This window comes from Homo sapiens, chromosome X (genome assembly GCF_000001405.40).
Source record: "Homo sapiens chromosome X, GRCh38.p14 Primary Assembly".
In the NCBI taxonomy this organism is placed as follows: domain Eukaryota; kingdom Metazoa; phylum Chordata; class Mammalia; order Primates; family Hominidae; genus Homo; species Homo sapiens.
In genome coordinates this window covers 131,355,171-131,413,090 of record NC_000023.11, presented here as the reverse complement: position 1 = coordinate 131,413,090, position 57,920 = coordinate 131,355,171, and the positions used below count along the sequence as shown (strand labels likewise).

Genomic DNA, 57,920 nt, shown 5'->3' with positions numbered 1-57,920 from the left:
AGTGCTGAGATTACAGGAGTGAGCCACTGCGCCTGGCTAGCATTCCCTTTTCTCTGCAACCTCACCAGCATCTGTTATTTTTTGACTTTTTAACAATAGCCATTCTGACTGATCTGAGATGGTATCTCATTGCCGTTTTGAGTTGCATTTCTCTAATGACGAATCATGTTGAGCTTTTTTTTTTCATATGCCTGTTGGCTGCTTGTATATCTTCTTCTGAACAGTGTCTGAGGGCAGCAGGGGCAGTACCACTGCAGAGGCAGTGGCAGAGAGGTTTTCGTGTCCCCTAGGGGCTCCACCTCTAAGAAACATGGAGCCACAGTTACTGGGAGTGTTCAGTCAGTGGGGTGGGGTAGCTGCACTGCTCATAGCTTGTTGGGGAGTAGGGTGTTGAAGGCTCACAGAGAGGAGAGATTGGTCTCCTCTTCATATGGTGACTGCGGCACGCTAGATGCTCAGGTGTATTTTCAAATGTGATATGGAATTATTGGTCTGTGTTAAATAATATTTATTGTGATGTGGGACTTAGGGAGCATGCTGTCCTTAAAGACAGCTGGCAGGGGAACAAAGATTTCAAAAAATATTTGAAAAGAGCCAACCCTCAGGCTCTTTGTTTCTTTCCCAGAATGATTGCAGCAGGGAAGGAAATGCTGCTGTGGCAGTGGCAGAGGGGCTGTTGGATGCCTCTGAAAACCTCTCCCTAGGGAAACTCCAGGCCACTACCAGTGGGTATGCTCAGCCATGGTTGGGGTGACAGTTCTGTGGTCATGAGCCAGGGGCCCTGCCAGCTGGAGTAGGAGGTAGGGGTTCTCAATGAAAAGGGGCTGAACTCGTCTCTATATGGTGGCTACAGAGTGCTGGAGGTACCAACGTATTGACTAGGCCTCTTGTTCCTTCCCCAGCCCGAGTGCTGTTAGAGTGGTACCACTGCAATTGCAGTAGTGGACTCCATGTCTTTGCTATTAGCTGCAATAAACATGCAAGTGTAGGTCATACCGATTTCTCTTCCTTTGGATAAATACTCAGTAGTGGGATTGCTGGATTGTATGGTGGTTCTATTTTGAGATTTTTGAGAATTTATACTGTCTTCCATAATGGTTGTACTAGTTTACATTCCCACCAAGAGTGTATAAGTTCCATTTTCCTCACCAGCATCTGTTATTTTTTGTCTTTTTCATACTAATCATTCTAACTGGTGTATCACAATATCTCACTGTGGTTTTGATTTGCATTTCCCTGAATGATTAGTGATGTTGAATATTGTTATATACCCGTTGGCCATTTATATGTATTCTTTTGACAAATTATTCATGTCATTTGCCCACTTTTTAATGGGATTATTTGTTTTCATATTGTTGAGTTGTTTGAGTTCCTTGTATATTCTGGGTATTAGTTGCTTGTCAGATGGATAGTTTGCAAATATTTTCTCATTCAGCAGATTGTCTGTTCACCCTGTTGATTGTTTCCTTTGCCGTGCAGAAGCTTTTGATTTTAATATAGTTTCATTTGCCTATTTTTGTTTTGTGTGTGTGTGCTTTTGAGGTCTTAGGCATAAAATGTTTGTCTAGACCAAGGTCCTGAAATGTTTTTTTTCTTTAAAGTTAAAGCAAGTTTATTAAGAAAGTAACAGAATAAAAGAATTGCTACTCCATAGGCAGAGCAGTGGCATGGTTTGTTCAACTGATTATATTTATAGTTATTTCATGACTATATGCTAAACAAGGAGTGGATTATTCATGAGTTTTCTGGGAAAGGGGTGGGCAGCTTCCAGAAAAGTCTCCTCCCCTTTTTAGCCCATATAGGGTAACTTCCTGAAGTGTTTTCCCTATGTTTTCATCTCATAGTTTTATAGTTTTGGGTCTTATACTTAAGTCTTAATATAGTGGAGATGTTTGTCTCCTCCAAATCTCATGTTGAAATGTGATCCCCAGTGTTAGAGATGGGGCCTAATAGAAGGTGTTTGAATCATGGAGATGATCCATGTGACCTGCCTGCTCCCCAGTCACCTTCTGCCATGAGTAAAAGTTTCCTGAGGCCTCACCAGAAGCTGAGCAGTTGCTGGTGAAATGCTTGTACAGCCTGCAGAACTGGGAGCCAAATAAATCTCCTTTTTTTTGTACATTATCTAGTCTCAAGTCTCAAGTATTCCTTTATAGCAACACGAGATGGACTAATACAAGTCTTTAATTCATCTTGAGTTGATTTTTATATATGGTGAATAATAGAGGTCCAGTTTCATTCTTCTGTATATGGCAATCCAATTTTCCCAGCACAATTTATTAAAGAGACTGTGCTCTGAAAATGGTTCCTTGCTGTAGCTGCTTAGGATTTGGGGTGATTGTGGGACCCAGAACTAGCTCATTCCCTAAAACAATGCTTTCATGTTGTCTACAGGCAGCTCCCTATGTTAATTTCAGGCCCGTGAGAGTCTAGGAGTTTTTCTGTGGCTAGGATTTCAGGAGTTCACAGTGGGAATGTAGTCTGCTGAGGGTCCCTCACTTACTCTTTCCACACATTGGGGAGTATCTCTAGGCTTTCAGCCAATCTCAACTGAGCAGGCTGCCTTGCTTTCCTCTCTGTCCTTGCTTTAGGTGTTTCCTATCACTTTTCTGTTGAATTCCAGCATTCTCTCTTGGATGATTTATTTGAAATGTGACAATTTACTCATTATTTTCCTTCTTCTTAGTGGAGGAGGTGAGCACAAGATGCTTCTAGTTAGCTATCTTGAAGCCCCTGCTAGAATTCTCAGTGACTACTTTAGATAAGCTGATTAGGAAATTTTTCTCTGAGAAAGTGACAAATGAGCTGAGACCTAAGTTATGAGAAGGAGCAAGCCATGAAAAGATCTTAAGGAAAAGACTTGCAGGTGCAAAAGCCCTAAGTTGTAAATGTGCTGGGCATGTACATAGAACATGAAGAAGATCAGTGTGGCTAAAAGTAGTGAAAAAGACTAATGATGAGGTCAAAAGGCAGTCAAGGGCCATATTATGGAGAGTCTAGAAGGCGAGTGTGAAGAATTTGGATTTAATTTTGGATGAAATGAAAAGCCATTGGGAGATTAAGAAGAGGAGAGAAAGGGTCTGATTTACACTGCAATTTCCACTTCTGGCTGCTGTCTGGGGGATGGGCTATAGGGAACCAGAGTGAAGGCAGAGAGACCAGTTACAGGCTATTGTAGTAATCCAAGAGAAAGATAATAGTGGATTGGACTAAGATGGAACAGTGAAAATAGAGAGAAGCCTTTGAATACTGAATATCCTTTTAGAGTAAAGCAGGTAAACTTCGATGGGTTAGATATAGTAGTGGTACACATTCCCGTGCAATTATGGTCATCTCTGGCCCTTACTTACCTTTGCCTTTCTGCTCAATTTCCATCATTCAAATATAATCTTTGCTTGGTGTCCAATGTTCTTAACTTTAAACATGGTGTGTTTTAGTGTGGGTCAACTTTTATCAATTTTGTTAGGAACTCAATTTCCCTTTTAATCTAGAAACCATTTATTCAGTTCTGGGATTTTTTGATTGATTTATTTCATAATTTTGTCTCCTCCATTTGCTCTCTTCTCTTTCATGAAAACCTACAATTCCTATGTTGGACCTCCTGGTTTGATTCTCTAATTTTAAAAATATTTTATTTCTTATTTTCTATGTTTTTGTCTCTTTGGTCTGGTTTTTCCATAAAATTTCCATAAAATTTCACTACTTCTAGTGAAATTTCATTTCTGCTCTCATTTAAAATATCTAAGAGTTCTTTTATTTAATGTTCATTTTTAATAGTATACTGTTCTTTTTAATGACTACAATGTCTTCTTTCATATTTCTAATAATCCTAATGATTTGTAAGTGATCATTTCACTGCAATCTCTTTTCTTAAATTGTTTTATTTCCTTGTCTTCATCATAGAATTTTTAAAAATCACATCTGGGAATCCTTAGATGTTTGGTTATGTTTGAATGGGACACAAAAAAGCTGATTAAAAGTTTTTGTCATGGTGAGTGTCACTATAGGATGATTTAGCTGGCTCTCTTCCTTTGGTGATCTTCTAATTATTTTTACATAATTTACTATAAAGTTGCTCAGATTTTCTCAGTAAATAATCTTCCACTTTTCCTTGTGGGAAATATAGACCTTGGTTCTAGGTTTTTGGGAGCCATGTAAGAAAAGACGGTTGGTGATCTCAATATGTAGTATATAGCTAGATGTTCACTTAATCTCACACTCAGCTCTGTATGAGACACCCAATCCTAACACTCTGTATTTTATTTATCAGAGACTAAATCTCCACTCTTCTGTAAGAGAGAAGTATGTAGGGTAATGATGAGCTGTGAATAATGAAGGAGGGGAATTGGAAGCTTATTGGTTCTTAAACCATCTTTCAACCAATCCCTCTGTTTTCAGCTCCACTTTCGCCCTCACTTACGGAAGTACCTGATGCTTCCTTGGTGCAAATTGTTCTTAATTTCCTCAATGCTGGTTTAAGATTCCAGTTTATTAGGCCTGCTAATCAGCTGATATTTGCTCTTTTGCCTTTCTATTCCTAAAAGTTGCTGTCTCATACTCTTTCCTGTTTTTCTTTTTCCTCATGGGTTTATGCCACTAAAATAATTATCTTATGTCATTTATAGATAAGTATGAGTGCCTGGTTCACTCTCTTTAACTATAAACTTTTATTTATTTTTCATCATGGCCTTTAACATTTTCATTATAGCATTGTCATTGTATTATATATTTATATGTTTGCTAATTATCTTTCTCTGTCCACTAGTATACATGTTTATGAGAATAGGGACATTGTCTGTCTTGTTGACTATACATCCCTAGTGTCTAGGACATAATAGACATCCAGTAAGTTTTTGAATAAATTAATTTTGCATATTTTATTATTTTGAAAAATATATTTGTAGTCATAACATCTGATAGCATTTGTGGAAAAATAGATATATACATATAGCAAGTTAGTCAAATAAAAATGAGATAATTAGCAACTCGAAGAAAAGTGGTGTACAAGACAAGTTACACAAATAAAATTTTACTACATAAAATTTCAAGTTTTGGTACATATTCTTGTTTACATCTAAAAAGATCAACTAGCTATACATAATTGATTTTTAGGTAGTAAGAACAGCCAAAAAATGGAGACGAAGTAACAGGTTGTTGTAGTAGTCCAGGTGAGAAAAGATTATGACCTGTTAAAGCGAGGTACAAAGAATTGACCAGAATTAAGAGGAATTTAGAAGATAGAATTAGAAGGACTTGGTTACATTTAGGTAAGGGAGGAGGTGAAATAGAAGGAGATATAAAGCTATTAAGGATTTCTTGTAGGTTTCTGGCTAAACAGTGGTACCCTTCATTCAGATGATCAGACTAACTTGAAGGGAGACAAAGGTAGATATGGGGAGACAAATAGTGACATTCATCTGTCTTGCTGCTCCCTCGATTACTCAAATGTTTCTGTTTGTTTAGTTATTTTGTCTTGAAATTTAGAAAAAGTGTTTTAGCTTGAGTTACTCAGATTTCCAGTATTCTGTTTTTCTGTTCTTAATAGACTTAGCTAATATAGTGTATAAAAATCATTATTATTTTTGTCTGACACCACAAACTGTTAATAGCAACATGGCCTATTGGAAAGAGTATCAGTTGGGTGTGTAAAATATACCATCCTGGGATTTGATGACCTGGATCCTAGACAGCTCTGTCATTAACTCTCTGTGTGACTTCGGACTAGTCATATAAACTTCATTTTCCTCATATGTAAAATCGAGTTGTTAATATAGTAATTACACTCTTGATAATCCATTCTTTAATTGAAAAAGTGGAGAAGATCCATGTTTATTTTTAGATATAGAAAGAATATTTATAGGTAAGAAATGTACAAATATGTTCTGGAGACAATGCTCCAGTTGGCCTATGAAGCAGTTAAGTGTGGCTACCATTTATTGAGAATCCGTCACATGCCATTTGCTTTATGTATGTTTTCTTATTTAATCATCGCAATAAGCATATAAGGGCTTTTTATTTCCATTTTATAGAGGAAAGGTGAGGATTAGAGAGGGTGACTCGGCCAAAGTAACACTACTAGTTAGTGGTAAATCCAAGATTCAGGCCCAAGTATTTTTGCTACAAAGCCAACATATTTTCTATTTTGTAATGCTATATTTTGTACATAGCTGGTTGCCTCTGAAATAAGTCTCCAAACTTTGACTCATTGAATCTTAGAAGTGGAAAAAAACTTCTGCAAATTGTCTCTCCAATCTCTTGATTTACAAAAGAGGAAATGAGGACCATTATTAGACAATGGTTAGATAACCAGTTAGTGCCACGGCCAGTGTCCATCTCTTCAGACAATCTGACCACTGCTCCTTCTAATTTGGGAACCTGAACATAGTGCCTGATTCAAACCAACGCAGAGCTGTTTGTTCCATCACTGGTTTACTGATTTCACAGGGATGTTAGGACAATAAAATTATTATAATAGAATTGAGCAGCATTTGGATAAAAATACATTGGTGGGAGGCTTTTTTTTTAACATTTGCACAAACACAAGATATGATTAAGAAAATGGAGCCTATTACACAGTAACCTTTCAATTAGTCTCAGATTCCCTCAGGGGAGAATGATTCTTTATTACATGATGTATATTGTTTGTCTTGAACACCACACAGTTAGTTGGCCCATGAGTGGCCATTTATATGGAGAGAAGTCCAAGAAGCTAAATGCCTCAGTCTTTCCAGGAGAAATAATTGGGGGAGATGGGTGAAATGCTGAAGATCTCCTTAAAAAAATAACAAGAAATTGTAGATGAGTATGATAGCCTTGTGCAATTTGTTGAAATCCCACAAAGTGTGGAGGCGGCATCAACAGTGGGATGGGCCTTTTCACTGACAGCCACTGATTTTGACCATACAATAAAAACTGGTCTATTTTCACGTGTCTGACTGGGACCTATAACTTGAAAAACTTCAGGCAGAGAGACAAGTTTTTCTTTGAGTAATCCTAAATTGCTTTTCACATTTCTATTTTATGTTTGCAGAGGGAACACACAATAAATTTGGGTAAGAATGTAGCAGGCAGAAATCAGAGCCGATGAATTCCAAGGTTACATAAACTAAGGTTCCCAATCCCGGCTGCTGTTCTTTTTCCCCGTCAGTAGACTTAGTAAAACAAGACAGATGTTCTGAGCACTCCTAACTCCTGTACCATTACGCACGGATTTGGGAAACTAGACATTGCGATTGTTTTGTTGAAATAGAAGAGGATTTAGTGGGCTAGGGTGTGAGGGGGAGAGAGGCTGAAGGTGTGGTGGGGTGGGGGAGAAAGTGACCCATCAAGCAGATAACTTGTGTTCATATGAGATATAAGAGCGGAGGAAGCACAGAATACAGCCCCCTGCGGTAACCACAAGCAACTACCACTCTTACTTTCTGAAGACATTGCAGGAACCCAGTGCTCACAGCGCTCCTGACCCTGAGAGTTTAATCCCAGAGAAAGATCAGAGCAAATGCCTGTAAGTTTGACTTAGCACTCACCTTTATATAGTGTTGTTGACTTTTTAAAATTTTGGAACTTGAGCAACCTTACTGAATCAAACATTGTGGATATCCAGCATGCTGAGTGCCCGCCTAACCTTTTTAATGTACAGACATGGTTTTATGTGTCTTGAAGTTAGTTCACAAATATATTTTTTTTTGGTTGTTTCTGGTGATTACATAGATATCTAGTCTGTTAATATCCAAAAGTGTGTTTATCCATCCCCCAGTTATTAGGTATTTGGAATTTTTCATGGAATGAACTTTCCTCTTTTAACCACTCTCATCCTTCATCAAACTCTACTCACCTTTCAAGGCCTATGTTCAGTGCTACCTCCTCCATGAAACCTTTCTTCTCCCCACCCCACCCTGGTCCACTCCCCAGTCCCTCTTCTTTGTTCCTGTAGTACTTTGCCTTTATTTCCATGAAAGAAAAAGTTAAACATACATTGCCTTTCCTGTTATATTATAGGTTCCATGAGGGCAGTGATTGCAGTGCCTTATACATAAATGAATCCCCTAAGCATATAACATGGTGATTTACAGATATATGTATACAGTAGATGAATATTTAAATAGCAACATAATGAACATTTTTGCATAACTTATTTTCATTTATTTTATATCTTTGGAAGTGAAAGATATAATATCTAAATGAAATTACCTGGGCAAATTGTTATAATATGTTCTGGAAATGAACATTGCCAGTAATAATTTACATGGTTACCTATTTCCTAACAAACAGTTGTCTTTATTATATACATGCCTGCCAAGTTGGGGAAAGCTTTGTGTTTTAATTTGTGTTTTGCTGAAGTTGTATGTTTTGTTATGTAATTTTATACTCAATGCGTTCTCTACTGCGCATGCTATCCATTCTCTTTGACCATGAGAATGTATCAAGTGAGCTTCATACATTGATCTTATATGTTTTATTATTTCTTTATTTGTTTTGACTAGTGTGTTTTATTGGGCTGGTGCAAAAGCAATTGCAGTTTTTGCCATTACTTTTATGGTAAAAACCACAATTATTTTTGCACCAGCCTAATAAAAGTTCTGCTCACAGCATATTTTTCCCTTTTGATTATTTCTTTTTTGATCTTCATTTTACTATAGTACAGCACGCAAAAGATTTTTAGTCATATATTTGAACCCACCATCCTGGTTCTGAACACATCATTCTGGCTTTGATGACACCTCATTTTTTTCAATGGCCACAATAGCTAGAGAAACAATGCTGTTATGTTTTTCTTTTCCTAGTTTCACGCTTAGATTTTTATGTTTAACTTTTAATCTATCTGAATTTTATTAAAGCATATGATGTGTTACATATTCAGCTTCACTTTTCTTACTAATTTTCCCAATAGCATTTACTTGTTTTTGCTCCCTTTATGTGTGTGTTTTAGCCTACCAGAAAAAATTTTTTTAATATAAGAGTTTGGCTCTCTTTCTCTAAAATACACTATTCCTTGATCAATTTTTGCTTTTGACCCAATGCCAAAGAGTCTTTGTATATGTGTGGCTTTGTAATAAAGTTTAAAACCTGAGAGACTATCTACCATCATTACACAAAAGAAGATATTTTGGCATCTTTGTCTTTTTATTCTTCCAGATGAATTTCACTATAAGTTTGTCATGATCTGTAAAGTATCCTGTAGAATATTTAGTTGGTATTGCATTAAGTCTATACATTAACTTAAAGAGTATTGTCTGTCTTTCTCACAGTTTTAGCCTTGCCCATCAGGAGTACTGTGTCTCCATTTATTCATGTCTTTCTTTATTTCTCCAATTATGATTTTATCATCTGAATACATTTCTTTTGTCAGTGTTAAATTTTTCAAAGTACTCTTAAATTGATAATCTCATTCAGTGCTTACCAGAACTCTGCTGTAGGTCAGTAGATTAGATGTATCCAAGGATGACTGATCTATAATAAACCCTTTTTTCCCCCAATATTCATCATGATTCTTTTTTGGTAACAGCTTTATTGAGATATAATTCAAATACCATACAATTCGCACATCTAAAGTATGCAATTCAGGCCAGCCGTGGTGGCTCACGCCTGTAATCCCAGCACTCTGGGAAGCCGAGGTGGGTGGATCACTTGAGGTTAGGAGTTTGAGGCCAGCCTGGCCAACATGGTGAAACCCCACCTCTACTAAAAATACAAAAATTAGCTGGCCTGGTGGCAGGCACCTGTAATCCCAGCTACTCAGGAGGCTGAGGTGGAAGAATCACTTGAACCCAGGAGGCAGAGGTTGTGGTGAGCTGAGATCACACCACTGCACTCCAGCCTGGGTGATTGATAGAGTGAGACTCCATCTGAAAAAAAAAAAAAAAAGTATGTGGTTCAATAGTTGTTGGTATATTCAGTGGTGTGCCACCATCACAATCAATTTTAGAACATCTTCATCACCTGAAAAAGAAATTCCATGCCACCCATTCCTGTACCACTCTTCAAGACCCTGGTAACCACTAATCTGCCTTCTGTTTCTGTAGATTTGTCTATTTCTGGACATTTTATCTAAGTTGAATCATACCATAAAAATGGAGGAGCAGCAAAGGCAACATTTATTAAGCACCTAGATATCAGTTAAGCACTTTATGTATTTTGTCTTATTTAATCATCAAAATAATCGTGTAAATTAGGTAACATTATTTCCATTTTAGACAAGCAAATTGATGGCAAAGAGGTTGAGCAGTTTGCCCAATCATACTATTAGGATGTGCCTGGATGCTTTGACAAGATCTTTGACCATGTTCTTTCTGCCTTAAGGTAGTTAGGAAATTTGGAAAACATCCCTCCCATGCTCTTCCCTCAGTGGTCTTTAGTTCCTTGAACAGAGACCGAAAGTAAATATGACATTTCTGATGCAGTGAGGGCTGAAAGAGCAGAGAAAGGTGGAGTGGTTTGTATAGCATAGACCACAGAAATTTGCTCTCCCAGCTTCTCTATTAGGTGTTGAGAATAATCAGTGATCTGTGTACAGTATGACTCACAGAGCCATAGGAAATTAGAGCTCATAGCTGGAAAGAGCCTCAGAGACCACCTAGTCTAGTTGCTCCATTTTATTGATGAAGAAACTAGGACCCAAAAAGAGCAAGCAATTTGCTCAAGATCATATAGCTCAAACACAGTGACAGAGAATGACCTTTTATCTGTTATTGGAAGAATAAATATACCAAAGGTGAAAGTCCGCTCCAGAATAACTTCAGAAAATAAGAAAGAAGAGAGATAGTGTTACAAAGTCACTGAATTAGGTCAGGAGATCTGGGTTCCAACACCAGCTCTGTCGCTAATTCACTGTGAGGTCTCCAGCAAGTCCCTTGACCTCTCTGGACTTGTTTGTTTCTTCACCCGGAAATGGGCGGATAGGAATAGATGATATTTTGGAAGCCTGACATTTATTAACCACTGAAGAAATTTTATTGAATAGGTAAATAAGTGAACCTTTACTTAAATTCTAAATGTTAGGCTATTTTTAGAAGATTCACAGTGAACTACATAACTAAAGAACTGATAAAGGGGTAATCAATTTTTTTTAAGAACCAGTACTGAAAATAATATAATTGCTTCCAGGGACAAATACATGAATTCACTTTTTAAAAACATGAAGGGTCACTTCTTCAATAAATAGGAGTGCTTGATTATTTCCAACAGGTAAACATCCAAGATACATTAGCCAAAATAATAATAAAACTGTTCTGGCTGCTATCATGACACTAGTGAATGCAGTGGCACATGGGAATGGGAATATCAAATCATTTCCTTCATAAAGTCATAATTTTGTCTGTTTATTTCCTTTGGGAAGAACAAGAAATTCTGTCTTATAAAAAAGATTTCATCATGTTTTAGGGGCTAATAGAGAGTCACTTACTCTTTGAAATAATATTTATTTATTAAATACCTGCAGAGCATGGGAACATCAAGAAATAGAGTTATCCTAAAATGGGAAATTTTTAAAATGATACAAGAACATGAAACTAACATTAAAAATTATTTTTTACGATACAATATAAGTGAACAGCTTAGAGCTGTTTGTTTCAAGCCTCCCAGGTTGAAACTTTCACAGTAGAGAGGCAGAGCAGATGATGTGTGTGTAGGGGGTGTGTGGGAGGGCAAAGAGTGCAACTCTGTAAGCAGGAACTGGAGGAGGCAACAGAAAATTATCATCTTGCCATCTTCCTCCTCCCTCTCCCACCTTCCATGATGGAATAATAATAGGGATCCATTCCATGTGTATTGTATCACCCTTCAGAGTTTACAGAGTGCTTTCACATTCATTATCTTATCATGCCAACCCTAAAAGAGAGGCATAGTAGGTATTTTTTTTTTTTACCATTTTCTAGATGAGAAAATATGGGGCTCAAAGAGGTTAAGTGGCTTTTCTATAGCTGAATGACAATACAAATTAATTAGTGCCAGGACTAGAACTCATGTCTTTGTCTCTGAAAACAGTTCTCTTTCCATAACCTTCATTCAGCCCCAAATTTTCTCCCTGAGTCTTTCCATTTAATCGTGTAAGTTGCTGAATGTTCCCCTGGGTGGGGTGCTGTGTTGAGTAGCAGCAGGAGCAGCTGCAGCGGCAGCGGAAGTTAACACTCACAGTTTGGGTAGAGCAAAAATGAGTGAATTACCATCACAAGTGAAAGACCCTTCTTTCATCCATTCTGAGCAAAGTCTCTCTCTCTCTCTCTCTCTGTGTGTGTGTGTGTGTGTGTGTGTGTGTGCGCGCGCGCGCGTGTGTGTAATAGGGAGTGGAGTATGGAAATTATACTTCAGTATACTTCAGCTAGTCTGTCAAAGGTTCACTTCTGTCCATCTAAAATAATAATAATGTGGACACATAATACCTCTGCTTCCATTTGGTAAAATAGGGAGAAAAAAAGTAGTAAATGGGAGTGGTCATGAAGGAATGGAGAAAGTAGGAATCAGTGAGCATCTAACATGTGCCAAGTGCTTTACTTACAATACTTTATTCAATCTTCACAATTGTCCAGTGACATACGTTCTACTAGTGCCCCTCCCTTACAGATTTGTAAATTCAAGTTTAGATAGGTTAAGTCCTAGGTTACAGAGCCAGTGATCTCCCGATCCAGGATTCAAAGAGATTCTTATAGCTCCAGAATTGGTTATTTTACTGCCAAGTAAAGAACCTGTGTCTTATGGTGAATGGAAACAGCAATGGCTTTCTTTTCTTTTTTTATTATTTTAGATTTGGGGGTACATATGCAGATTTGTTATATGGGTATATTGCGTAACACTGAGGTTTGGGCTTCAGTTGAATCCATCATGTAGTTAGTGAACCTCGTATGCAATAGGTAGTTTTTCAACCTTTGCTCCAATCCTTTCCTTTCCACATTTGGAGTCCCCAGTGTCTGTTGTTTCCAAGATTGCCCTTTTAACCAATGGTCAGAGACTCAAATGTCCCCTCGTCTACCTATAGCCAAATACAGCAATCCCTTCTAGACACCACTTACCGATGGCTGTCCAGTGAGCCATAGGGGCTCGGAGTTAGTTTAGATTTTATAAATGGAGGTGGACTCATCCCTTCTCTTATCTGGCACTTCACTCAGGGCATTTGTTCGAGGCAGCAAGCCAGCATCAGAGATAATCTATCACTATAGAAGAGAGGAACAGTGACCATGCACTTAGCCCCAGTGGCACCTGATGCCAACCATTGTGCAATCTGGTCCTTTGCTCAGACATGTCTGCTCAATAAGTCCTTGTAGAATTCACAGTCAGTTTTACAGCTGCATTACCTTTGCCCCAAGCATGGTTAGAGGAATCAGCAGGTGACGATCAGCCAGGAGCTACATAATTTCTGAGGGGTTTGGTCATTCTTTGGTTTCTCTTTCACAGGATACAAGTGATGCCTTCAAATTTGAGCTCAGTTTCTTATGGTCGTTTAGGAGCATGAGGGTTTCTGCAATAATCTACCAGTGAAATGATGATCAAGATCTTGGAAAGCACTCTACTGGTCAAGCAGAATAGTGAGTATTGACTTCTGCTGTCTCAGAAATAATGTCACAAATACTCAAAGGGGGGGAACTATCTGTGAAGATGGAATGAGTTAACATTTTTGCCCTATTGTTACCTCATTTTCAATAATTCCTTGGGCATGATTTGGAAAAGGGAGAGAGAGTGATATATAATTCCATAGCATGGATTGTTTTTTTTCTAAGAGTTTGTAGTCCTGTTTCAGTAAAGAGCATCTCTTGACGACACCCATTTTCTTTCTCCCTCACTTATTCATTCCTTCAATAAATATTATCAAACACCTTTTGCAGACTAGACTTTTACTTTTTTCCCTTTGTTCCTTTTATTTCTGAATTTTTTTTTACCTTCTTTCCCCACCCTCCCCTTTTCCTTCAGCATTTACATTTTCAATGTTATACCTGGAAAATGGTGATAATATTTGAGAAGTTATTTAAAGTAAGAATGTAGATGAGAGGCAGGGTTGGAGAATTTTGTGGATTTGTGTGTTTTGTGTGGTATCATTTTATCCATATCATCCAGTTTTCTCTTATTTTCTCGCTTAAAGAGTGTCTAAAGAACTTTTAACTACTTAAGGATAATTCTCAGCTTGTGCCAGTGGAAAATTCACCCATGGTGACTGACTTCATCTTTCTCGGCATGACAGATAACTCTCAGCTTGAAGTCCTGCTATTTGGAGTCTTTCTTATTGCTTACATCATCACTGTGTTGGAGAATCTAGGCCTTGTGGTTCTGATCAGAGTCAGCTCCCGCCTCCACACCCCATGTACTTTTTCCTCTCTAATCAGTCCTTCCTTGATGTCTGTTTCTCTTCCATTACAATTCCACAGAATTTAGCACATTTGTTTTCTAAGCTGCAGTATGTTTCTTTCCTTTTCCCGTATAACTTAAATGAGCTTGTTTGTAATCTTTGCCTCTGCTGAATGCAATTTTTTAAACTTGCATGGCCTATGACCGCTTTACTGCCATCTGTCACCCACTGTTCTACCACATTACCATGTCAAGAGGCCATTATCTTTTCTTGGTAGCAGGATGCTACCTTGGTGGGTTAGTTAAGATGGTCACTGTGACAACTTCCATCACACAACTATCGCTTTGTCAACCATGTGTCCTCCCTGCCTTCTTCTGTGACATTCCCTCATTGTTGGTACTGGTTTGCTCAGATCCTTGGATCACCTCCCGATCTTGGTGGTTGGCTGTGGGGGATTCACCCTGGTCACCTCTGTTGTGGTGATCCTTGTCTCCTACATGTCTTCCCTCATGACTATCCTAGGAATTCCCTTAGCTTCTGGAAAACAGAGAGCCTTCTCCACCTGTGCCTCCCACTTGACTGCTGTTAGCCTGTACTATGAAACAACTATGTACACTTACTTGCCCGCCTCGCGACATGGATCCGGGGCAGGAAATCAGATTGTGTCAGTATTTTATACAATGGTGATCCCCATGTTAAATCCTCTCATCTATAGTTTGAGAAATGAGGAAGTGAAAGTTGCCCTATGAAAAACATTGAGACATAGTCCTTAATCTTCTATTGAGTGTCTCAAAAATGCAAAATATTCTGTGAAGACTTGCTCACGGTTTTATTCACAGTGTTTTTCTTGCCTGCAAATGAAGTCTTCTTAAGAAAAACTGAATTACTCTAACTAATTGTTTAAAAGTAGTTGTCTAGATCAACAGCAACACCGTAGGCAGAAATTATATAAACAAAATAATATATATTTTATGAAACAATTGTCTGATAAGAAATATTTAGGAGGGAAATATGTATGTGAGTATAAATATGTCAGTTTGAGTGGTAAGCCTGTGTGATAACCCTAGTCATGAGTTAAAATAATTCCAAGATAACAAGGTTAGGAAACTATATAATTTGACTGTAAGTTATAGAAGAGAACATGGATGACAACTGGGATGCAAATAACTTTGCTGTACCATGCATGTCCTTATATTGAGGATTTACTTAGTGCTCCAAAGACTGAATTAAGTTCAGTACGTGTCTGTCATAAAGATTCAGGACACTTCTAAATGTTTCTATTCCAAATGCTCTACCACCACTGCACTGTGAGACTTAAAAATGTAAGCATATACATGAATTCTCATGTGCAATTATTGAGATTTGTAGGGGTGAATCTTAAATAGGGTGATAGCTAAATAATAGATTGGGCTCACTAATTAGAGTTTGCAAATCCTTTGTAAAGAACAATGAATCATTGGTTAGTAGGAACTCCAGGCCGGAATTGCAGCTATAATTTTTCTATATGCAAATTCTGAGTGGACCAGGGCCAAGTCCATTGCTATTCTTGAATATACTTCTAACATACAATGCAAGTGTAAATAAAACCCCAATTAATTCATTAGTCCATGGCTAACTCATTCTCAGAATTTGTAAGGTTGCATGAAATTCCTGGATATTGCTATTTTGTGTAAATATATTGAACAACAAGATATTTTTATAAGCTTACAATCTTATATATGAATAATACAAAACCTTAAGCTCTTTTATAAATGAGAAAACTAATGCCTAAAGAAGAGAAGGTGACCAAAATCAAACAACTAGTTGGAGAGAAATAATCAAATTGGTCAAGCTGCAAGGAAAAGCAGAAAGTAGCATTTATCTATATCTAGGTTAGTGCCTAATCTATAATCTAGGGATCTTTGAGTTCTAAGAATAGTTTTTCTTCTGCCTCTACTACTCCCAGAAACTATATAGCCCTAGTAGCCATCTTCCAAAAAACCCTAAACCCTAGTTTTGAGTGTGGCAGTGCGGTTTACTTGGTAGCCATGTGAAACCCAGTTCCCTTAGAGCTTCAGATCCTTATATCCAACTACCAGTTGGAACCTGCAATTGGTAGCTTCTCAGGCACTTCAAATTTATTATCTCAAAAATTGAACCCTTCTAAACCTGATGCTCTTCTTTCCTTGTCCCCTACCTATGTGAATGGCACCATCCAGTTTTTTGAGCCCTAAACTTGAGTCAACCCTTAACACTTCCTTTCCCTCCACTCGCTACATTCAGTCAATCACCAAATCCTGTCAATTCTCCCTCACAAATGCCTCCACCATCACTGGCACACTCTTTTTTTTTTTTTTTTTTTTTTTTTTTTGCCAGGATTAGCTAAATGGTCCTTTAACCCTTCTCCCTGAATCCATCCCGGATTTTGTGAAATCTACTTTCACACAACAACCACAGAGGTTTAAATGTAAATCCGACCACATCAGCCTTCTTCTACCCTCCAAATTGCTTAAAATTTCCACGTCTCTCTTTGCCTATAAGATAAATTTGAAACTCGTAAATATGATATGTAAATCTCTCCATGCCCTGTTTGTCCAAGTTCTATTCATTTACTAAATCCAAATTTAAATCCTATCTTCGTTTCTAGGTAGCTTTTCCTGACATTTCAGAGGAAACTGAGTGTGCATATTCTGTTCTCCCATTGCACTTTGCATGCCTTTTGTAGCATTATGACGCTTGCCCTTCTTATGAAATTCTTTGTGCAATTTTCTGATATTCTGTTTTGTCTGCCTAGATTGAAACCCTTTAAGTGGATAGAGCCATTTTTTTTTTTTTTTTTGGCTCCCACCTAGGTCCCACACAGGGCCTGGTTATCTGGTAATGGTTCAAAAAACATTAGCAGAATTGAAATTCACTCACAGCTAACCTTCCTTATTCATCCATTTTCTCCACCAGGCATGGTTATAGCTTGTTGTGCAATGGAGGAAAGGTAGAAAATCTTACCTCCTGGGACACCAGCTTCTACATGGTCCTTGTGGTTTGGCAGATGTTTCTTGTTGACACTGTCGCTCCAAAATAAGGAATCTGAACCTCTTTTTGTTCATTGCTTTTACCTTCCAGCTCAATACTACCCAGGTCAATCCCTTGTCCTCCCTGGATTTCTGCTCTTCTCTGGTAACTGGCTCAAGGACATGGAAGATTTTTTTCCTGGAATAAAAGTGCATTTGTTTCCTTTGTGAGGTTCATGATTAGAAACTCTCAGAATCTGAAGTCAGAGGTGAAAGGGCCCATAGTGAGAATTTAGACTGATGGATTTTAATTTTTTAAGCATTGGAATGATTTTTTAAAAATAATTTTAAATACAGAACAAAAATTTACAAAACATGAAAGTGGAAGATGTTTGGCTGAAGAAAGTATGGGGCACCCATAGCCTAGTACTCACTTCTCCATCCCTGAGGCACCTCTACAGAAACTCAAGAACAGTTTGAAAACACTAGAGTAATCAAATCTGCTTTTTTTCACAAATGAGAAAACAGCATCCCCAAGGAAAGGCACCATTCTGGAGATCACTCAGCTAGTCAGTGGCAGAGGCAGAATTAGCATTCAGATTTCCTGATTCACGACCTTAGAATACTGTCTACTACAGCCCTTTCATGTTGTGTGATGCTTAACAAGCTGGAAGGGTGAACAAAATGGGCCTTATCAGACTGAATTGCAGACACTGACTTAGCATCTATCTCTTTGGCTAGTTGAAGTGTCCCCCACCCTCCAAACAGCCCTAGAAATACCAGAGACAACTACAGCCTCATCAGCCTTCACCATTTCTATATGGGAAATGGTAGATCTCAGAGGATAGCAAAATTCTTTAGTAATAGAGTGTCCTTGTAGGCAGGACTAGCTACATAATTTGTAGGCCCAATGCAAAATGTAAATGTGAAGCTCCATGTTGAAAAAAACAGGAAGAAGTGCTATTAAAGGTGCTCAGATATAAAGCTTTGTTTTTCTCTCTTCTGCAGTCTCTCTCTCAACCTGCCATGCTGTTTTTGTTATTTAATGCCACACCTGCACAGGCACAGGGATATTTGTGGAGCAAGTGCAGAACTTCATAAGTGGGCAGTGATTCTGCCCAGTGACTCGCTGCCCATGTGCATGACTCACTTGTTACTGGATTTTTCCTTATATCAGCTTCTGCACAGATAGGTGCATCATGCTCTGTTCAGCATGGAGGAAGTGAAACCAGGTATATCCCGTTCCCATGGGCAGGCTGCCCCAACCCACTGTGGTCAGGCAACCACCAAGAGTATTACAACTTCTGCACAGTATGCACTAGGTGTCTGGATTGGAGTGGGCAATAGGCTCTGCTGGATAACCTGCCAAATGCACCATGACACTGCTCACTTGGGGCCAGATTGCTGTTATCATGTCCAACTGTGAGATTTTGCAGAGTGTGTATGACCCCAATTCTCCTTGTGCCCTGGCTCAGTTCCCTTGTGTGGAGGGTTGTAGCTATTACTGGGCAGGATAGAGAAGGGGAGGCTGGATGGGGTCCTGAGTACTAAGAAAGAAGCGAGTGACAGCTAAAAACCTACCCCAGGGAAGTGGAGAGGTGGTGAAAAGTGGGACTGTGTGTTATCAGATATTCCAAACTCCCAGTGAATACTCGATTGTCCCATTGGATTTTGCATTTCACTTATGCTAATATTCAAATTATTTAAAATTTCAAGACAGTGACATTAAACTTTAAGTGCAGAGCACTCCTAAGCTCAAGGTCTTGTACAATCACATGCTCATGAAGCCAGCCCTGCTCACAGAGAGGGGTTTCTTTTATCTTTGTCAGGCAGTATAATGTAGTGGTTAGGAGTACAAGCTCTAGAATCAGACTGCCAGACTTTGAAACCCATTTCTCTTACTTCCAAATTCTGTGATGTTAGACAAGTTACTTAACCTTTTTATCTCTCAGTTTTCTTATTTGTAAGATAAGAATAATAACATTACTCACTTCTTAAATTTGCTGCGAGGTTTAAATGCGATGATGCATTCACATTGGTTAGAATAGTATCCAGACATCGCACACACTCAATAACTGTTTCATGTTATCATTTATAGCTTGCCAGATTCAACATTTTTTAGATGTCCAATGCAGGTATCAGGTTTTATTTACTCTGGATCTGCTGCAGACCTGTGCTCCAAATGGTATTTACCCAGCTTCTACAGCGTATAACCAGACTTGGTCTCCAGTGGCCTCTCAGGCTCCAGTGGCCTCTCAGGCTTAAGGGGAACTCCACTAGATCTGTACAAACAAAGCGAACCCAGTCAGGTTTCTCTGGTAGAGTTTTTTCCTTCACAGGCTCAGCACCCATCCAAGTCAGTGTTTGGCCTCACTATGCTAGGTCTCAAGACCACCAAATTCAGCCTCAGGGACAACACACCCACTTCTGCTGCTTGGCCAACATGTTCTCAGGAAAGGGATATCCTATTGTCTCATAAATAGTGGTCCCTGGTCATTTGGCTACTGGAAACAGCTATGTAAGTGAATCTCTGGGGTCTCTACCTCAGTCCTGCTGCACCAGTGCCAGCCCTTAAAGGTATGGACATTCTAGGGGACTTGGAGTTAGAACAAGATTTTTAACCAGTGGAGCCTAATCCAGGCCTTTAGGGGGGTAACAAGGCCTCTTGAAGTGAGAGGATGAGGGAGTGTGGGCAATGGGTGAGGGAGGTGGGGGACAAGGACTCTATGAGACATGTCAGCAACTCTGTCCCCTCAGGTGTTACAAGAGGATAAATACTGACCCCTCTCTCCATCTGCTGGTGACAGTAGCAGAAGAAGCTGAGCCTTGCTTTCCAGGGAGCTCTCAGCACATCTGCATGGTCTCCTCTGCCCCCCAGCACACTCAGGGTGAGCTCAGTCAGCTTCCCTGGTCGGCAGGGGGTGGGGGCAGGGGGGCTGCTCCAGCTATTCTGGGCTGGGCATCCCTCCCTGGTGCTGCTCTGGGTGGTGGTGCTCAGAGCAGCATCTGGTCCTGGGCTCTCTGATAGAAGGACCCTGCCGAGACAGTCCCTAGGCTGGATCCGGGGACCTGAGCAAATGAGCAGGTATTGAGGGAAAGGATAGTTTGGGGGGCCCAGTGGCAAGATGCTATAACCCCAAAGGCAGGGCAGCAGAGTCAGCTGGCTGTGTGGTCCCCAGCTTCTGTCCAAGGCAAGGACATCCCAGAGACTCCTTTGGCCTAAAGCTGACACTTCTGTCAACCCACTGGGATTCTTGGAGGTATCCAGTCAGCAGCATCTGATTCAGGGAGGAATGTTCGAGACTGGGTAGTGACTGGCCTCCTGGGTAGTGACTGACCTGCTGGCCAAGCCCCCATGAGTCAGGGAAAATGGCTGGCGTAAACCTGGCATCCTTGCAAGGGCCCTGGAGCTCGGAACTGGCTGGGGTCTACCTCACACTGCAAGAGTGAAGATCTAAGGGTGGAGTTCTGGGACCCAGGGCACTAAGCAAGAGCAGTAGGGAGAGATACCAGGCTTCTGAGGAGTAAGGAGCCATGTTCTATGATTCTGAAAACATGACTAGGATGAGATTTAGTAGAAAACGGAAATAACCAAGTCCATTAACAAACATTTTCTGCGTGCACATCGTGTGCACTGACTTATTCTTGGGTGTATAGCAGTACAGGAAAGAGAGTGGGGAGGGGGTGGGAGATGCCAAAGGAAATAGGAGACATGGCCCTTTCTCTTGGGGAGCATAAAATAAGGGCCCCAGAAGAGAAAATGTTTAAGCACTTGAAGAAAAAGCAAAATAGAAATTGGTTTTACTTGAAAAGTGATATGTAAAATGATTCTTTCAAACTCAGTAAGTTTCCACTTCCATTTTAATTTTAGAGATAGGTTCCTACTTTAAAAAGTAACCTCAATTCATAACAATAAAGGTGTTAATTTCTCTTCAGTAAGAATTGTCACCTTTTCCACACATGCTGGTTGACCTTGATAACTAATTGAATTATCTAAAATTACTTTTTCCTGACTATAAAAGAATTACACACTCATTATTGAGAAATTGGAAAATATGGAGAAGGAAGGGGAACATATAAATTGATCAATCTTGGCACCTAGAGACAATCACTGTTAGCACTTTGGTGTCCTTTTAATCTTCCATTTAAAATATATTCATGGGGGGTGTGTGTGTGTGTGTGTGTGTGTAAATGTGTTTGTAATAGAATAATAATGTAATACGGTTTTTTACCCTGCTCTTTTCACTTAAAATATATCGGGAAAAATATGCACATCAATAAGCATTTTTCCCCTTGAGTTTAATGATTGATTGTGTAATACAACAATGTATGGATGAACCCTGATGACTAATTGTTAACAAAGAACTTTGAAAAGACTGATTGATAGGAAGAACACATAGCTGACAACAGCTTCTATCAATATGCTCAAGCAAGAGTGAAATACACAATTTGGAATTTGACTGCATTTTATTAAATGCAGAAATAAAAACATAGGCTAAATGACATTACTGGGAAGATTTGCCTTCTATGATCAAACCTCTCGTAAACACAAAGGCTTTAAATGAAACTTCAGTTTGAACAGGCGGACAGGAGAAATGACTGGAATTCTGAAAGATTTTACCAGACATTTGTCCTCAGATTATGCAGTGGAACATGCAGACTACCTTGGCACGGGCACTGAAACCAGCCTATCTCAGCCCAGTAAGTGTCTACCCCAAGGATGGGGGTCAAGGGGAATCAGGCAAACACCCTGAGTCTATAGCACAGGCTGAGAGCAGTCAGGTGGGAGGTGAGGGGTAGAAGGACATGTGCATGATCTGGAGCAGAGGGCCAACTGACAATGTTAAGAATAATGAATCCTTATGGATATGGTATAGTGGGAACTAAAGGCTTCCAAGTCACAGAGGAGGAGGAAAGAAGACCAACTTGACCAAAGGAGGAATATCACAGAAGTCATCAGTAGTGGGAGTTGCAGAACAGATTTGTAAAGACACTTTTGATGCTTGGAAAATAGGTTAGACAGGACCCTGGCCATGGGAACCGAAAGTGGGAGAAATCTAAGCAGGACAGAGAGGTAAATGGGGAGTGAATCCAAAAAGCATGGCGGTCCAGTTGCCTTACTATAGTGATAGCATGAAGGAGAAGGAGCAGCCCAAAAGAAAAAGATAAAAAGAAAGGTAAATCTGAGGAGGATTATTCATCTCTAGAATGAACTTTACCATAACACTGGAATTACCTCCCACAGGTACCAAATGACAACTAGGACAAAACTTCTAAGATGCAAACTCAGGGACCTGATAGATATTCTGGCTCAGTCACCTCTTTCAAGTTTCTGAAGATTTCAGTTCCTAATACTCTGAGTTGTCACAAAATCAGGATAGGCACTTTGCAGTTATCCCAAGGGGCAAAACCAATTCACATCATCTCAAATTCATTTAAAGCCATGTTTAATTAACATAACATTTAATTCTACTTTAATTACTTTTAAGAACCCACATATTGCTTCAGGGAATTAATAAAATTAGACAAAATTAGCATGTCACAACATGAAGCATGTTGGGAATCATTAGTCTAAACCATCTGGATAGATAACTGTCTCCTTTGTACTTGATTATTGTCCACATTGAAAACCCTAATTCTACCCACCTTCTCTTCCACCTACCTCCAGTAGATATTGTTTTGAGAGCTGGGAGGTCTTTTGTTTGTCCAACAATGTTCACTTATCTTTAAATTCAGCCTCTGATCAATCCAAAGGCACGATAGTCTCAGTTTCCTCATATAAAACCTAAAGGTAATCACAGTTTCTTTCTCTCTAGGTTATTGTGGAAACTCAATAAGATTATGTATACAATTGGTATTAATGAAAAAATTGTCATTACTAGTAGAACTTGTGCCTGGGGGAGATGCCGGGCAGTATGTCTTCATTTAAATAGTGGAAAAAACAGAATGCAATAAGGATAATGACCACTAACAGGAGACAGCTTTGGGAGGCTTTGCAACTCCATTTTATGAAAAAGACTAGTGGATAGTAGAATTAGAATTATTCTTAACTGAAGGGTATGATCTCCACATCCATACTCACAAGACACAAACATCACCTGTAATTCCTTACAACATCCATTGAGCGTGTGGTGTCCTGGTCCCAGGCTGCAGAAAAACCAACAAGACATCTTCAAAACCGCAGAGCCCATGTGGGTGGGAAAGGCTAAACAGGGGGATGCAGAACCTTGGGAATGAGATATCGCTACTTCTTTGAATGTGATTGGAAGTGATAAATGGCACAGTGGTGGCAGATGAACATAGATTCAATTCAGGGTAAAGGAAGAGCCATCCTCTTCAAGGATCAGATATGACTTCCATTGTTCAGTGCCTGAAGTTGGGACTTTGTTATTTCTGCTTCAACAGAGAAAGGATAATTTTGGTAGCTTTCAATCTCATTAAGTGCTTTCCTATCCTCTTCCTCTAACTCACTTTTCCCTCATTTCCATTTTAAAAATTTCTCATAGAGAAATATAATACAGTGGGAAGAGCAGGGGCTCTGAATCTAGGCAGGCATAATATCTAAACTACTTGAAGTTTTGGTTGCTATGAATCCATGAGCCTTCCAATCCTTTGTTTGTTTCCTTGTCTCTGACCTGATTCCCTGACTACTTCTCTTTCTCATGATCCTCTTTGGTTTCTAGGTTCCTGTCATCTCCATTAAGAATCAGCTTATTGGCCGGGCGCAGTGGCTCATGCCTGTAATCCCAGCACTTTGGGAGGCTGAGGCGGGTGGATCACGAGGTCAGGAGATCGAGACCATCCTGTCTAACAAGGTAAAACCCCGTCTCTACTAAAAATACAAAAAATTAGCCAGGCGAGGTGGCGGGCACCTGTAGTCCAAGCTACGCGGGGTGCTGATGCAGGAGAATGGCGTGAACCCTGGGGGGCAGAGCCCGCAGTGAGCCAAGATCACGCCACTGCACTCCAGCCTGGGTGAAGGAGCGAGAGTCCATCTAAAAAAAAAAAAAAAAAAAGAATCAGCTTATTAGCAAGAATGTGGAGAAACTGGAAAGTTCAATTTCCCATTGTGGAAATGCAAAACGGTATATCCACTGTATAAAACAGACAGTCCCTCAAAAGGTTACATGTTGATTATAATTTAACATGGTTAAAATGTGACCTAGCATTTCCTTTCTGGTGTATCTAGCAAAGAAAAAATGGAAATATATGTCCACACAAAAAATTGTACAATAATTTTCACAGAAACATTATTTAAAATAGCCCAAAGTTGAAAAGAACCCAACATGTTTATCCATGTCCATCAATGGATGAATGGATAAACACACTGTGGTACATCCATACAATGGAATATTATTCAATCATGAAAAGGAATGACGTACTGATACATGCCGCATGTATGAGTCCATTCTTGCATTGCTATAAAGAACTACCTGAGACTGGGTAATTTATAAAGAAAAGATGTTTAATTGAGTCACAGTTCTGCAGGCTGTACAGGAAACATGGCTGGGGCGGCCTCAGGAAACTTACAATCGTGGTGGAAAGTGAAGGGGAAGCAGGCATGTCCTACATGGCAGAAGCAGGAGGAAGAGAGTGCCAAGGGGGAGGTGCTACACACCATTAAACAACCAGATCTCATGAGAACTCACTCACTATCACAAGAACAGCAAGGAGGAAATCCACCCTCATAATCCAATTACATCCCACCAGGCCCCTCCTCCAACAATGGAGATTATAATTCAACATGAGATTTGGGCGAGGACACAAATCCAAACCATATCTAGGAATGAAGTACTGATACATCCTGCAACATAGATGAACCCTGAAAACACCATACCAAATGGAAAAAGCCATATAGAAAAGGCTGCATATTGTATAACTCTATACTTATGTGAAATGTCCAGAATAGGTAAATCTATAAAGACAGAAAGTAGATTAGTGCCTGCCAGGGGCTAGGGCAGGGAGAGAATTGGAAGTGACTGATTATGGGTACAGGGCTTCCCTTTGGGATGGTGAAAATGTTCTAAAACTAAATTGTGGTGATGGTTGCACAGTTCTGTAAATACATTAAAAATCTATACGTTAAATGGGTGTTACGTTAAATAGGTAAAATCTATATGTTAAATGGCTGTATACGTTAAATGGGTGAATTTTATGGCATGTGAATTTTATCTCAATAAATCTATTAAAGGAAAAAGAATTGTCACATCATCACTGTTAGCAATCAATGGCAATGTGAATTGAGTCACTATGACTGGATTAATATTTAAGGTTTCCCTTAAGAGTATGGTTGGACAAACATGCCAGAATGGCTACCTAAACAAAATTACTTTCATGATTTTAAGCAGGAAAAAGTCTGTTAAGTTTGGACGTCCAGATATATATGAATTCAGAGGCTGCACTCCTAACTCGTTATGTTCTCACTTCTAACTTTTATATGCACAATTATCAAATAAATAATTAGATTTCCTTAAAAAGCAAACTATATAATTTGCTACAAAACAGAAAATGAAAAAAAAAAACTCACAGAATGGGAGAAAAAACTTGAATATCATATGTCTGATCAGGCTCTTATAAATATCCAAAATATATAAAGGTATATGAGGTATATTACTTCACACTCACTAGGATGGTTATAATCAGACATATAATAACAAGTGCTGGCAAGGAGTTGGAGGAAACAGAACTCTCACACATTACTGGTGAGAATGTAAAATGGTTCAACCACTTCAGAAAATAGCCTGACTGTCCCTCAAAAGGTTCAACAGAATTTCCATGTGGACCAGCAATTCTCCTCCTAGGCATATATCTAAAATAATTCAATACATAGATATACACATAAACGTGTACATAAATGCTCATAGCAGCATTATTTGTAGTAATTAAAAGGCAAAAATGACTCAAATGTCCATCAACTGATGAATGGATAACCAAAATATGGCATATCCATAAAATGGAATATTATTTGGCAATAAAAAATGAAGTACTGCTACGTGCTACAACATGAATAAACCTGAAATCATTATGCTAAGTAAAAGAAGCCAGACACAAAAGACCACACATTGTATGAATCCACTTATACGAAATGTTCAGAATAGGTAAATCCATAGAGAGAGAAGGTGTATTAGTGGTTGCCATGGGCTAGGGAAGAAGAGATTAGGAGTGACTGCTAAAGGATGTAAGATTTGGGGAAGGATGTTAAAAATATCTTAAAATTGATTGTGGTAATGGTTGCACAACTCTGTTAATATACTAAAAACCTTTAACTTGTACAATGTAAACAGCCAGGTTTGATGTAAATATGTGATCTTTCTCAAAAAGGCTGTTATCTAAGAAAATAATCAGTCAATCTAGCTCTGACTAGGTGTCATTATAAGTAGTGTTATTTTAGGAGCCATAGAATCATTCTCTGGGACTGATACTTCTAACCAGAAGGAAATAATGGAACATTTGCTTCATAGAAGGAAGATCTACCCCCTAAACAAACTCTCTCTGCTTCTTAAGTTATACAAGGTAAAATTCCAAATTGTGTTTAAATACCACATTCATGTAAGAAAACATTTTAAAATGGTAGTAAACAGTCAGACTCCACATCTTGATTGGAGTGGCAAGGATTTGTGAACATGTTTTCAATCCACCACATCAAATATTTTTTGTTTAATGACTGCATGATATTTCATAGCATAAATGCACAATAATTGAATCAGTCTCCTATTGATGGACATTTAGGTTATAGTCCATCTTTTGCTACTGCAACAATGTACAATAAATATCCTTTTGTATAAGTATTTTAAAATATGTGTAGGTATATCTGTAGTGTAAATTCATCAAACTGGAGTTGCTGGACCAAATAAAATGTGATTTCAGAGAGTTTACAGCTCCATCAACAATATATGAGGTTATTTTCTCATATTTTTATTATATTATCATAAATTAATATATTATCAAACCTCTTAATCTTAACATTTGGAGTATGTAAAGACATGTTCAGTGTTCTGTGAACTGTTGCTCATTTTCTTTTGCCCATTTTTTGAATAGGCTGTTGGTCATTTTTCTTATTGACTGCTAGGAACTTTCCATATGTTAAGAAACTTAGTCTTTGTAATAGGTGTTGCAGATATTCCCCCCCCACCAAAGTTTTATATTTTCAACATTGATTACAGTAGAGTTTCTTTTTCTATGAAGAGTTTTCAAAGTTTTCGAAGAATAAATTTTTGTTTATTGATTTTCTGTATTGTTTTTCTCTTGTCAACCCTATTGACTTCTGCTCTTACCTTTATTATTTCCATCCTTATGCTTGCTTTGGATTTATTTTGCTCTTCTTTTTCTTGTTTCTTGAGGTGGGAGTTTAAGTTATTGATTGGAGACTATTTCCTCTTGGCTAAAATAAAAAATTACTGCTGTAAATTTCCTGCTTATCACTGCATTAGCTGCATCCCAAAAATTTTGATACATTGTATTTTCATTTCATTTACTTCAGTGCATTTATTTACTTCCCTCGAGGCTTTCTTTTGGCTGATGAATTACTTAGAAAGATGTTGTTTAGTTTCCAATGTGTTTTGAAAATTTGCTGTTATTTTTTCTATGTTCCATTGTGGTAAGAGAGCATATACTGTATGATTTCAATTTTTAAAAATTTGTCAATATTTGTTTTATGGTCCAGGAGATGGTCTATCTTGGTGAATGTTCCATGAGTGCTTGAAAAGAATGTGTATTCTGCTGTTGTTAGGTGGAATACTCTATAAATATCAATTAGATGTCCTTCAGTGGGTGAATAAACAAATAGTGGCATATTCGTATCATAGATTATTAGTGGCCAATAAAAACAGAACAATGATACGCAGAACAACTTGGATGGATTTCAGGTTAATTTGCTTTAGTTGAAATAGCCAATACCAAAAGGGTACATGCTGTATGATTCCATTTTTATAACATGCTACTAATGACAAAACTAAAGATGAAAAGATTTCTGATTGCCAAGGGTTAGGGCTGAGGAGAGGTTGTGACTATGAAAAAGTAGCATGAGGGAGTTTGCATTGATGCAACATTCTGAATCTCGATTACGGTGGTGGTGACATGAATCAATATATGTGTTAAGATTTCTTAAAGCTACATATAAAAAACAAACAAAAATGCATGCATGTTAAAACTGGTGATTTCCAAATAAATTCTGTAGTTAACAGTATTGTAACAACTTCACTTTCCTGTATTTGGTAACGAACTATGCTTATGTAAGTTGTTATCTTTGGAAGAGGCTGGGTTAAGGGCATTCAAGAACTCTGGAATATTTTGGTAAGATTTTGTGAATCTAAACTTATTTCAAAATAAAAACTTACAAAAACAAAAAAAATATATCAATTAGATAAAATTGATAGTACCATTCAGATCATCTATATTTTTACTGATTTTCTGCCTGCTCGCTCTATCAATTACTGGCACAGGTGTTGAAATCTCCAGATACAGGGGGAGGAGCCAAGATGGCTGAATAGGAACAGCTCTGGTCTACAGCTCCCAGCGTGAGCAACGCAGAAGACGGGTGATTTCTGCATTTCCATCTGAGGTACCGGGTGCATCTCACTAGGGAGTGCCAGACAGTGGGCGCAGGTCAGTGGGTGCACGCACCGTGCGCGAGCCGAAGCCGGGCAAGGCATTGCCTCACTCGGGAAGCGCAACGGGTCAGGGAGTTCCCTTTCCGAGTCAAAGAAAGGGGTGACGGACGCACCTGGAAAATCGGGTCACTCCCACCTGAATACTGCGCTTTTCCGACCGGCTTAAAAAACAGCGCACCACAAGATTATATCCTGCACCTGGCTCGGAGGGTCCTACGCTCACGGAGTCTCGCTGATTGCTAGCACAGCAGTCTGAGATCAAACTGCAAGGCGGCAGCGAGGCTGGGGGAGGGGCGCCCGACATTGCCCAGGCTTGATTAGGTAAACAAAGCAGCTGGGAAGCTCCAACTGGGTGGAGCCCACCACAGCTCAAGGAGGCCTGCCTGCCTCTGTAGGCTCCACCTCTGGGGGCAGGGCACAGACAAACAAAAAGACAGCAGTAACCTCTGCAGACTTAAATGTCCCTGTCTGACAGCTTTGAAGAGAGCAGTGGTTCTCCCAGCACGCAGCCGGAGATCTGAGAACGGGCAGACTGCCTCCTCAAGTGGTTCCCTGACCCCTGACCCCCGAGCAGCCTAACTGGGAGGCACCCCCCAGCAGCGGCAGACTGACACCTCACAAGGCCGGGTACTCCAACAGACCTGCAGCTGAGCGTCCTGTCTGTTAGAAGGAAAACCAACAAACAGAAAGGACATCCACACCAAAAGCCCATCTGTACATCACTATCATCAAAGACCAGAAGTAGATAAAACCACAAAGATGGGGAAAAAACAGAAACTCTAGAAAAACTGGAAACTCTAAAAAGCAGAGCAACACTCCTCCTCCAAAGGAACGCAGTTCCTCACCAGCAACGGAACAAAGCTGGACAGAGAATGACTTTGACGAGCTGAGAGAAGAAGGCTTTGGACGATCAAATTACTCCGAGCTATGGGAGGACATTCAAACCAAAGGCAAAGAAGCTGAAAACTTTGAAAAAAATTTAGAAGAATGTATAACTAGAATAACCAATACAGAGAAGTGCTTAAAGGAGCTGATGGAGCTGAAAGCCAAGGCTCGAGAACTACGTGAAGAATGCAGAAGCCTCAGGAGCCAATGCAATCAACTGGAAGAAAGGGTATCAGCGATGGAAGATGAAATGAATGAAATGAAGTGAGAAGGGAAGTTTAGAGAAAAAAGAATAAAAAGAAATGAGCAAAGCCTCCAAGAAATATGGGACTATGTGAAAAGACCAAATCTACGTCTGATTGGTGTACCTGAAAGTGATGGGGAGAATGGAACCAAGTTGGAAAACACTCTGCAGGATATTAACCAGGAGAACTTCCCCAATCTAGCAAGGCAGGCCAACGTTCAGATTCAGGAATTACAGAGAACGCCACAAAGATACTCCTCGAGAAGAGCAACTCCAAGACACATAATTGTCAGATTCACCAAAGTTGAAATGAAGGAAAAAATGTTAAGGGCAGCCAGAGAGAAAGGTTGGGTTACCCTCAAAGGGAAGCCCATCAGACTAACAGCGGATCTCTTGGCAGAAACTCTACAAGCCAGAAGAGAGTGGGGGCCAATATTCAACATTCTTAAAGAAAAGAATTTTCAACCCAGAATTTCATATCCAGCCAAACTAAGCTTCATAAGTGAAGGAGAAATAAAATACTTTACAGACAAGCAAATGCTGAGAGATTTTGTCACCACCAGGCCTGCCCTAAAAGAGCTCCTGAAGGAAGCGCTAAACATGGAAAGGAACAACTGGTACCAGCCGCGGCAAAATCATGCCAAAATGTAAAGACCATCGAGACTAGGAAGAAACTGCATCAACTAACAAGCAAAATAACCAGCTAACATCATCATGACAGGATCAAATTCACACATAACAATATTAACTTTAAATGTAAATGGACTAAATGCTCCAATTAAAAGACACAGACTGGCAAATTGGATAAAGAGTCAAGACCCATCAGTGCGCTGTATTCAGGAAACCCATCTCACATGCAGAGACACACATAGGCTCAAAATAAAAGGATGGAGGAAGATCTACCAAGCAAATGGAAAACAAAAAAAGGCAGGGGTTGCAATCCTAGTCTCTGATAAAACAGACTTTCAACCAACAAAGATCAAAAGAGAAAAAGAAGGCCATTACATAATGGTAAAGGGATCAATTCAACAAGAAGAGCTAACTATCCTAAATATATATGCACCCAATACAGGAGCACCCAGATTCATAAAGCAAGTCCTGAGTGACCTACAAAGAGACTTAGACTCCCACACATTATTAATGGGAGACTTTAACACCCCACTGTCAACATTAGACAGATCAATGAGACAGAAAGTTAACAAGGATACCCAGGAATTGAACTCAGCTCTGCACCAAGCAGACCTAATAGACATCTACAGAACTCTCCACCCCAAATCAACAGAATATACATTTTTTTCAGCACCACACCACACCTATTCCAAAATTGACCACATACTTGGAAGTAAAGCTCTCCTCAGCAAATGTAAAAGAGCAGAAATTATAACAAACTGTCTCTCAGACCACAGTGCAATCAAACTAGAACTCAGGATTAAGAATCTCACTCAAAACTGCTCAACTACGTGGAAACTGAATAACCTACTCCTGATTGACTACTGGGTACATAATGAAATGAAGGCAGAAATAAAGATCTTCTTTGAAACCAACGAGAACAAAGACACAACATACCAGAATCTCTGGGACGCATTCAAAGCAGTGTGTAGAGGGAAATTTATAGCACTAAATGCCCACAAGAGAAAGCAGGAAAGATCCAAAATTGACACCCTAACATCACAATTAAAAGAACTAGAAAAGCAAGAGCAAACACATTCAAAAGCTAGCAGAAGGCAAGAAATAACTAAAATCAGAGCAGAACTGAAGGAAATAGAGACACAAAAAACCCTTCAAAAAATTAATGAAACCAGGAGCTGGTTTTTTGAAAGGATCAACAAATTGATAGACTGTTAGCAAGACTAATAAAGAAAAAAAGAGAGAAGAATCAAATAGACGCAATAAAAAATGATAAAGGGGATATCACCACTGATCCCACAGAAATACAAACTACCATCAGAGAATACTACAAACACCTCTACACAAATAAACTAGAAAATCTAGAAGAAATGGATAAATTCCTCGACACATACACTCTCCCAAGACTAAACCAGGAAGAAGTTGAATCTCTGAATAGACCAATAACAGGATCTGAAATTGTGGCAATAATCAATAGCTTACCAACCAAAAAGAGTCCAGGACCAGATGGATTCACAGCCGAATTCTATCAGAGGTGCAAGGAGGAACTGGTACCATTCCTTCTGAAACTATTCCAATCAATAGAAAAAGAGGGAATCCTCCCTAACTCATTTTCTGAGGCCAGCATCATCCTGATACCAAAGCCGGGCAGAGACATAACCAAAAAAGAGAATTTTAGACCAATATCCTTGATGAACATTGATGCAAAAATCCTCAATAAAATACTGGCAAACCAAATCCAGCAGCCCATCAAAAAGCTTATCCACCATGGTCAAGTGGGCTTCATCCCTGGGATGCAAGGCTGGTTCAATATACGCAAATCAATAAATGTAATCCAGCATATAAACAGAACCAAAGACAAAAACCACATGATTATCTCAATAGATGCAGAAAAGGCCTTTGACAAAATTCAACAACGCTTCATGCTAAAAACTCTCAATAAATTGGGTATTGATGGGACATATTTCAAAATAATGAGAGCTATCTATGACAAACCCACAGCCAATATCATACTGAATGGGCAAAAACTGGAAGCATTCCCTTTGCAAACTGGCACAAGACAGGGATGCCCTCTCTCCACAGTCCTATTCAACATAGTGTTGGAAGTTCTGGCCAGGGCAATTAGGCAGGAGAAGGAAATAAAGGGTATTCAATTAGGAAAAGAGGAAGTCAAATTGTCCCTGTTTGCAGACGACATGATTGTATATCTAGAAAACCCCATTGTCTCAGTCCAAAATCTCCTTAAGCTGATAAGCAACTTCAGCAAAGTCTCAGGATACAAAATCAATGTACAAAAATCACAAGCATTCTTATACACCAACAACAGACAAACAGAGAGCCAAATCATGAGTGAACTCCCATTCACAATTGCTTCAAAGAGAATAAAATACCTAGGAATCCAACTTACAAGGGATGTGAAGGACCTCTTCAAGGAGAACTACAAACCACTGCTCAAGGAAATAAAAGAGGATACAAACAAATGGAAGAATATTCCATGCTCATGGGTAGGAAGAATCAATATCGTGAAAATGGCCATACTGCCCAAGGTAATTTACAGATTCAATGCCATCCCCATCAAGCTACCAATGACTTTCTTCACAGAATTGGAAAAAACTACTTTAAAGTTCATATGGAACCAAAAAAGATCCCGCATCGCCAAGTCAATCCTCAGCCAAAAGAACAAAGCTGGAGGCATCACGCTACCTGACTTCAAACTATACTACAAGCCTACAGTAACCAAAACAGCATGGTACTGGTACCAAAACAGAGATATAGATCGATGGAACAGAACAGAGCCCTCAGAAATAATACCATACATCTACAACCATCTGGTCTTTGACAAACCTGAGAGAAACAAGCAATGGGGAAAGGATTCCCTATTTAATAAATGGTGCTGGGAAAACTGGCTAGCCATATGTAGAAAGCTGAAACTGGATCCCTTCCTTACACCTTATACAAAAATCAATTCAAGATGGATTAAAGACTTAAATGTTAGACCTAAAACCATAAACACCCTAGAAGAAAACCTAGGCACTACCATTCAGGACATAGGCACGGGCAAGGACTTCATGTCTAAAACACCAAAAGCAATGGCAACAAAAGCCAAAATTGACAAATGGGATCTAATTAAACTAAAGAGCTTCTGCACAGCAAAAGAAACTACCATCAGAGTGAACAGGCAACCTACAAAATGGGAGAAAATTTTTGCAACCTACTCATCTGACAAAGGGCTAATATCCAGAATCTACAATGAACTCAAACAAATTTACAAGAAAAAAACAAACAACCCCATCAAAAAGTGGGCGAAGGACATGAACAGACACTTCTCAAAAGAAGACATTTATGCAGCCAAAAAACACATGAAAAAATGCTCACCATCACTGGCCATCAGAGAAATGCAAATCAAAACCACAATGAGATACCATCTCACACCAGTTAGAATGGCAATCATTAATAAGTCAGGAAACAACAGGTGCTGGAGAGGATGTGGAGAAGTAGGAACACTTTTACACTGTTGGTGGGACTGTAACCTAGTTCAACCATTGTGGAAGTCAGTGTGGCGATTCCTCAGGGATCTAGAACTAGAAATACCATTTGACCCAGCCATCCCATTACTGGGTATATACCCAAAGGACTATAAATCATGCTGCTATAAAGACACATGCACACGTATGTTTATTGTGGCATTATTCACAATAGCAAAGACTTGGAACCAACCCAAATGTCCAACAATGATGGACTGGATTAAGAAAATGTGGCACATATATACCATGGAATACTATGCAGCCATAAAAAATGATGAGTTCATGTCCTTTGTAGGGACATGGATGAAATTGGAAATCATCATTCTCAGTAAACTATCGCAAGAACAAAAAACCAAACACCGCATATTCTCACTCATAGGTGGGAATTGAACAATGAGAACACATGGACACAGGAAGGGGAACATCACACTGTGGGGACTGTTGTGGGGTGGGGGGAGGGGGGAGGGATAGCATTGGGAGATATACCTAATGCTAGATGACGAGTTAGTGGGTGCAGCGCACCAGCATGGCACATGTATACGTATGTAACTAACCTGCACATTGTGCACATGTACCCTAAAACTTAAAGTATAACAATAATAAATAAAAAACATTAAAAAAAAAAGAAATGTCCAGATACAATTGTGGACTTGACTATTTCTCCTTTCTATTCTATAGTTTTTGCTGCACACATTTTGTATCTCTGTTATTTGGTGTATATAGATGTAATATTGTTACATTTTTCTTGTGAATTGACAGTTTTATCATTATGCAATGTCCGTCTCTGTCACTGGTAATTTTCTTTGCTCTGAGGCTATATTAACATAGCTTCTCCTGATTTCTTTTGATTAATCTTTGCATGGCTTAATATTTTCTGTCCTTTTGCTTGCAACCTACCTATACTACTACAGGAGAAGTGAGTGTCTTTTAAACAGCATGTAATTGAGGATTTAAAAAAACACGCTAGTACTTTGGGAGGCTGAGGAAGGTGGATAACTCAAGGCTAGGAGTTCGAGAGCAGCCTGGCCAACATGGTGAAACCCCATCTCTACTAAAAATACAAAAAAAAAAAAAAATTAGCCAGATGTGGTGGCATGTATTTGTAATCCCAGCTGCTCAGGAGGATGAGGCAGCAGAATCACTTGAACCCAGGAGGCAGAGGTTGCAGTGAGCTGAGATCAGGCCACCACACTCCAGCCTGGGTGACAGAGTGAGACTCCATCTGAATAAAATAAAATAAAATAAAATAAAATATAATAAAATAAAATAAAAATCCACTAGCAAATCTCTTTTAATTAGTGTATTTATACAATTTATGTTGAATGTAATTATTGCTATGTTAGGGCTTAATTACGCTATTTTACTGTTGGTTTTCTGTTCTCTCTGTGTTTTGTTTCTCTATTTTCTTTTTACTGTCTTCCTTTGTGTTTATTTAACTTTTTACTCTTTTTTTAGAATTCAATTTTTATTTATCTGTAGTATTTTTATCCCTTCTTGGCCTTTTGGCTAAGATCAAGTGTAGTATCTATAGTGTTTCTGAGTGTATCTCTTTGTATAACTTCCTCACTAGTTGCATTAGTTATTACATTATATATACATAACTTACGTAATTATACTTGTGCCAGTATTTTACCTGTTCAAGTGATGTATAGAAAATTTACCTCTGTTCACATATTTTGATCCTCCTCCATATAATATATAATTGTTTTAAATGTTTTCTACACCACAAACACATTTGAGAGTGTTCAATTATATTTATCCGTATATTCCCTCTTTTTATTCTTTCTTCCTTCCTGATAGTCCAAGATTTAAAAAAATCATTTCTATTCTTTTTAGAGAACTTCTTTAGCCATTCTTTAGGGTAGGTCTGGTAAAAAAAAAAAAATCTCTTAGGTTTTCTTTATTTGAGAAGGTATTGATTTCTCTTTCTTTCTTGAAGGATGTTTTTACTATATATAGATTATTGAGCTGACAGTTCTTTTCTTTCAGCACTTGAAAAATATTGTGCCACTTTCTTGCACCTTCAGTAGTTTCTAATGAGGAACTCCCTTTAGTTCTAATTGGTATTCCCCTCTAGATAAGGTGTCATTTTTCTCTAGTGGCTTTTTAATTTTTTTCTTTGACTTTAGTTTCCTGAAGTTTAATTATGATGTGCACCTTTGAATTTATCTTGTTTCGGGTGTGCTCAACTTCTTGAATCTGTTGGTTTGTGTCTTCTGCCACATTTGGGAAATTCTTTTAAAATTTTTATTATATATTATATAATTTACAGAAAGGGATGGGGTCTCACTATGTTGATCAGGCTCATCTCAAACTCCAGGCCTCAATTGATCCTCCTGCAAAGTCTCCCAATGTGCTGGAATTACAGGTATCAGCCACTACATTGGGCCCAAATTTGGGAAATTCTTGGCCATTATATATTCAGTCTTTTTCCTTTTTACCTAAAACTTCAAACTTTTAAAGTTTTCCCCACTCTTCTGAGATTCTAATGACCAGAATGCTAGTTATTTTTTTTATAGTGCCGTATGTCCCTGGACTCTTTTCATTTTTCCCCTGTTATTCAAAGTGATTAATTTCTATTGTTCTATATTCAAGTTTAATGATTTCTTCCTCAGTCCTGTCTATTCTGCTGCTGAGCCCATTAACTCTTAAAATCAGCTATTGTATTGTTCATTTCTAATATATCCATGAGCTGTTTCTTATATCTTTAATTTTTGCTGAGAATTTCTATTCCTTTGATGAGACTTTCTACTTTTTTATTTGTTTCGTGTGTTTGTAATTTTGTGTTGAAACATTATTATAATGTATGATGATAAGTCCCTATAAGATAATTATATATCTGTCGACATTGGATTGGTATCTGTTGATTTGATTGTCTTACTTTTTGCAAGTTGAGATTTTTCTAGTTCTTGGTATAATTTTTTGTTGAAATCTGGATATTTCAGTTGTTATGATATTCTTGATTTTATTTAAATTTTACGTTTTAACTGACTTCCTCTGACATCTGCTAGGTTAGGGTGGAAGTTCAGGTTTTCATTTGGTCTTTATTGGCATAGGGTAGTATGTAGAAGAGATCCTCATTACTACTCCCTATGTGGCCAATATTATCATTATGTCTCATTATTGCCAACAGTGGTGGAAGTCTCTACTTCCCACTGGCCTATGACATCACCCTGACAAGGATGTCAGGGCACCTTGTTTTAGTGCGGGGAAGGTGCAAGTCTAAGTTCTTCATTTGGTCTTTGCTCCAGGAGTGGGAATGGGTCAAACATTTTCTGTGGTTTGTGGTCAGAGAGTGCTTATTGTCTAAAAGTTTTCTTTTTTAGCTAGAGAGAATAGGCTTTTCTTACCACTTCTTTCTTTGGTAGTGGCCTTTGATGATTTTATATTTACAGTGTCTTTGTTACCTGGATTGGAAATAAGAAGCAAAAAGAATACTCAAGGAACTCACCACAATGCCATTCCTTGGTCCTGAGGTCTCTATCTTGTCTGCCTTTTTCTTTTCACCTTTCTGTCTTCTTGTGGTTGTTTCATATATAATCTCCAGGGATTTTATCTGTACTTTGCAGGAGAAATAGGAAACAATACATACATTCCATTTTTCCAGAAGAAGTTCATACATATTTGAATAATTAATTTATCTGTCTTGTCTTTTATGGCTTCTGGGTTTGTATCATACTTAGAAAGTTCTCCACTCTGGAATTGAAGACAAGATACCCCATGTTGGCTTCTAGTACTTTGTTTTCATTTTTAACTCACACCTTTGATCCACTTCAAATTTATTTTGGCGTATGGAGTGAGATTGGGAGCCAACTTTATTTTTTCCATTGGAAAATCCATTTGTCTCAGCAACATTTGTTGATAAAGCCATCTATTATTTTTCTTACTTAAGTGCCGTCTTTTTCATATACCAAATTCTAACATGACTTGGGTTTCTTTTTGGCTCTCTATTTCGTCTCATTGATCTCATGAACCAGTGTCGTTGAGATTTGCTTTACCTTTACCTTATTATACATGAAATGTTGTATTTCATTATTGTTTCATTATTTTTTTTTTGGTAGAAAGGCCTTGGTTGTGTTCTTCAGGTTTTTTCCAGAGAAATTTTTAAATAAGCTTGATTAATTTTTTTTAAAATGTTACCTGTTTTAATAGGATCACATTAATATTATAATTAAATTTTAAGTATATCTTTCCATTTACTTAAATGTAGTTTTATGACACAACCTGATGTTTTAAATATTTTTCATGTGGGCCCTGCACATTTCTCAGTAGCTTTATTCCTAGAGTTCATTTTTTTGGTGTTTGCTATTACAGTTGCAACTGTAAATGTAATGTCTTTTTTCATGACATCTAAAAAATGTATTTATATAGCAACACATGCATTTTTAAATTTTTATCTTTATGTCATCCATCTTACTAATTTCTGCTATCCTTTAAAGAACTAAGTATACCAGCCTGGGCAACATAGCAAGACCCTATCTCCACAAAAAAAAATTAAAAAAAATTAGCCAATTGTAGCGGTATGCGCCTGTGGTCCCAGCTACTCGGGAGGCTGAGGTGGGAGAATCACTTGAGCCTGAGGGGTCAAGGCTGCAATGAGCTGTGATTGCACCACTGCACTCCAGCTTGATTGACAGAGTGAGAGCCTGTCTAAAAAAAAGAAAGAACTAAATATATATATAAGCCTATATCTTACATAAATAAACTATACATTTTGATTAATTTCTTATTTTTTTTGTTCTTTGGAGACAAGGTTTCATTCTGTCACCCAGGCTGGAGTGCAGTGGCACGGTCATGTCTCACTGCAGCCTTGAACTCTTAAGCTCCAGTGAGTGATCCTTTGGCCTCAGCCTCCAAAGTAAAGTAGCTGGGACTATAGGCACCCAACTAATTTTTTATATTTTTTAAGAGATGGGGTCCTGAGTTTCTGGTATTTCAAGCATTAGCCACTGCATTCAGCTTATTTGGATTAATTTTGAATGATATTAAAATCTTAATATTAAAATGATAATCACCTTTTGTGCTAGGAAAATATTTATAGTAATCATTTTTTCTACTTACAGTATATTTATTTCAATGATTTTCTTAGGTCTAAATTACAACGTTGTGTGGTGGGGCTTTTTATATAATTTATTTTGAAATATTGCAACCTTATTAAAAATTGAAAAAACTAAAAAATTCACATATTATTTTACTCATATTAGACAATTGCTAGCATTTTAGCATATTTGCTCTCTCTTTTTCCCCCTCTCTCTCCACACACACACACACACACACAAACACACAACCCTTTTAAAATGAGTACTACTGCTCTTTAAAAAACAAACAAACAAAACCACTACTCACTTAAAAATATTCTTTTTAAAAACTAATTGAATTGAGAGCAAGGTTCAGACATTATGCCCAACTGCCCCAAAATATGCCACTGTGTGCTTCTCAAAAGCAAGGACATTATCTTTCATAGTCACAAATAGAAATATCCAAATCAGCAAATAAACATTGATACAGCACTATGACCCAACCCAAAGACTTTATTCAAATTTTTCCAAGTATCCCAACCATGTCTCTTTCTATTCTGTGGTCCAGGATCCAATCCAGAGTCACGTGTTACATTTAATTTTCATGTATTTTTAGTCTCCTAAAGTCTGGAACATTTCCTCAGTCTTTCTTGACTTTCATGATCTTGACAGTATAAAGAGTACATGTCTTTCATTTTGTATGATGTCCCTCAACCCTTGTTTATTTGGTAACTACTCCTGTCCAAACTCAGGTCATGTATTCCTGGCAAGAAGACTGTAGTAATAATGCCATACTGTAAGCAGAGTAATGCATCAAGGGGGGTATTATGGCAACTCTGTTCCACCAGTGATGATGATAATGTTCATTACCTGGGCAAGGTGGTGTCTGCCATGTTTCCCCAACAAGGAGTCACATTTTTTCTCCTTGTAATTGTTATGTATTTTGTAAGAAGATCCTCTGAGTCTATTCTACTATTCTGTTCTTCAAACACCCACTCACCTGCCTTAGCATTCATTGATGATCGCTGCCTAAATCAACCACTACTATGGTCATTCTTAAGTGGTCATGTTTATCTTTATATCATTCCTTCTACATTCATTAGTTAACATTCTACTCTAAGGAAGTTTCACGTCCTCATTTTCTTTTTATTTCTTTCATTTTGAAATTTTGATATGGACTCATGGATGGATTCCTATATTATTCACTTGATTGTTATCCTTTACTAACATTATTTATTTTGACACTAAAATTATCCTATATTTGGATATAGGAGCTAGTGAGAGACCTTTCAGACCTGCTCCAGTGTTCTTTACACACATCCCTATCATTCTTTGATCTCCTCCTTACTTTCAAAAACAACAACATGTTCCAGGATCATGTACTTTCCCTGCTCCAGTTCTAGAATCAATCATTTTACAAGGATCCCTGAGTCCTTTTAGAGGGGGTGATATTTAGAACCCAAGATCTGTTCACTTAGTGGCCTCTAACAGACATAGGAAATATGTGTTTGTATATGTGTGTGAGTACACAACACATTCACACTGCACACATATCTATATTTCTCTGTGTGTGTGAGTGTGTATGTGTATGTGTGTAAAGCATGAGTACATATCGATAGCTCCAATTAAAATCCCAAACACCAGGAATCTTTCTAGCCTTTTCCCTCCCTACATTTGTAAATCACTTTCTGACAGCGAGAAAGCTAGCTCCTATTATTCTCAATATATTTACTAATATGTTCAATACTCTTGTATATAATCAATCTCCTGACTACATTAGTGACCTCCTCAGCTAATGGACCTATTGCCATTTCCTCAGCCTGTTGCCTCCTCACTTTGCCACCTTCTAAATCTATTACACCACCAACTCCAAGAGAAGAGGAAGGAAAAAGAAGAGAATTTTCTTACTGTTTTTAATGATTTACATGTATTTCTTCTGTTGCTTTAAGGTAAACAATTATATCATCTATGAAAAATGAAAATTTTAACTACTTTCCAATGTTGATGGCATTTTTAGAAATCCTTATCTATTTGTACTAGGAAATGCCCCCAAATAATGTTAAATAATAGAGATGATAGTGGATATCCTTGCCTTATTTCAGACTTTAATAGTAATACTTCTGGTATCTCGCCATTTAGCAGGTTGCTAGTATTTTCCTTCCTCACTTTCTGTTTCTTTTTCAATCTTTCTCAGTTTATTTTGTCTTGTTAGTAATAGCTTCCATTTACTAATCAAGCATGACCATTTAATTTCATAAAATAAATACTGTTGTTTATGGAAATGATTATACATTTTTTCCATGTTTAATTGTGTTAATGGATTTCCTAATATTGAAATCTCTTTGACTTTCTGGTATAAAACCCACTTTCTTGGTGTATTTTTCTTTTAATTAGTTGATGGGTTCTATTTGCTAATATCTAATTTGGTACTTTTGCATTAGTGTTAATAATTGAGAATTGGGCATAGTTTTGTCAGTTTTTGGTATCTGTTTGGAAGCTTTTCTTCTTTCTCTATGCTCTGAAACAGATTAAATAGCATTAAAGTACTCTGTTCCTTTAAAATCGAATAGAATTGAAGACTTGTAGTTTCAGCTCCAATATTTAAAGAGCTTGAAAGTCATCACTTCCTAATAGACTTAAAATTTTTCCCAGTAATAACAGTAACAATGTATTGGGTGATTTTAGCATATTTCTATACACTAGTATTGAATGATTCAAAGAGGAAATTAAGAAAACAATTTCATTTACGATAGCATCAAAAAGAATAAAATACTTAGGAATAAATTTAACCAAGAAAACACAAGACTTGCCTGCTGAAAACTACATAACACTGCTGAAATAAATTAAAGAAGACCTAAATAAATGGGAGACACCTGGTTCAAGAATTGGCCGACTACATATTGTTAACAATACTACCTAAAAAAAATATAGTTTTAATGCCGTCTCAAACCTAATCTCAATGCCCTGTTATTGTTTTGTTTTATTTTTGCAGAAATGGAGAAGCTGATTCTAAAATTAATATGGGATTGCAAGGGTGACAAAATAGCCAAAACAATCTTGAGAAAGAAAACAAAGTTGGAACATTCATACTACCTGATTTTACAACTTACTTAAAGTTACAGTAATCAAAAGGGTGTGGTATTGGCCTAAGGACAAAAATATAGACCAATGGAAGAGAATTGAGAGCACAGAAATAAACACTCACATCTATATCAATTTATATTTGACAAGGGTTTCAAGACCATTGAATGGAAATAGAACAATTGTCTTCAACAAAAAGTGCTGGAAAACTGAAATATTCACATGCAAAAGAATGAGGTTTGACCCTTAACTTTAATCTCATAACAACATTAACTCAAAATGAACCAAAGACCTAAATTTAAGAGCTAAAACTGTAAAACTTTTAGAAGCAAATGGGGAAATCTGCATGACCTGGGATTTGTCAATGGTTTCTTTTAGTATCCTCCAGTAAAAGGAATCAGGACTCCTTGAAGAAATTGCTGATTCTAGGACCAAGGCAGGAATTATATAAAATGAGACTGAAGCATCTTGCAGTGTCAGAAAATAGGAAAGTGCTTTTAAAAATCCCTAAAAAAATGGGTATATGTCAAGGGGACATGGGAGCCAACTAAAAGAGCTCTGAATGGGTAAAACCAGAATATTTTTTGCTGTTGTTGAATCAATAACCAATACCACACGTTAGTTTGTTAATGAAACATCCCCAAGGGTCTTTCATTGGAAGGGATCTTCCTCCCTGTTTTAGGCCTTTGTACATTTTTAATTCCACATGTGTTACAGATTTATCAATTTCTGCCTTTCACTGTACTCACATAATTTATGTTTCCTTTTAAATTAATTAACTTTTAATTGACAAATAAAAACTGTACATATTTGTTATATACAACATTATGTTTTGAAATACGTATAAATTGTGGAATGACTAAATTGAACTAATTAACGTATATACTATCTCACATACTTATCATTATTTTGTGGTGAGAACACTCAAAATCTACAGTCCCAGTGACTTTCAAGAATCTGGTACTTGTTATTGACTATAGTTAACATGCTGTACAATAGATCTCTTGAACTAATTCCTCCTGTTAACTGGAATTTTGTATCATTTTACCAACATTTCTCTAACCCACTCCTTCCCCAAGAAACAATTTGGGCCTGGTGCTTTCAGGGGAGAATTTGTCTTCAACAATTTTCTCAATTTCTTATTTGGTAATTGGTTTGATTATATTGTCTATGTGTTCTGGGAGTCAGTTTGGTACTTTCTATTGTCAAAAAGTTGAAAATTCCAGGTTTTCAAGCTTGTTTGTTAGAAGTACAATAGGATTTTGAGACATGCAAGCAGCATCAGTCCCATAAGCTCCCAACTCAATACCTGGACCTTTTCCTGCTCCTCCAGCTAGGACAACTAAATCCCCCATCTGCAAGCTCTGCCTCAGTTTCTCCACTCCAGACTTGCTTTTCTCTCTAGTCCCCTCATTATAAGTTGGTCTTATGGTATGGAGTCCCCAAGTCCCTATATTAACTTCCTATCAACATCCCCTCCTTCCTTAGCAATATATCAGTACCCGGGACTGAGCTGGGTTTTTCTGTCTTCTGCTGGATTTGCTTTCCTAGACCTTGCAGAACTGGAGCTCCAAACAGACACCCGCACCCTCAATGCTACCTAATTTTATTATCCAGAGCAAATTCATGCCCTACTCTGGTTTCAACATGTTTGCTAGACCTCCTCTTTGCCACCTGTTTTATTTGCTACCAGGGAACCATCCTTTGGAGCCTTCTCCATGTCCCTCCAATTGTAAGTGGCACCCACCGGAGTTATGAAACATGGCAGTCACCGTCCGTTTCCTTTTTCAGGAATCCTTTCTGGCACTCAAGAGTTTTCAATTCAATCCTGATGAATGAATCATTATTTGATACCAGCCTAAGTGAAGACTCTGCCTGGTGACTTTTGCAAGGTAAAAGGGAGAATTATTTTCATTCACAAATTTCTCCCCTATTTCCTCCTTTGAAATGAATTTTTGATTCCAGCCTTCCATACTAGGTAGGGGTTTCTTGGGGCTTACTTGCACAAATTTTCCCTTCAACAGAAGGTGCCTTAAAGCAACTAGCAACAGCGAAGAGCAATTTAAGAAAATACTGCTAAAGCACAGAAGCTAAAGCAGATTGATTTTAGTTTCCAAGCTGCCCTCAGCAGCTGACCACCAATATATCTGCCTGTTCAGGGATGCTTGAAGGGATTTAGCATTTTGTTTGGGCTTTTGTAGCAAGAATTCTGAGATCATTGCCTTAATAGAAGACACACACCCAGGGGAGCAACTACAAACTGCTTTAGCAAAAGAATCTCTACGAACTGTTTTCTGAAAGAGAGAGCATCACTTTCAAAGGACAGTACTTTTACAACAGAAAACTTTGCAAATGTTTTAAACAGTTCTTTTTTAAATGTTACCAATCCCCCAGGTGGTTTCTGGCTGCAACATGGGAAGATTTGGGATCAGTGAGATGGAAGAGATTTTTCTGGCTACTAGCGTTCCTAAGAAAGGTGATGGGGGTTGAAATAGCTGCCTGGTGGGTGGTGGGTTCTATATTCTATAAAAAGTGGGGAGGGCTGGCCAGGCAGGTGTTAGATAAGCATGTACTGGGGTTTTGTGAAGGGGATTCCTGCTCCAGGTAACCATTTGTATTGATTGGTTTTTGGGAGCCCTTTAAAAGCACACAATTCTTGTTTTTTGTTTTTTTTTTTTTGAGATGGAATTTCAGTCTGTCTCCCAGGCTGCTGGGCTTGCTGCAACCTCTGCCTCCTGGGTTCAAGCGATTCTCCTGCCTCAGCCTCCTGAGTAGCTGGGATTACAGGCATGCGCCACCATGCCCAGCTAATTTTTGTATTTTTAGTAGAGACGAGGTTTCGCCATGTTGGCCAGGCTGGCCTCGAATCCCTGACCTCAGGTGGTCCACCCACCTCAGCCTCCCAAACAATTTTTGCTTTTATGTTACATGAATTCAAAAGGAGGAGAAAATCAATGAGGGCTGACAACACTGGGAAACTTCTTAGAGGAGGTGGAAATGGAAATGCTGGGACAAAATCCAGTCTGGAGTCTTGTCTGCCGATTTGCTGAATCAAAACAAACTGTAGGGATTTCATTAAGATACAGATTCCCAAGCCTTTACTCCTTCATTCTCTAACCTTTGTAATCTAGGAGGAATCTAAAAGATTCACTCTGAAATCTGTGTAGTCACTAGAAGCTTGGTTCCTTGATAGAAAACCTGGGACACAGCACGAAGGCCCCAGGTGCTCATTGGCTATCCCAGAGATGAGTTGGAGGTGGAGTCTTGGCATGAGCAGCAAACTGTGGGGCAAAGGAGAGTGATGTGGAGGTGGGGAATAGTGGATGGGTAAACATCTGTGCCTCAAGTGGAGCTGCATCTATCCACAATAGAATAAAAGGCTTGTGAATTTTGGGGAGTATTTTTAGGGTCTTGTTACCCAAATATCGGTGCAACAGCTCCACATGCAAGCCAGTGAGCTTGATGAAACCTGCCCACAAGATGTGCTATCAAACTTGCTTTTCTCTGAATCACAGATGGCTTGATTCACCAGAACATTTTAGGCTCAGCACTTGCTGCCATATCTCTGGCATTGATGGGTGTGGTTGCTCTACTAATTCCTAGGGCAGGGCAGCGCTGATTAGGGTTTGCCAGACTTGTAGACCTGTATTTTGGCCTACCTGTTGCTTTCATAGCTTTGGATGCTCAGAGTGGAAGGTGCTTAACTAAGTAGGCATTTGGATATGTGAGTCTAAAGCCAAGAAGATTTCAGTGTCGCTCTGGTGAAGTTGGATAATCTCCTTATAGAATTATTGCATGAAAAGACAAGGGTACCAGGTTGCTGCTGAATTTTATTGTGTCCTCTTGTCCTTCTGGTCAGAACCTCCCTGGAATTTTCTTCCTCACCCTTTCATGGCCTTCTGTCATGCAGAAGGGAGGTTTTGAGTTCGTATACAGATCTCTCAACAGCATGAGTCAGTAGAGACAGAGTTAATCCCACCTGCCCTGGTCTCTAAATATTATTTCATATGCTTCCTGTAGGCTTGGTGCTCTCACCTCCTGCTGTTAATCAGAAGTTTTATTATTGCCTCGCTTAGCCAATCTGCAAAGCACTCACTCCCTCTTCCCCAGACACGCGTCAGTGTCTCTAGCCCAGGGCTTCTCACGAAGCTGGTGCTCAGCTGTTGAATAAAGTCATGACTTCAGTGCTGCAGTGACCACTTGTAAAGGCCATGTTTTCGTTTTCTCAGAAAAACAAACTGCAATTTAGGTACACTATCACTAGGTGGAACTAGTCTGTTAGAGCAACTTATGTCCAAGTTTGAGCTCTGGCTATGTTGCAGATAAATAAGTGCACTGTTCAGACTTTTTCTAGAATCATAAATAAGTCCCTTTATTAAAACTGTTGAACTCCAATTTAGACAGCAGAGTAGATAATTCTTTTAAATGCAACGAGCACCCCAGGTAGAGTCTGTTACCTTTCTTTATTGATCTCTTCATTTCCCTTCATCATTTCAACTGGAATCTTAACTTAGCATCAAGAGTCTCTTCGGTACTTTTCATTCAGCCTTGGAGCTACTTTGACGTCAAAGCCCCTCAGATGCGTATCTCTCAATGCTAGCAAAGCCTGAAGTGTAGGTCTCAGTCACAGGCAGTCTATTCACCTTGCCTCGACTGTTTGAGCTAATTATAGAGAACAACCTCTTTGCCCACTAAGGAAGAGAAATAGGCTTCACAGAGGTGTGATGGTGCTGAAAGTGTACAAGCTACCCCCTCCCTTGGTCACTTTTCTTCAAATCAGAAAATATACTTTCTTACTTGACACCTTCTAGATTCCCTCCTCCCATCAGCTCTCTGAACTCGCTGGGGGCTGCTGGCTTAATTTCCACAATAGCTGCAGTTAATTAGTATCCCAGGGTAACTGACTTCCCTTAGCAACAGAAGTAACAATGGCTTCGGCTCACAAATTACCTTAGCTATGGTTTTCTTCCGCTGGTAAAACATATTTAATACTCAAACACAGGTTTTGAACAGCAAATTAATGTGATGTCTACTCATCAACAAATATTTATTAAGCTCCTACTGTGTGCAAGTCAGAGAACTAACCACTGAGTATAGAGAGTTGAATTTGCTATGGTCCTTTCTCGTGAGGAACCAAAAAATGAATTGGGAAAAGAAGATATGAAATCAAGTAAGTCTACGACATGATAGCATTAAATGCAGGGCTTGGTTTGAAGACTTGGAAGTTGTCTGAGGAGAGTGAAGGTCTTTGGGGCTGGGTGAGGTGAGTCTTGAACTTGACAGCCCAACTCTGGAGTCTGACAGATTTTAATTCAAATCCTAACTTTGGCACTAGCTGTGTGATCTTCAGCAAGTTACTTAAACTTTATGAGCTTCAGTTTCCTATAAACAGGGAAGACTAAAGTTCATTTCAAAAGGCTTATGTGAGGGTTAAAAATTACATAAAACACCTAGCATATTGCTGTGTCAATAATTACCCCTTTCATCATTGGTAACTCAGTGTCAAAGGAGGCTCGATAGGCTTTATCTAGGTGAAGGAGAAGGGGATAGAGTTTGCATTTGAAGGTAGTGCCAAGAGCAACTGAGACAGGCTAGGAAGGAAAGGCAGAAAAATTAGCTTACACCGAGAGGCTGGGAGTAGTAGGGACATTGTATTGGAAAGGTAGCTGAGATTTTGTCACAAGAACTCTCAGTTAAAATGTCAAAGCTGGAAGGGACCTTTAAAAATAATCTGATGGTCCAAGCTTTTCATTTGACTGATGACACGACTTTCCTTTCATGGATCCTAAGTTTCCTCCTAAGATTTCTCTTTTAATTGTGAAGTAGAGTTTTACTTTTAAATTAAATGTAAAAGTTAATATTCATCTTCTCCATATTATTCATGGTTTTAAACTTCCCTCACGTTTCCTCTCAACAGAGCTTTAGTGTTTATCCAGCTATTGGTATGCAGACAACTATACCCTTATGAGAAACACTAGCAGAGAAGAAGAGTTCTTGACTGGGTCTGGGCCATGAAACTGACCGGATAAAAGTGGGAGAAGAAGAGATGTTGAAGGAGGAGTTTGCTGTTTTCTCAGTCTCCTGAGAAATTCCAGGTTTGGATGCTTCCTAAGGCCATTCCCACTCTCCTCTATCTAAACCAGAGAGAACGATTGCTTGTCCTTATCACATTATCCTTGCTTTCACTGTAAATGATGATAAATAATAATCTCTACACTTGCATTTGCATACAGCACTGCGTGCTTTTTCAAAGAACACTCAAGTCTGTTCTCACATTTGATTCTCACACCAGGCTTGGAGATATTTGAGGCATCTCCTCCCCCCAAACTCAGTTGGACAGATCAGAAAAATGAGGTCCAGCAAACTGAAATGACTTGCTCCAGAACTCACAGACAATTAATGACTAGAACCCAGGTCTTCTAACTTCCTACCAATTATTGTGAGGAGAGCCCATAAAGGAGAAAAGGACAAGGGATGATCTATGGAACATTCAAACTCCTGTCTCTAGTTGCCTTTTTCTGGTTGTTTCTTGGATATCACGCACTCTCATCAGCAGCCTTCCTACTCTTACAGATTATCAACACCTGTCCCAAAATCCTGGGGCCAGCCATGGTGCTTGGGCTTTTTTTCCCACATCTAACCATTCCGCAGCATATAACAAATCCTTGACAAATTTCCAGTGGAAAAAAATAGCAGAAACCATACACCCTCCATCTGTGAATTGATGTGGCCAAGAACAGGCTTATTTCAAAGGGTGCACCATAGAATAGTCGTAAGACTCAACCCCTCCAAGACTAGCTGGTGCTTATCCCGCCCATAGGCAGTTAAAAGGACTTTATTTGCATCTTATTCTTTCCAACAGAAAGGCAAACATTATTATTACAATTCAGTAAATTTCCATAAGGAACCCCATTGATACATGTTGTATATTTTGGGTTCTTTTGTTTCATACTGAGCATACCAACATTATATCAATATTATATTTATCTAGCATTCTCCCATATTCATAGAAATAGAGAACTCATCAGCCTTTAAAAAGAACTCAAATGCACACAAAATTTCACCCTCTAGAAAAGCATCAATGAAAATGATTTTGCAAATATATATACTTTTCAATATGTAAGTATCTACAAAAAAATTGATAATAATTAAATACCTGTAAAGTGCCATGCACTTTACCTGTATATCTCATTTAATTCTCACAACAACCCTGTGAAGTAAGAATTACTACGCCCATTTTATAGATGAACTAGCTAGGAGTCAAAGACATTGAGCCACTTGCCACACATTTACAGCACGGAGCTACAAAGATCTGGGACTTGAATCCAGATTTTCTAACTCCAGAGCCAAAGCTTTTCTTAATATGCCACAGGAGCAAGCACAGGAGCTTGCTCCAAAAGTCAAGTTAATTTTTAGGAAAGAATTAGGTAAGCAAATATTCATGAATTAGAGAATGTCTTTAATTTCAGATCCAAATCACTTGGTCACTTAAAAATAAAAGACAATAAATCATAAGGGATTCTACTTGACTTATTATCTAAAGTGATTAATAAGAATGACATTTCCCCACCAACCCCAAATGAAAAAATCAATTTGGGAAGTTTCCCAATAATTTAAACTTGAAACACTAATCTGAAAAAGAAAATCTATATATCAAAAGTCTTCATAGTATGGCACAAATAAAACAGAATCTTAATTTCCAATTTCTATTAAACTGATTTTTCTTTTAAACTGGAGCCAGAAAGCCAAAAAGCCTTCAAATCAATTGAGCCTCTTGCATTTTATTTAAGAGGTTTCATTTTTCAAACCAAAGCTGGGAAGACAAAACAAGCTTATTTAATTCACACCCCAGAATTGTAATTTCTCTGTTCAAGCCAATGTCTAAGTGCCTGTATTAAGGGCTTCCCACTGACCATAATGTGTTAATTCATCATTGCACACAATTTTCCTTTGTACTTTTAAGCTACTCTTCATTTTCCCCTTGGTTAGGGTTGCCTATACAACAGAGGACACCCAGTAAAACATAAATTTCAGATAAACAACAAATAGTCTTTACATAAGCATGCCCCCTGCAATAATTGAGACATACTTATACCCCCAAAATTATTTATCTGAAATTCACATTTAACTAGACATCCTGTATTTTTATTTGCTAAATCTGGCAACCCTATTCTTGATCCATTGTGGGTATTCCCAGGACTTCACCTCTAAACTATTATATTTTTCAAATACATTATTTGTATGTTTTGTGGTGTGTATGTGTGTGTGTGTGCACGCGCGCGTGCCTCTCAGAATGGAGGTTCTGGAGCATCTCTCACTCTTGAGACCACAGCCATCTATCACTTTGGTTATCAATGTGTCCTCTATCGTATATATAATTATGTATTATGTTATATATATATATATATACATAATTTAGTGTGAAACTAGCCAGGACCATTTTGAAAACGAAAAGTCAGTGGTGGGAGGTGGGAAGGAGTGTGTTGGGAGAAACTTTACCCACCACGTATTAAAAGGTATTATAAATCTATACTGATTAAAACAGTTTGGTTCTAGTATGTGAGTAGATAAATTAACACCACAGAATAGAGATTACCCAATTCTTTACCCCAAAATAAGTTCTAGAAATATAAAGGAGTCAAATGGAAAATGCAATTGTAAAGACACCAAGAGAAAGCATGGAATAATTATATGTAGTCTTGAAGTGAAAATGATTTTTCTAAGGAAGATGCAAAATCCAGGAAGTAAAAAGAAAAATTTCATAAATCTAGCTACATATAATTTTCAAAACTTTTTTCATGTAGAAAATATAATAAATGCAGTCAAAAAGCAATTTAGGGGAACATCTTCAATTTATCTCACTCAGGGTGGACTAAGTTATTTAATATGTAAAAATCTCTTGCAAATCAATAGAAAAAAAGCAAAATCATGAATAGAAAAATGAGTAAAGGCTATAAATGGACATTTCACTGAAAAACAGCCATACAAGTTAATAAACACACAGAAAAAGAGGCTTAACCTCACTGATGATTAAGGCAATGCAAGTTAAAGCAATAATGAAACATCATTTCCCTTCATTATATTGAAAAAGATTAAAAGCTAGATAATGTGTAGTATTGATGGGGATAGAGAGATGGGCATTTCATAACTTGTAGATGAGATTATAAATTGGTGCAACGTCTTTGGAGGGCACGATTTTGCAGTATCTTTTAATATGAAAAATGTATTTATCCTTGACTAAGTAATTCCCATTCTAGAAATGTATATTATGAAAATACTTGCACAGTATGCAAATGTATACAAGTATAAGGGTGTCCATTGCAGTATTATTTGTGTTAATGAAAAATGGGACTAAGGCAAATGTCTATTATAAGAGATAGGATAAAAAATTTAGTGCATATTCATATATTGAAATAATATTGTCAATTAAAAAATAAAACTGATCCACATGTGTGGAAATAAAATTATTTCCCAATTTAATTTGTTGAAATTTTTAAAAGACTCACAATGGTGTGCAGGTGAATGCCCTTTTTTAATAAGGAAAGATGCATATATGTACATATGTTTGTATGTGCAGAAGTAGACTGGCTTTTTTATATCCTTTTGTACTCTGAAGCTTTCTGTATGAATTGCATGTATTACTTTTTCAATAAAAAACCTAATCTATAAAAGATACCTACTTGGGGTCTTTTTTTTAAGCTTGCTGAACTCATCTCTGATTTCTTCTCTTGTTCTTATCTCAAGATCTATTTCCCAGTTATCACTGTTGCGACAGTGGGGCCCCGCAGGGAGCTGATGATAACTGGTGGCTTGCTCCCTTTCATAACACATCCCAGCAATCAGCAATTCAATTTCCTTGTACCAGAAAGGCCCTCAGTTGATGTTCGCATCCAAGAATGTAACTTCCTCCAACCCGAAAATCTTAGGGGGAAGAATATATCCCTCCAACAGTGAAGTTTAGGACATTTTGCACTTCTTCGATGGTAGCAAACTCCCACACCCACAGTTCTTGGGTTCTTTTCTGACTTTCCAGCAGATGCCACTCTCCTCAGTGCCTTTCTCCATGTTCTTATCCCTTTCTAGAATGCCCTCCCTTGCCTAGTTGGTGCTTCAAATTTTACCCATCTCTTAAGACTCAAGTCAAGTCTCACTTTTCTTCCAAGTTGACTTTCATGATTACTTCAACCTTATTCAAACACCGTTTTTTTCTTTCTCTTTCTGTCTTATTTTCATAAAAATATATTAGACATTCTAAATAATACTTTCATTACAACATTTTTCTTACATGTAACTAACACAACACAGGAATTAAGCATATGATGTTATACAAATAACACTGGTTTTAGAGTCAAACGGGTGCAAATTTTTTTCCAACTCTTACAGACCTTTAGGCAAATTGATTAAATCTTCTGCATCTCAATTTCTACATGTTGAAAGTGTGGATAACATCATCTACCGTATAGGGCTATTATAGATACTAAATGTAAAGTGACTTGCACCATACCTCATACATTATAGATGAACAACTCTTAACCTAGGAGTGCCCCCTTCTCTGATCCAACCCCTTTACTATTATTGAGAAAAGAACAACAAAAACTTGTAGTTAATAAAGCCCAGAATGAAACATAATGTGCATATTGTAGATTTTTTTCTTTATTTTTGCTCACTTTTTTTGTGGCTTTCTTATTCCTTCTCCTTTTCTTATCTCAAAATCTATTCATGCTCTGCCTCTACCACTTATCATCTGTGTGACCTTGGGTTAATTAATGAAATTTTTAGAGCCTCAGCTTTCTATCCTAAAATTGGGTTGATAATGTTGTTCTTGTAACAGGTGTTGGGAAGTTTACAGGGGATTATGTATGTGAATGTGTAAAGTGTAAAGTAGTAAAGTGCTATAACAATTTGAAGTGTTCTTATTAAATGTTCATGTAGAGTGAGATTTTAAAGTGAACAAAAGCCTTTGGAGTCCCAATGATTTATTTGCAGCTCAGATTGATGTGTCGTTTTTAGTTGGTTCACAAGCCATACTTCCAGCTGTCATCCATCAACACTTTGGCCACAGCCTGTTCTTGGCTGCCTGTCTGTATAGAATTAGTTATTCTTCTTAGCACAGCCTAGTTTTCTCCAGACAAAATCCCTTCTTTCCAAGGACAGATATCTCACCGAGTATTCAACTGACAGACCTCTTCTTTTGAATCTGCCTTGTTCCTTCTTGCACATTTTTTTGTCTTAGAGATGCTAAAACATTTTTTAAAAATTCATTAATCTACTTAGTCCACAAATATGTATTGGGCACCTACTGTTTGCCAGTTCTGTTGGCTAAGTTTTGGGGATACAGAGGTAAATAATGTACATTCCCAGCCCTCAGACTTCACAGTTGAGTAGGGGAGAGATGCATAAACAGATGTTTATGATTCATTTTGTGTGATAAGGATAATAATAAAAGTGTTTACAAGCTAAGGAAACAGTAAGTTCAGGAAAACTTCCTGAAGGAGATGTCATTCAAATTTTAAAGGATGTATAATATTTTGATAGGCAGATAAGGAAGATAAGGATATTCCATACAGAAGATACAAGGTATGAAAAGGTACAAAGTTGTGAAGCAGCACTGGGTGTAGCAAGATTATGAAGAGTTATGGAAGGAGTGTTAGGAGATGAAGTCCAGGCCAGTTTTATGGAAGTCACTGTAGCTATGCTAATGGGTGTGGATATAGGGAATGACAAGACAGTAAGCGTTTCAAAAAAGAGAGAGGCTTAATCAGTCCACGGCAGTGGCTGTCAACCCTCACCATGCATAAGAATTACCTGGGGATCCTCAGAAATATGATGTTCAGGGCCTACCCATGAGACTCTTACATAACCAATCTGTGTTAAAGCAAATATTTTGGCTTTTTAAAATTGTCCTATGGCATTCTTAAGGTGAATCCAGGGTTAAGAAAATGAGGCGCTGTGGCTCACGCCTGTAATCCCAGCACCTTGGGAGGCCAAGGCGGGTGGATCACCTGAGGTCAGGAATTCGAGACCAGCCTGGTCAACATGGTGAAACCCCGTCTCTACTAAAAGTACAAAAATTAGTCGGGCGTGGTAATGTGCGCCTGGACTCCCAGCTACTTGGGAGGCTGAGGTGGGAGGATTGCTTGAACTCAGTAGGCGGAGTTTGTAATGAGCCAAGAATGCGACACCGCACTCCAGCCTGTGCGACAGAGTAAGACTCCATCTCAAAGAAAAAAAAAAGGAAAAGAAAAAGAAAATGAGTGTAGAGTTTTCAACAGATAACTTTGATGATACTATGAATGATGCATTGAAGTTCCAGAAAGGGCAAGGCTAGAAGTAAGCAGACAAAAAGGTGGTGACATGTTAAAAAAAATCAATTGTTACCTTCCCCAAACACATCATTAGCTTCATAAAGACTCGGACTATATTTCATAATTTTTCAGTGTTGGGCTTATAACTATAGTAGGTACTCAATAAAAACTTTCTAATAGATTGATAACCAATAAACACTAACCACTTACCACTGGTATTTTTTTTGTTGTTTCCCTTGCTCCACTCACTTGGATACTGCTAAGTGTGATTTCATGTCTCCTTCCTAGAATCCATTGGTGTATACAAGAGCCATAGTATATTTTTAAATGTCACACCTCCAGTAAATAGGAATATATATATATTATCTCTCTCTCTCTATATATATATATCTATATATCTCTATATATAGATATATAGATATAGATATATATAGATATATATATATAGATATATATAGATATATAGATATATATATAGATATATATAGATATGTAGATATATATAGATATATATAGATATATAGATATAGATATAGATATATAGATATATATAGATATATAGATATAGATATAGATATAGATAGATATAGATATAGATATATAGATATATATATAGAGAGAGAGGTGAGGGGAGAGAAAGCAAGAAAGCAACATGGTAAAATGTTTATAAAGAGTGACTCTAGGTGGAGGGTATATGGGCATTATTGCACTTCTCCATAGGTTTGAAAATTTTTAACATAAAATGTTGATAATGCCACTGAACTGTATAGTTTAAAATGGTAAATTTTAAATTATATGTATTTTCCCACAATAAAAAATTTGGAAATACAGATTATGTTGATGAAGACAAGGACAAATGAGCAAATGGGCTGATGACCCAAAGCTGGGTATGAAAAGAGAGGAACACATGGATGGGAATGGAAAAGGTGGATAATAGAATCATCATTCTAAAGAATATCAGCATAATAGAATCATCATTCTAAAGAATATCAGCATACTGGTATGATGAGTGGAAATGAACAATTTCTTAGTCTTGCTTAAAGGTTTAGAACATCAACTGCACATGTAGAGGTTGGTTTGTCATGCCAGCAATCGGTGTGAAAATGCCCTGGGGCTTTTCACTTACTCTGAGCCTGATGTAAGGCAAGGGTGTGACACAGTTGCTAAATAAAGCTATACAAGTTGAGCTATCAGCAATAGACTCTGAATGTCCAAAACAATAGACATTTGAGTCTAACAGTTTGTCCTGCAGGTCAAGCCATACCTGGAACACTGCATTCCCCGAAAGAGGAGAACTTACTGACAAGTGAGTCAACAAGATGGGGAAAGTTTAAGAAGTCATCCAATTTTAGACATGGGAGAGAATGTTGTGTCTGATTACTTGTCTGCATGAGAAGGATTGCTCAGAAAGGGAGAAGCAGGTGCATAGGTAAATAATCTGTGTCTGTTACCCAGAAAACAAGAAGCTGAGTTAAAGGCTGAATAATCCATAGGGTTCTCAAGAACTAGACCCAAAGGGTTAACAGTGCAAAATTCCCAAAAGCCTGGCCAGCAGCTGTGAGGCAGGCCCACTGCAGCTGCTGCTCGGAGCTTGGCCCCACAGCCCTCTTCTCACTCCTTTTGCCACTGTCTGCCAAAGTCAGGGTAGGGCCCTGAGAAGCTTGAGAAGACAAGACAGAAAAGGAACATGAAAATTCCCTTCAAAATCTATAGGGCTAGGTGGCAATTATTGCTAAGCCCAGTTTACAGATGAGGAAACTAAGGCTTAGAACTGAACAAAAGTCACATTGCTAAGGAATGGCAGAAATGAAATTGAAACTCAGTATGTAAATCTATTATGTGTCAATAAAAATATGTAAGAATATAAAACTATGAATCCAGGTCATCATTCCTTTATGAGTTTATGTAATATTTATTGAGATCTACTTATGGTAAGCACCAGAGCTACAAAGATGAATAATACATAGTCCTTGCCCTAAAGATGCTTATAAATACCTTGAAACAGTGCAGTCAGGGTTAAAATAGGGGTCTTCACATTATGTTACATACTTATGTGGTAAAGAACTGTATTTTAACTGGAGCTGAAGTATAAGACACATGGAGAGAATGATGGGAAGTACATCTGGAAAATTGATTTGGGCCCAGATTTTGTTGGTCTGACTGTGCTATGCCAAATTGGGTGGACTTTGTGCTGTATACAGTGGAGAATTATAAACATTTCTAAAGCAGAGGAATGGCATGGTCAAATCTTCTTAACAAGATAACTCTAGAAGCAGGTGGAGGATCAACTGGGGGGAGCTGGGAAGAAAGATCACTAAAGTGGGGATTGTAGTAGCTCATATGAGAGAAAATGAAGGCCAGAAGTAAGGCAATAACAGTAGAAATATGCAAGCATGGGTATAAACAAACGTGAGAACTTTTTGGAAGGCTGAGTAAGTTACACTTTGTAACCAATTAGACATATGGGTTAAACATAAGGAAGTCAATGATGATGTCAGATTGGTAAAACATTTGACAGTTAATGAAAGTGGAGATCCAGAAAGAAGACCAGGCTGAAGGAGGTAGATGCTATTTGGCTTGGGATACACTGATCTTGAGATGATTCTATAATATCCAAGAAAGAAAGTCCAGTACAGCTAGAAATGGTACTGAAGTTGAAAAGGAATATTTCGTAAAAGTAAGAGTTTTGAAATGATAAGCTCTTGGTTGAAACTAAAAGAGAATACTGAGTCTGTTTTAGGAAGCATAGAGAAGAGAGAAGAGATGAGGGGAGAAGAGGGGAGAAAAGCAAAGGGGAGAAAAGGGGATTGGAAGGGAAAAGCAGGGAAGGGAAGGGAAAGCAGTCATGGACAACATGCATAGACTGCGTTATGACACGTAGTAGGTATACAACAAATGCAATTGTAAATTAAATTAATGTACAAATGAGTGAATAAAAGAAGCCCAACAATTGAAGATTGAGTAGAAGAGGAGCCAGAAAAAGACTGAGAAAGGGCAATGAAAGAAGTAGATCCTCCTACAGGAAATGGAGTTGTGCATGCCAAGGGAGAATAAAATTTTGAGACTAGAATTGGATGAAGAGAAGAATAAAACGGCAATGAACAATTGCCTTAAGAGGCTTGGGATCTAGTTAAGGGCCTGAATTCAGTCATTCATGATAGCAGCATACATGATTAACATGATACAATTAACATGATCATTAATAAACTCCAGAAACAATAATGAAAGGAGAGAAGGGATACTGACACAGCATCAAGCAGAGAAGCTTCCTCTGAAGGAGAGCATTCTGACTGTAACTTAAAGGAGGAGAAGCTTGAACTGCTGAGAGGAAAGAAAAGGAAAACACAGATGAGTGAATTGGTACGCAT

At 38.1% G+C, this 57,920-nt stretch overlaps 2 long non-coding RNA genes and 2 pseudogenes across 5 annotated transcripts; 3 read left to right on the top strand and 1 right to left on the bottom strand.

Annotated features, from left to right (window-relative positions):
- On the bottom strand, nt 4,851-37,766 carry LOC107985705 (uncharacterized). 2 transcript variants are annotated; one of them, XR_001755967.2, is made up of 3 exons: nt 19,251-23,947; nt 17,255-17,458; nt 4,851-6,772 (listed from the first exon to the last, which is right to left on the bottom strand). It is a non-coding gene; the product is annotated as an uncharacterized LOC107985705 (long non-coding RNA). The 2 variants fall into 2 exon arrangements; XR_007068335.1 differs by lacking the exon at nt 4,851-6,772 and adding an exon at nt 37,600-37,766 and having other exon boundaries at nt 16,591-17,458; nt 19,251-27,640.
- LOC102723546 (uncharacterized) lies at nt 11,037-51,918 on the top strand. Of its 3 annotated transcripts, XR_001755966.2 has the most exons (6): nt 13,275-13,319; nt 13,437-13,517; nt 23,943-24,074; nt 44,039-44,139; nt 44,642-44,723; nt 48,165-51,918. It is a non-coding gene; the product is annotated as an uncharacterized LOC102723546 (long non-coding RNA). The 3 variants fall into 3 exon arrangements; XR_938589.3 differs by having other exon boundaries at nt 13,291-13,517; XR_938590.3 differs by lacking the exon at nt 44,642-44,723 and having other exon boundaries at nt 11,037-13,517.
- OR5BH1P (olfactory receptor family 5 subfamily BH member 1 pseudogene) lies at nt 14,134-15,042 on the top strand (annotated as a pseudogene).
- On the top strand, nt 35,635-35,759 carry LOC124905286 (uncharacterized; annotated as a pseudogene).